General features: G+C 37.5%; 2 long non-coding RNA genes across 4 annotated transcripts; one reads left to right on the top strand and one right to left on the bottom strand.

Annotated features, from left to right (window-relative positions):
• The first annotated feature begins 17330 nt into the window (after positions 1–17330).
• Positions 17331–22824, top strand: LOC308179453. The gene is made up of 3 exons (XR_013940381.1): positions 17331–20685; positions 21786–21850; positions 22689–22824. It is a non-coding gene; the product is annotated as an uncharacterized lncRNA (long non-coding RNA).
• A 4894-nt stretch (positions 22825–27718) lies between these two features.
• LOC308179395 lies at positions 27719–36999 on the bottom strand. Of its 3 annotated transcripts, none has more exons than XR_013940346.1 (5): positions 35465–36999; positions 31715–31797; positions 30462–30624; positions 28738–28799; positions 27719–27854 (listed from the first exon to the last, which is right to left on the bottom strand). It is a non-coding gene; the product is annotated as an uncharacterized lncRNA (long non-coding RNA). The 3 variants fall into 3 exon arrangements; XR_013940347.1 differs by lacking the exon at positions 35465–36999 and adding an exon at positions 32849–33527; XR_013940345.1 differs by lacking the exon at positions 31715–31797.
• Between the last annotated feature and the right edge of the window lie 35090 nt (positions 37000–72089).

The following is a 72089-nucleotide window of genomic DNA, read 5'->3' on the forward strand; positions in this document are numbered from 1 at the left end:
GTACATCTGAATTTTCAGGAAATTTGAATTATTATATATAATTTATCTAAGGGGATTACAAGAACTGAGGGTTGATTTGAGACATCTTTTCTTTCTTACATTATATATTGTTTATGTTACAACAGCTTTAGTATTTTTGCTAGGTTATTGTGCATATGAGCTAAAACATCTATGTTCTCATAAGCTTACATTCTAAAACCACAAAACAAGACAGGCTGTAAGAGGTGGAAGAGTCATCATCCATATTTCACTAAAATCAATAGGGTTCTTGGACATATTAAGGTTTGCCAAAGTCAAGTAGAGTTAATGATCTCAGCTCTCTGAGATCATTAGACATCCCTCTAGGCTCTGATCTCAGCTCTCTAGTGTTGGTTATTCTTAACATGCCACTAGCCTTTCCCTCATTTCTCCCTGAATTTTATCAGAGTGTGAAACCAATCAGCTGCTGGGAAAGCAGAGTAGCAGACCCAACGTGAGTTGCTTTGCACCATTAGGTCCTACATAATGCTGTGCCATAAATACAGCATAACACCAAGGAATCATAAGCAAATTTAGCCCTCTGGGTCCAAACAACTTCAGTCTCAGAACTGTTTGAGGTCTGTCAGGTCTGTATACTTCTTTGGAAGGACAAATAACTTTTCCAAGATACAAAGGAAATGACTTTAAGTTTATTTGTGCTCAGAGTCTCTTGATCAGAAAACAAAGCTCTCTCTATTTTTTTTTATTTTTATTTTTTTTTTGCTTTTGCTCGATATGTAGTCTCACTTCACATGAATAAAATATTGAGATGTCCACCAATTCAATGAAAGTTACTAGCTTAGTAGATGGCCTAAATTTCCACTAGAATGTGTCTAAGTGTGGGTCCAGCCATAGAACAGTTGGGATGATCCTGAGAGGCTACACTGCTGATCTTCACTAACTGCAGAGGGTAAGGTGGCTTCTTACCTCAACAAAAAGAGACATTTTGGCAATTGTTCTTTATTTTGTTAAAGGTCTGTCTTTACTATAAATAAATCAAGTAGTTGCAAAGCCAGCTTTAATGACTGTTTCTGGATTTGAATGAGACTTGTAGTCCTTGAACGGTTCAAATTTCTTCAGAATCAGGGTCCGTAAGACTGAGACATGGAGTGTGAAGTAATCTCCAATGTTGCAGGGACAGTGGCTTTAGAAAGAGCTAAACAGAAATTTTGCACCTGATACAGAACCACAAAGACCCAGCTAGAGTTAAATACCCTCTTTTAGAGAAAATAGAAGGCTATCATTAAACTAGATCCAAACTAAGGATTGTGACTTTACTGTTCCACCTAGGACCTCAACAAAAATGCAGCTGCTTTTGTTGGCATATATTGTGATATAGAATTAAAGCAACAGCATCCAATGCGTGTTACAGCCAGGATATTCTGGGGCTTGGGCCTAAGGCCTAGGTCTTAGGTAATGTTCTGAAATTTCAAAACTGTCTCTGGGAATCTACCTCGCATTTCCAAAAATGAGTGAAGGCACATATACATTTAGCACAAACTGATTTTTAGGGAAAAGAGGATTGTTCTGAATAAAACAGAATACAAAACCTTACACCAATGTGAGGAAAAAATCATCTGTCATCTTAGAACCAGAGCATGTAATAGACAATCTGCTGCAAGCCCTCTGTCACTTCCCCTGAATTTAAATTCAAATGGAAAATAGAACAATGTTATCCTTTTTTTTTTTCCTACATAAAGACTTCTTTCTACTCACAACAAAAATAAGAAAAGATGGTTATTACATGTATTACTTCTGTAATTTTAATCTACACTTTCCATTTGTTCTTCCATATCTAGAGGACTATTGTATGTCCAGTGGCTTCAACATATATACCACTTAACATATAATGCAAGAAACATACATCATGCCAAAATCATTTAGTTTTTATTACAACTTTTTCCTTCCAATTTTCTACTTATAATGAGTGCATAAAAGACCCCTTTTCACCCTATTGTTTTTAGACTAAAAGCCACTTTATTCTTAATAAAAGGAATAATAAGTGCCAGTTGTAAAATACTCTGTCAATCACTTCAGCACTTACAATTGTGTAACACCTTTCTTTAGGACCTCTTAGAGTGCTTTAGAAAAGATAAAAACAAATAAAATAAAATTACAATTACATTTAAATGCAGAATTAAACTAATCAGTTTTAGATCACTTGAATTTTGTTACTAAAGGTTGAAAAGAGACAATGTGCCTCTGAACACCCTGCAAGGAGTTGAAAGCTGCAGTAGCCTTGTCCATGCTGATTTTCAAATGAGCAGAAGACCCTCATTAAAAGCAGGCTGAATTGCAGCAGAAAATATCTTCTTTTGCCTTGATTTCCCATATCTGATGTTCTTCAACTTACATTATACTTTTTTTTTTTTCCCGTCCGTATATTGTTTCCTCCATGTGCACTGGTGGTAGTGGAAAAATATTTCCTGAGATAAAAAGACAAAATTGGGATCTTTCAATGAATCCTATATTCAGGATAATTGGGAGGGATGAGGAGTGAAAACTAGGTGGGATGTAATCTAAGCATGCTGTGACCATGCTTAGCTTGTGTGCTATGGATATTTAATTTAGGTTTTGCGATGACTATGGTTTGTGGCTTCAGACAAACAAAGAAAGCTTCAGAATATATGTTATCCAGTGATGGAAAATGCTGTCTCCATTTACAGTTACCTTTACAGTTACTTTTACAGACAAACACATTTGAGACACCTAGGTTAGATACCTATAAGGAAGCGTTCCCATGTCTTTTTTCAAAAATGACCAGTACAGTTGCCTTTCTCGTATTCTGTCCTGTGGGTCCTCAGAAAGGCATATGTCAATAGTTTGTGATGTTCTTACCTTATTCTGCGGTTAGTTTTGGTAACAGAAGTCTCATTACGAGGAGACCACAAGCAATAGGTTTATGAAAGTATTTGCAGTAAAGAAAAGGTGACTAAACATAGTCTTATAGGTGATGAAGCTACTCTGTGTTTATGTAACAGTGAAAGTATTTTATTTTTACTAGCAGACAAATGTAACAGCTCATTGAGATACATTTCTTTCTTCTCTTAGGGCTCTTCTAGATGACAAAGAAATGAAGATCAACTTAATTTAATGAACCCAGTGAAAGATATTATACCCATATGCTTTCTCATGCCTTAAAGTTCAACAAGTCCGAGGGGAGTTTTTCAGTGTTCTTTGGATGAAACTCACAAAATACTAAGGAAAGTTATTAAGAGGCATGCACTGCTGGTAAAGAAAGAAGCCATCTAGTCACATCCCATGATTCAGCTCATGCAATGCCTATTGTATGGCTGATCACCTGCAGTGAGCATAAATAAATAGGGAGATGTCAATAGGAGATGACGGTATTTGGAGGAGGAATGATCCCAATATATTAGCAACCAAATATTAGAGACAAAGAGAGTGCAGTCCAGTTGACTCATACCTCTTGCTTTGTGCCATCTGAGATGCCCTGGGACATCCTGTCTCAAATGAACTTTTCAAAATAGCACAGGTCTTCAAAATAGCATAATTTGTTCAGAGTATTTGGCTGCCCTGTAAGGACATCTCAAAATATCTCAAAAAGCAGTTGATCTCCATATTTAGCTAATGGAATATATCTGGAGATGCATGGGAATTTCTACCTGTAGGCATCTACATTAAATTGTTCTGTTTATATATCTTGAGGACACCTTAAGGGCTTGACTCAGTTTCATAAGCAGTTGTCTAGTGCAATTTGAGGGTCCTTAGGGGGCAGATGTGACATGGTAGATCTATGTCCTTCTGCAGCCAACTGATGGAGGACAGGCAGTTTCAGATGGCACTAGTTGCTTATATATATCCAACTGAAAATAAAATAATAATAATAAAAAAAATCTACATCTCTGTAGATTATGATGGCATCCTAGAAACCTAGCTTTCATACTGTAAGCAACTGAATGCTGATTTAGGTGTCCTAATCTGAAAAAGAGTAAGACTCCCAGTAGCAAAGACAGCACTATCAGGAAGAGAGGGCAGTGTGCTGGAGGTACATCCACGTGCACCCTTCTGACCCATGGGATGTGACCTGTCGGTGTTGCTGACAGGACCTTCTTCAATAGCTCCTCCTCTCCTCAGCTGCACAGTCTCATTCCCACATCATAACCTCTGCTGTGCCAGTACAGCCAGTTGTGGGGCTCTGAAGTAAATCAGAAAGGGAACTGATCCATTTCTGGTGGGTCATTTTTCACTGGGACCAGGTTCCCGAGACTGTTCACCATGCAGCTGCACAAACAGCGGTGCCAGTACAGGGAAGGGGGGGTGAAGGAAGGAGCAAATGGGAGGTGGACAGCAGGAACCAAGTCTAAGTAGGCTTAAGCAGCTCTGCTGCTGAATGTGTAACCACAGCCTCAGTGGCTCTCTGATCACGCCTCTGCTCTAAATGATTTCCTTTTGAAACTTTCCTTTTGCCTGTTTACCTACTGAGGCAGATCAGTCACTTGGCACCTATATTTGCTTCCTGCATTTCTGCTTCTGTTTTTTCTCATGATCAGTGACTGAAAAGTAACATTACGCTGGCAGCAATAAAATATTGTCACTGGAATTCCTCCAAAAAGAGCCAGTCAGTGCTCTTTATTCAGCATATGCTGGGGGGTTGCTGTTCTTTGCCATCTTTTGTTTCTTTCAGACAATTGGTGATTAAGGGAGCTGTTGCATGGGGTGTGCACTCTCTCCCCATTATAAAGTTTGAGCATGGGGATGAAATCAACTTCTTTCTTCCATGTAAGTGGGCTCATCGTGTCATCAGTTCATTTTCATTGTTTCCTTTGGCTTCTAAAACAGACTAATTTTCCATGGAGACATAGTCAGCCCATAGGAAGATGCGAATTAATTTATGACTCATTGTAATAAAGCACTTGAAAACATATACAGGACTCCCAGTGCAGAAGTCAAAGAGATTTAAACACATGCTTAAAAGTAAGCATCCACTTCATTCCTTTGTAAACAGGACCTTCATGGAAAACACTAATGCCCACATTTATTCAGCACCAGTGCATCAACATTTTAATTCTTTCAGATATTGTTTATACAAAAATGTGATATCAAAACTTGTTTCAAAACTTAATGAACTACAGCAGATGAGGAAGAAAAATTTCCCACTGAAATATTTTATGTCTTTAAAGTGGGGTAATAAGTCCTCTAGAATCTCTTTAGCCAGTAAAAAGGTTTAAAAATCCACTGTTTATGAACAGTTTTTTTTAGATTGCAATATTCCTAATAAATTAATGTTTACTATTCCAAAAATACGTTAGAGGTATCAGTGTACACATCTTAAAAGTATTCAGCGTGCAAGCTAATCATCTGTTCATGTTTAAATGATACATTTCTCTACTTCATGTACAGCAATCTTCATGTTGGACTCTTTGTATTAAACAAAGGAGGAAAAAGCTGGTGAGAAAAGTCAGCTAGTGGAGAAGATAAGAAATGACTTGAAAAAGAAAAGAAAAATATATGTGATACAGAAATGAAAAATCATAATAAAAGCATAAAAAAAACCTACCCTCAAACCCCAAACCCTGGGATACATATTACAGCAAAGAGCCAACATAATACTTTAAAGATGCATCTGCACTGTTTTGAACATAAAGACGTAAAAGATTATTTTCTTTTAAAAAATACTATATCAAATTTGTAATTCTATACAACTTCACAGCATTAAGTAAAATTTTTAAAACTTAAAACATGCTATTTTTATTAATGGTCCATTTTAAAACCACCAAACATTTTGATGTCAATTACTAAAACAAGGTTTAACGCTGTCAGAAAGCATTACTGCTAAAAACAGTCATCTTCTCGGTGTTTTTGTCTGCAAAGCATTACAGTTTATAAAACAATTTTAACTTGGAATACGTAAGACTCTATATGAAAGTTTCCATATGTTAAAAATTTTATTTGTGTGTTTGATTTTAAATTGCTTTGAAAAACAGACAGTTGAGGTTTATAGAAAGGAATCTTTCTTTTAGGAAATAAATGTCTCAAAAGTACAGGGCACCAGCAGTAAAAACATTCTTACCACAAATCAGAAACACATTGAGAAGTGTTTGTTGAGTACACCTTCTGAAACCAGAATTTGTTTCTATTTGCTGGAAAATTGAAAAATCTGTTGTATCTTGGCATGCTTGTTTGGCACTGTCCCAGGCTGTTCATGCAGCAGTGGCATTATTGTGCAATAAAGCTTTCAGGACTTGTAAAGCTTTCAAGTTTCTCTTCCATTTAATTTCTAATATGCAATGTATCTGCCAATGGTCTGCACAGAACCAACCAACACCGTTGTTTTATGAAGTGAAAAGCAAAAGTGTATATTCCATGATATTTTATTTTTAATAAAATGTGAGGTATTTTTAAGAAATGAAGACAATTAATCAGTGTCTCAGCTTCTGCATGGCACCTAGCCAGAAGCCACCAAGCAGACAGCTGAAGTTTGGAGATTGTTTTTGCAAGGCTAATTTAAGGTGAATTTAGATGGATTCAGGATTTATAAGCACTACAAAGTCTTGACTGGAGCAAAGTTCAACTAAGTAATCCACAGCTCACTCTGCAGACAAAGTGCTGCAGCCGAAACTTCCCTGTGATTTAGTCTACAGTCAATGAGAATTTTCAAAACAGGCAGAAGGACTGAGTTTCACTGTTTCACTTCAAAGGTCTCCTAATAACTGAGAGGATTATACTCTTTTAACCGGTTAAGAAGGTTAGATGATTTTGAGTGAGTGGCTTTACATCCATCAATAATTCTAAGTTGAAAGTTTAAAGATATCGTATATATGTACATCATTTAACTCCTGAAGGGTTGCAGTGCAACAATGCACCTGTTTTGAAACTGCATCCAAATTGCTAAATAAATGATAGCTGTTTTTAAACTGCTTTACCGAAGTGAAGATATTAGTAAGAATATTAATTAAAATTCTTTACTGAAACATTTAGTAAAATTAAGATCCTTTAAACTGCTTCTAAGAGACTTCCTTCTTTCCCCACTAAATAAATATATAATGCCCATTTAAGATCATTCTAATGTGAGCTGTGCACACTTTGATGTTAGTACCCTTTACCTCTAGCATGCTAATGCCATATGTATATTTTATCAAATTAGAAAGAAGTTTCAAATGCTCAGTTCCAGTGACAAAGGTACCGCTGAAGTAAAAAAGCCGAGGATTGTCAAACTAAAATGAAAAAGGTACATGCAGGAAATGGCTATAAATTTCGTCTTTTTACAGGGGAAGACAGGAAATTATACATCATAATAGTAAAAGAACTATCCTTTATCATATCAAGTGGCTCTTCTTAAGTTCTTTTTGCTCACGTTTACCATTATTAGTGCAGTCAGAGAACCCGGTTAATAAAGAATTACTTCTGCATTATATGGTTGTACCTCAAATCTTCTGCAAAGAAGTCAGGGTAACACATGTGCTGTGAATTCTCAAAGAATGGCTGACAATTTACTGTGAGTTTTACACAGATTATATTAGCATTACCATTAACATTAGCCTATGGAACTGCCCCTAAAATAGTTTTTTTAAAAAAAAAAAAAAACACTCCAAAAGAGACAGAAACGGAATGAAGAAGTGAAGAAAAGGCCATATAGAATTGCATATACTGTATCAAAAATCCCATTAATATTATTATTAACAATAAAAATAACCATCATTGTATTAATGTAATGCCTAGGAGTCATAATACTTTTTGAATAAAATATCAGAGACAATTGGGAAAGGTAATTACAATTTTGATTGATAGAAGGACCACCCATATCTTCTATCTGCCCAGCAAGATATAATACAAATGGACTTAATTTCTCAAATGGAAAGTTGAAGGGGTGGGAAACGAATCAAATCTGCTACGATGACTTTCAGAAATGACTGAAATACAGGAAACATTTTCTCTTGGACTGTTTTAGACAAAACTGCATCCTGCTTCCTTATCAACATAAGCAATTATCTTAATATATTCTAATATACATTATATGTGGAAAAACACTTCTGAAAAGTGGGAACTATGCTTTTAAAAATGGGAATATTAAAAATATCTGATTTTTTGTTTGTTTGTTTTTTTGCCCTTAATCTTTCATTGCTCTCAAGCTTTCCGTAGTTTACCAAAGCATTGCTGAAATAAATACAATAAAGACTGTGAGAAACAATGTTCTGAAGCCTAACTGTGATGGGTAGAGAGAAGCCCTAGATGATTTCCACTGAACTAGCAGAGGATACAAGTCAGTGAGATTATGGAGATTTTTGCCTGATCGGATGCTCTGCAGGACTGACACCTTTCCATTTTCCAGTGTTACCTGTTATGTATTGAAGCTTACTGTATGTTACTTGGGGCCTGCCTTTTGGGAGATGCATTTTACAATGCAGAAATTTGAAATTTGAAGTTTGAAATATTTTGATAATTAAATATGTCTCCTTCCAGAACCTTTACAGGGAATTTGAGATTTTATTTTCCTTAATGATGAGCACAAAAATAAACGTACAGAACTAAATTGCTAGTTGGGTAAATGGGGTAGGGGCAGAGAACAACAAAAACAACAGAAATAAAATTGATTGGGTGGACAAATCTGGAAGTGGTGACTTAATACACATACCTTAACGCATCATAAGTGCCACTGGATGCATTTGTTTCATTTCATTATTATTTTTCAGTTTAACCAGGACAAAAACAGCACTTTATGTATTGAGAAATCAGCTACAAAGGCTGGGTCAGTTGTTGGTCTGTGCTGAAGGATCTCTTCTGCATAGGATGCTCAATGTGGTATGACTCCTCAAGGGTGCACTTCAATCACTCCTACAGAAGGGATTTTTAGACTGGGTGAATGGGAGTCCCTGTGAGCAGCACTCATACATTTTGCCCATCAGAAGAGTGGATAATGTGTTTTTTCATCTGAGATTTCTTAGGCATTCTAAAATGTTGCTTTTTTATCGGTAGGTGGTTCAGCCTGCTTGATACTGTGGCTGCTTTGTTAACCAGTGCCTGACTGCATCACACAAGTGCCATGGGTTTTGTATTATTAACACAGTCCTGCACAGTGCTAAGTAAGACATCCAGTCTGAATTGGTAATGCTGGGCACTTCATGAGACATGCTCAGCACCTTCCAGTACTGAGCCCTAAATAATGGTCTGGAATTAAAACAGCATATTAAATTTCACAGTCGTCTTCATAATCAGGTAGGGGGAAAGGTCAGGATATATCCACCAATGCCTCGATACTAGTAAAACTCTATCTATATGTATGAAAAGAAGCAAAATGTAGTTTAAGAAACGTATTTTAAAAAATTGATCTAAGGACTGTAAAAGCACTCAAAAGTCTTTTAATATGCATTCTTTTGAAAAAATGTTTCTATAAAACATAGATAGCTACGAAGAGAATGTATATAATAATTTATCTATGGCATATCAATGTGAAATGAGAAAGTTTGTCATATTTTTAATGCAAATTAAAAGGACAATCTTAATCTATGGGAGATAGATATTTCAGTCATTTCACAAGGAACTGAGATTATACCTTGGTAACTAGTCAGTGATAACTTCAGTGCTCTAAATACTGTTCTTTCCCATAAGAAATATTTTTATATTTATAATGAATAGGTAGGCAAATAATAAATTACAGGCATACAATATGCATGTTTCCTAGTATTAATGGCATGTTTTAAATTTTCTTGCATAACAGCAGTAGGATTTTTTTCATGTAATTTCTATGATGAAAATCTTGCAGTCCTTATGTAGGCAAAACTCTATTGAAACCAATAAATGTGTTCTTAAAGGAAGGTGTGCCCATCTTTTTAAATATAACTAGACCTTCATTCACTTAAACTACCTCAGTCCTCCTAGAAGATAGTAATGTTTTGTTATATAGACTCAGTTTGGAGCAAGCAGTCTTCATGTCCAATCCAGCTGTTGACTGGGACAGAATTTGACATGGCAGAATTTTTTCCAGCGTGTGTAATGACAGTACAATCCTGGTCAGCCATGCATGTACTCATTTCAAGTTACTGACTAGTTACGGTTGCTAAAATGAAGTGTAGTATTTTGAGCTCTTAAGCTCTTTTCCAAATTTAATACCAGATATTAGTTCTACTGAAATTAATGAGGAATGAGAAAAAGTATCGCTACCCTTTTTGAAAAACAGATCTCAAATCTTTTTACAATGTCCATTACTTTTTTCATGGTGAACCATAAAAAAAAGAAAATCTTTAACAAGGGGCTATAAGCTTTTTCCACCCAAAATGAAATTGGTAACTACAATATATTTGAAAACCTTTGAAATGTTATGAATGTTTTTCTCTCTAATGTTTCTCTCATTCACCTGTTTCAAACACTGTGGCTGTATCATATCAGGTGAGACTGAGTGCACCTAGTGGGCTCCCTGACACTTAGGACAGCTGAGTGTTTCGTACCTGTCTTTCTCTACAAACAATCCACAAAAATTTAAAACAGAAAGAAAACCCGCTGCTGCCATTCAGCAAGAAGTCTATTACGAATCCCTAGGTGGCATGGAAAGCATTTAGACTCATTTCATTCACATGTCAGGTAAAGACTTTCATTTAGAAGTGAGATGAATGCTGAATAATGGATCTTTTGAAAAATGTAATTAAGAATTCATTAAAGCAGCCCTTAAAATAAAATCTCCAAAATGCAATGCATGTATATATTCTCCGTCTAATGTACCAGAGTCAAATGAATGAATGGAACATAATATAATACTGATGTTTACAAAATTCTAACATTTAAATTAGATGAACTCTCAGTATAATACAATATATAATTTTTAATGGCTTCTGAGTAGGAACAATTAAGATTCTTGAATCTTGAGATTGGTGTCCTTGCTAGGAGTAAAATGAAAGTATCCAAACTAATAGTGTCTCTAAGTCTGGCTTTTGCAATACACATTTACTTGGAAATCTTGACTCAACTGAAGTCTACTGAAACTCTCACACTTTGTTTCCTTCAACATTTATATGACTAGTTTAAGAAAACATGGATAAAAAAAGATAAAAGCTGATATGGTCTTGTTCCCCAACTTTCTGATCTCTAGCAAAGCTGCTCTCTCCGGTGAAATGTCTTCCAAGGCTGTCTCTATAAGCCACTTACCCCATCCAGTCACTGAGGACATCTTTATCTTAACTTCATACCAAACTGGACTGTGCCAGAATGTGTTCTGAAGATGCAATTCAAACAGGCACTGAGCTATCCACCCAGCATCCATCGAGGGACTGCCTAACTAGGAAAAAAAAGTGATACAGGTGCTCTGGGAATGTGTTCCCCACTCCTGTCAGTGAGAAATCTGGGGCAAGAACTGCAAAGTGCAGAACCATCCTTGCTGAAGTTAGACTTCCTGTATCATCCCCCAACTGGTCCATCAGGAGGACAATATCGAGAATCAGGATTTTGAAGTAAAGTCTTAGCTTTTTTTCATGCTTAGCTTGAATTTAACGATTAACTTGGACTATTAGAGGGTAAAGACTTGATCCAATTTGTGCAGGTGGTTATGTGCAGAGGGACAGGGCTGGTTTCATGGGTCTTGACCTCTGGCATTCAAGAATAGGAGTGTCAAGGAAAAGATACATTTTTAAGGATTTAATGATGACAGAAGCACTTGATTATGCATAAGTGACTGAAATCAGACTGAAAGTTAAATGTCTGACTAAGAATCTAAGCACACAAGACATTTATGTCACTGTTGAATGGCTTAGACTACATGCCTAGGTTTTACACAGCCAGAGTTAGTTAAGATGAATTTCATTTAGGTTTTCTTCAAATAAGAAAAAACAAACAAAACAAAACAAAACAAAAGGTAATGAGTGAATTGAAAAAGCTGTTATGTTGACAGAAACAATAATAAACCTAGAAAAAAAAATAGGAAGGGTAAATGCCTTGACTTCATTTAAGGTTATCTGTTAATTTATGTAAATGCCCTTCTGGTACTCATATCATTTTTTTTTTTTTGGTAGAAAATGTAGTTTATAGAAAGTAGGGGTTGGTAAGTCCAGGATGTCTTAATTCTCCTGTTCTCTGTTATAGCTGTTTGGCACGACATTGGAGATCCTCAAGAACTCAAAGAATATTGCCCTGCATTTTAAGAGTGAAGTATTATGACCCATCAGATGTTTTCACCTGTTCTCAAGCCCAGTTTTGATCATTTGTCTTTACTGTCCCACAATAAGAACACAATCACAGTTGTAGAGGCCTCAGACAACAGAGGTGGTGGCAATCCCTTACCTTATCTCTTTTCTCCTTACAGAAACATATGCAGAGATGCAGGAGCCAAATCCATTCTGTCATCAGTACTTGTAGTGAAGCTGAATGAAAAACCTCCCATTTCAGCAACCTCTGGCAATTTTATCCATCAAGTTTCTCAGACTTGAAAAGCATGGTCTCTATACAGAGGTCACCCAGGAAGCAGGATGGGAAAAAGAACAAAACAGACTTCATTTCAACAGCCCATGGCAGGAAACCTATTTAAGAGTCAAAATTGATAAACAGAGATTTTATCACACTTGTTGCTAGACAGGGCTGAGAGGTTTCAAGTACACAAATCATTTTCTGTGCCTTCCAAAAAAAAAACCAACAAAAAAAAAAAAAAAAAAAAAAACAAATAAAACTAACTTCAGTTGACATTATTACTGGACAGCTTTACCTTATATGTGAATATGTGGCTTCCTGAATGTTTTTAAAAAGTTCACTCAGTTGTTTGTGAAGAAGATGGCTGTCATTCACAGGATGCAGAACAATGGAAATCCTCAGCTGATGTGCTGGTGCATGAAGCCTCTTGAACTTAACTTTCCTCCAGACCATTAAGTTATTCCATGTATCTGCTGACTGTGTTTAGCACTGACCCCCAAATTTAACATAATCTATTTTATCCACTTTGCAAGAGACTAGGAGTGCTCACAGAAATGACAATGACATCTCAGTTGATTAGTGAAAATTTCCAGCAGTCACTTTTAAAGTACTTTAACTCAGTGGCTTGCAATTATCAAGCCATGTTCAGGTTTTCAGTCTGCGCAGCCACTCACTGAACTTCTCTTTACCCCTACTTCTTTACTAATGGAGCAAGTTAGCATACTGTAATGCTAAATTCAGTATATTTCATAAAGCATTTTATGAAGTTATTCTGAGAGAAGTTACTACAGAGGCAGTGGAAAGTGTTTTTACTGCAGTGTCTCTTCCAGTGGGCAGAACAATCGTTCACCGAGAAATTTGAGGGGAGGATCAGAAGTGTCAGAAGGAAAGTAGACAGCTGCCAACACAACCACTTCCAAATTGCTCTTCTAAGTAAGACAAAGCAGGTCATTTCTTTAAATCATTCCTCTCACAGAGAAGTCTCTGCCATTGCTATATAAGAACCTTAAGGTTATTGCTTTGCTGTTTGGGAACCTACAGAGCCTTCAGCTCAGACCACATGGGCCTAATGGATGATTCTGCCCTGAAGGGGAAAGTCCGTAGTTTCATTAGGAAACTAGAAAAAAATGCTGTATTCAATGGCAGTCCCCTGATGTCACTTGTAGTTAATCAATTGCCATATGTGCCAATCAGGGTAGGTTGAGCTACAGGCAACTCTTTTTATTTATGGCTAAGAGACTGGGAATAGCCTATGCAGCTGGGAAGCCAAACAGACCTAAGGATTTTCCACAAGCAGGCAGTCAAGGAGGCAATTTATTGAGGGAGAGACCCCAGAGCAAGAAATTAAAAAAAATAATAAAATAAGGCAGTGATATGTTTTACATTACAGATTTTCTCTTGGTATGGGTATCAGCTTTTGAATATTTCAGTAACGTTACATCTCATCTCTCATCTACATATCCATTGAGAAGTGTTCAGCAGAAATTGCCCTTTGTTCTGCAGCACAGAATTAAACTGACTTGCAACTCACTGCCATACTTGGGTCCTGAAAACTAAATATGCTTTGTGATGATTTTAGAATGGCCTAATCTTTACTCTTGTCAAACTAAACTGCAGGATTATCATATGAAACTTTTTCAAATGTCCAGGTTAATCACACATGACAATCAATCTTTTATTCTAACCAATAGGGACAATCTGTTTTATGCACTTTTGAGGGTAAAGGGGTTATTTAGCTGTTGAATTCTATGGTTTGTGACACTTGTTTTGAATTGCACATCATCTTGTCCTGGGAAACCACTAAAAATGAGACATGGTGCTGTATCCTCCAGACGCATCTACATTTCCCTTCTTCTCTGTGTGCATCTTTGTCTGTATTTGTGTTTATATATCATATCTATATAAAGATTGTCTTCTTGCCTGTTTACTCATCTAGGCCCTAGGGAGTATACAACACACTTGACATTGGCTTGATGTGGTGATACAGAATAAGTTAGAGCCAAAAGTTAACATCCAGAAAGAGTCACTACCAGCTGTTCATTCCAGCAGTCATAACAAGCAAACTGTCAATTGCAAATATATAGGGTAAATGTTGTTTGTATTTTAAATTGATTTTACTTTAGAAATACGTGTAACTGTTCCCAACATTAAATTAACAGGGTTCTGCATAGACAACTAGTTTTCTATATACTAAAGGATGGATCTTTAACTTTTAGGTTATATTCACAGTTACTGTTAAGAAAATATTAAAATAATGGTGGGAACAGTTCCCCATGTTTCTAAAGTAAGAAGGACTGCTTTAATTCCCCAGTAGCCCAGATTCTTCTTCCACAGCTCTGTAGCCTACATTACAGGAGACTGCCTGGTTTGGCCAAATCACAGCTTGAATGCTTCTGAAAAGAGACTGAGGACAGAAGATAGACATATATATATATGTAAATATATGCATTACTTGCTGTATACATATGTTTTAAAGAATAATCTGCACATTGGCTGTTAGATTTCTATTTTTCCTTTATTTATATATATGCTATAAATATATGTTAATATATGCTCAGCAAAGCAATGAAACCCATACCCATCTTTAAATTGTCTGTCCTGTGCAGGATACTTCTACCTTGGTACAGTTTAGAAATAATTGGCATTAGTGGATCATCCCATGCTAAGGTCTATTTCATCTGCATAAATAGTGGTATATTTAAAGATTCAGACCAACACGTCATTTAAGTAAGAATGGCTATATGAACATGTGAATAGTCCCATCATGAGAACAAATGATTTCAACATTAATGTCTCTGCAAGTGCTCCCAGTTCATTGAGACAAGGATTCACATATCACAATATCACAACAGAGGTAGCTGAACTTCCACTAGATAATTAATACTTCTGTAAAAAATAAAATAAAATATGGACTACATTTAAGGCCATTTTGCTCTCACACGGAGAATATGCTTTTACATTGGGGAGGTTGGTCTATTGCAGCAAGGTCCTTGAAAAACAAATGAAGAAATACTTGCTGTACTTTACATGGTAAGTATTGCCAAGGAGACAAAATGGTTTTCCTTGTACATTTCAGCCTTGTGTTAGGCTAAAAACCATAAAAGTCTTACAAAACACTGCAATTCCTCCTTTTTTTTTTCTTTTTTTTTTTTTTTTCTTCCCCATAACCTCATTTTCTACCCCTTCCTCATTTCTCACTTGTTGAAAGGAAAATACAAAAGAAATGTTCATATAGACAACCAGTAGGATGCCAGAAAGGGCCTTTTTCAGTCAAAAATGGTGTGGTGCCCTCTGGATAATCAATTGTCCCTGCAACACTTTAGGATTTTTCATGCACTGAGATGCAAACTGAGCAATTTCTTCTTTTTTTTTTTTTCCCTATCTAGTTTGTTAATACTGGGTAGGCAATTGGACAGTGGGGCCTCCTCATTCTTGGCACTATTTCAAACACAACTTGAAATGCCCTGACAGCAGTTCTTCTTACAAAGTAATGTTAAGGTTGTGACATGGGCCAACAAAAGGCTGACACACTGTCGTTAGCTTACCCTGTTGTGCTTAGGTAATGGTGGAGCCTCAGATCTGCGTGTGATGTTAGCATTATATGTTCTTCAATAACAAGGCACCAGAGGATGAATTGAATGCAGAATGTCATCTTTAACTTTGAATTTCCAAGTTTAGGCTGGCTTCTTTCTTTAGAATAAGGACTGACTCTGCATTAATTATACAAAACCATTGATAGTAAATATATTAGTTTCTCAGAGGTGGTTAGTATTTAAGTGCAATATTTTCAAAATAAAAATGTTTCATAAAAGCACAGTACTAAAGTCACTGAAGTGTTCTTTTACATAGTTATCCTGATGTATTAAAAATCCTGGCCATGAGCTGGCATTCACAATCACATTTCCCACCTGTCCAGCAGTGTTCAAAACTGGGATTTTGTTTGAAATACATTTCTGGTTTTAACTACCCAAAACCACACTATAAATTGTTTCCCTTATAAATTTCATGGGACAGTTAATCCAGATCTGGAATTTTGGGGTTGTGTTTCAACACAGCCATGGTAATATAATAAAAACAATTAGATGGAGTACAGCACAAGTAATACCCTCATATTTTTGTAAAATTGGCTAATATCAATCACTGTGTAAACCACTCCTGCCTGTTAATGCTTAGCAGTTTCCAGTGTCTGTAAAAAGAGAACTCACATGTTTCTTTGTAATGCCAAAGAAAAATTGGCTCCTCAAAGATAACATATTCCGTATTTTTACACTCTCTAGTTACTTTAAATCAAAGTATTAACTGTGCTTCTCTTCTTACATTCACTGTGTTAGTATGTTAAGTTTCTTTCCCCCCCCAAAAAATCTTTAACTCTGTTATTTTTATGTGCTTATATAAACATGCTCAAGAAATGCAATTTTGCAAGCTTTTAGCTGAGCTGATTTCTTTGAGACTAGAATCATATATAGACTTAAATTTTCTGGATCAGGTAATGATAGCTAAACATAGCACACCCGCATGTTGTTTTTCAAAAAGGGGAAGAATGCCATTCATTTCACTGCCTGGTCTTTGGTGATTTAATAGTCATTTGAGGTCCTGTGTCTGGGAAGAAAAAGCTCAAATCTTTCAGAATCACTTTCCTGGAACCTTCCTTTCTTCTTGTGTTAACATTACATTATATGAATGAGGTATAAGCTTTAATTCCTGTAGTAGGTACTCATTGTTCAGAAAGTTTGCAGGCAGAACAAGTGAAATTTGCTTTGTGAGCTCCCTGTGGGAACCAAATGACAAGCTCTGTCTTCTCCATAAGAGGAAATAGCTGACATGATATTATCCAGTGCCTGAGACAACAATTTTCACCCTTACCTTTTATCTCTTTACCTCTTCCTCGGAAATCTTGGCCAATCTGTAGCAAGCATCTTTCATCTGTGACTCTTGATCCTAAAGCAGTTGAGAATAAATGCTTTTAAAAAGAATTTAGCAGAGTATCCTGTAGGATTAGGTCCTTTAAGATAGGGTCATCCTGGAGAAGGTGAGGGAATTTTCCTTTTCCCCAGGAGAGAAGAAGTTAGGTTGGAATTTGACAAATGTTGACATCTACATCTGTGCAAGTCCTTTTTGGCTGCCTTTATAGTCAGTGGAGAGAAACTGGCACTTCTGGGGTGCAATTAATGTCATCCTTAGGTAGAAGTCTAATATAAGTCAGATGAATTCTGCCCTTCCATTGCCTCCTGGGACAAGTTCAGATTAATTCAGATCCCACTTGAAGTTAGATGGATAACTTCCACCTTTAAAGTTATATAGTCTGTGCTAAAAACACTAGTGTAAGTAAGGACTTCTGAATTCATCAGAGATGAAAACTTTGCAAGGATTCTTATTCTGCATGTAAATAAAATTGAGGTCACATAAATTACAGCTTTTAACAGTACCAGTATTCATAAATATTGTCTCACATAACTTGCCCCCCCTCAGGTAACTGAGACAATATCAGACATGGAAGCGCTGGCTAATCAGAAACACAGGGGTTATTAATGTATATGGAGCATATCACAGAGGTCTGGGGAAAAGGACTTACTGGGAAAAAGAAAATTAAAGGAAAAAAAAGAGAGAGATGGTCTCCCTTCATCATATTCATAGTTTTTTATAATAATCTCTGTTGTAGCATAGAGTCCGGCTTGTTTGTTTTAGAAATAACCCCTTTTTTTGTGTGTAAGAAAATATATTAAGTATTCTAAAACTGATTCTTTTTCTTCTCCGTGTAGCTGAGAGTCAGGGGTCAAATTCTCAACTGCTGTAATCCCCACTAGAGTTATTCTCATTCATTATTGAAATGGGCTTGATCCTGGGCTCATGTAAACTGGCACAGCAGTACTGAAGTCAGGGGAAATGTGTCAATTTTTTTTTAGTAGATGAAAACATAGTCCTTGAAATGCAGTAATTTTAACTAAGCTGAATGCTGCAGGCCAAATTATTTTTAGTATTTAGCAATGTCTGGCTTTTCCTTTACTAATCTATATTATCACCATTCAGTGTACCTAAAAAGAAAAATCCCTGCAGTAGTGTTATATTAGCAAGTGGCAAAAAAAAACAGCCTCATTGCTTGGTTTCACTCTTTGCCCAAAATTATTTATATACTACTCTGAGGATGATATTTTGCCATACAAAACATCTCTTTTGTTTAGTAACAGCAGCAGATTCCATGACACCATTTATTTTTTTTTTTGTCTTTTTTAACAGTAAAAGGCACTATGGTGTGCAGAGCATCCCAGTGGAATAATGCACTGGTGCAGAGGAGCACTAAATCAAATGATAAATTGAGTGTAACATCGATTATGTTAGCTATGCATAGAAATATATACATTTGATGGTCATTATGACACGTGAATGTTCAAGATGAAAAGTGAAAAATACATTTCAAGTTCTGCATATGTGAAAAACTGACAATGATCTGTAATTTGCGTCTAGCATTAAATTCTATAAATCTGCTGGTGTTTTCAGCATTGAAAGCCTGATTCTAAATGGAAAGGTCATTATCATTATTAAGTTTTATAAGAAAATCAGTACGTGTACTAGTATCTATTTAATAACTGAGACATCATGAATGTCAGACTTAACACACTTTGCTGGGTGCTAATAACTCTTTAAGTGTACCCTTGACTTGAGACGAAGGCAGTATTGAAATTTTTATATTATCTGAACTGCCTGGTAGCATTTAAAAGTACTTCCATAATAGCCAGGTAAAAATATAGTGACTTTACACAACTTTACCTAATTTTGCTCCTGTTTTAAAGGTTAAGCTAAACTCCTTGCAGCCCCCTTGCATAAGAACTGGATGTGCAGGCAGCTGAGTCACAATGGACCTGTCCTACTTAACTATTCCTTCAATTTTATTGGAGTATATTGTGCTTCCTGAAAAAAAGTATGTGTCAGTAATGACAACAAAATGAAGCCTTTTGTACCCAAAATAAGTGCCTGGCAAAACAATATTTGCATCAGTGTCAAAATTGCTTTTTGAAATGTCTTGGTGGAATGGTGCTGTCTCAATATAAAATATGTATTTATTCAGCATTTTTTAAACTTTTGTAATTCCCACATTATATTATCTCTAATTCAAGTCCAGTGATAAATTGATGCAGCTTGTTTCTTTTTCTATTATATATTTAAATTAAAAATTGGAAGATGTAGTTTCTCTTAATGAGTTTTATAGGGGTCTTTTAGTATTCTGTCCCTAGGCGAGTTCCTTACTTGATGTGAAGTCCTCATAAGAGGTGCTTGTGCACTTGATTAATTCATAAATGGTGTTGAGGGATGTATATTTGCACAACTCTTGTTAAATCACAGAAGTTTGCTATTTTTCTGTAGGATGTATTGCAAATTGTGTCACCCATATTATGCACCCAATCTCATACAACACTACAAGTCCCAAATTTTCCAAGTATTCTCATCTATGCCACTTCCTTTTCCTGTGGTAAAGGTTAACCTTGGCTACATTTATATTGGTTCTGAAGTAAAATAAGCAGACAAACAGAGTATACAGTTGGCTGAAAAAATAAGATTAACAAAAGCACATGACTAGCCAAAAATATCAGAAAGTTTCATACTACTGAAGAGGGCTTTCAGCAACTAATACAAATTTGATACTGACCTACATATGATACAATTAATGTATCTGTAGAATTTTACTCCAAATTTGGGATGGGAGGCTGGCTAGTTAGGATTGTCTGTGAAGGTTGCAATAGTGTTTCCTAACTGGTAAAATGTAAATCTACTAGAAGAATCAGCAGTGAGTACAAATCCAGAAGTTTCTTCCAACTAGTAGGACTGGACTAGTAGTGTTGTTTTAATGAAGACAGGGGCACCAATTGCTTATCAACATCAGTTGTGTATTCACAGTTAAGAAACTGCTTTAACAGTTCCCTTTAGGGAAGGGAACAGAAATGGATGAAACCGCTGCCATGATACAGACCCCTGAAAGCCAGACTGCTGTTGTCTACATACTGCAATATGAAACTGGACCTCATGCATTTCTGTGCAAATAAGATGACAATTGTTAACTGTTTTGCTAAATACGCGTCCATTTGAAAGATGTAACTTGTTCCACTTAATTTTTTAGTAGTGATACTACAGCAGGAGCTTTGGTGCCCTCTGTGAGTGCAAAAGCATAAAAACAAATGGATATTTTTTTTTCCTCTAAGTATGTGGGCCTTCAAATTTCATTTAATTCAGAAACCAACAGAAAATATCTGACTCTGTAACTTTGCGCCCAAAGATTTTTACCTCAGAGAAGGATACCTGAGGTTCTCACTCTTCATCTGCACAGTAAGTCCACTTTATGTAATTTATTTATTTATTTATTTTTGCTGGTGGGAGTGGGGGAGGAGGGAATGCATAAATGATCCTTAAGGAGCAAAAAAGAAAGAGGAGTTTCTGGGATGATTACTAGTTATATTATGCATTTTATTTTCTGGCTATTCACTTCTCTTGATGTTATTAAAGGACAGAGAATTCAAGAAAATATGGCAGCACCCCAGTGGCATTTAAATGAAAGACAGAAGCTTAGCATGGCCAAGACTTCAAGTCCTTATGTACCAATGGCTAAGACTACCTTGGAAGTATATTTCCACATTGCACCATTTTTCTCTCTCTACTTTTGTGCTTAAAATATTTGAGTTTGAACTTGGTTTTAATCTGTGCTGATTTTCTATTCCTGGTCTAAATATGGACAGAAGCTTGGTTGTAAATTGCACTGAAAAAGTTAAAAAAAAAAAAAAAAGTCCCCCCCCCAAAAACAAACAAAACAACAACAAACCAACCATTAGATACTTTACCTCAAAGATGAAATATATAAGCAAGATGATCAGTTAATTTATTAGTAAAAAAAAAAAAAAGAGAGACAAAATTGGTAAATGGAATTGAAATAGTTCCAGCTTCTTGTGTCTTATGTCAGAAAATGTGAAAGCTGGCTAAATTGTAGAGGCTACATTCAGGTGAAGTCTAAAGGATGGGCCTAACTTTGAGCTCATGAACAGCTGCATTCACTCAGGTGAGACTGCTCAATTGCTCGGAGACATGTGTGTGAATAAGGTACTTCACCAAATCAAGGCCATTGTGCAAGAAGAATGCAGTGTCAGTGTATAACAACCATGCTCCCCAGGAAGGAACTTTTTTATGTGAAAAAGAAGTGTTACTACAGAGGCTGCGTATGATAGGGCTGTGCTGTGTTCTTTGTTTCAACCCACTAGGGTGCTGTCTTTTCCCATATTATTATTATTGCATGCTCTGCAGTAATTTAACATCTCAGAAAGCTAATAGTTCTCCTTAAATTGTAGCCTGCATACCATTACTGTTAGTTGCAGGAGAGTGCAAAGTCTATTTGCACACTATACATCCTATAATTTTTTTTTCTTTGCAAATCAAAGAACATCGGTGGAAAATAGTTTATGCCCAATGTCTCAGAAGTACTGGATCAAGTTCAGCCTCTGAGGTATGCAAAAAAATCTCTTTGCAATTGTTGGGTGATGCTTCTGCTTATATCAGTAATGAGATACCAAATATAGTCTATTGCATAAATAGCACCATAGATACTTCAAAAAGAGGCAGAGCACAGTCCCTATTGCATCTGCTTTGTGCTACCTCAATAGTATAAAGAAACTTAAAGCTCCTTTGTGTAAAAGTATATACAATGAAGTGTATCTGGTACAACACTGACAGTTTTATACCCCCTTCAGAAAACAGAGTTTAATAGGGGAAATGGGCAAAGATACTATTTTACAGCCTTTTTAGAGCTACCGTAGTACAGTTTAGTTGTAAGGGCATGTGTGGAAAGGTATACTGTGGACTCCCAAAGGGAGCTTACAGCTAGCTGCTTTTACACAGAGTAACCAGATCACTTGGCCTGTGATTTGAGGGGGCTCCAGTTGTACATGTCCAGACAGTGCAGCAGGGGCCGTGTGCCCTGACACTTGCTTTGGTTCCTCTGCTAATACCATCTGACAAGGTGCCCTGGGGGTGGCTGCTGGGATGCTGGATGTTGCCGTACTCTTGAATGGTCAAGCTTCAGTTTTACGAGTCATCAGACGGATGGAAGATTAAGCCAAACGCAACAAGACCTGCACTTAGCAAAATTAAAAGGAGCTGACATCCTGTTTAACGGCTTTCACAGAGATCCAACAGAGAAATGAACACAAATTAGGAACTTCTAGGACAAAAACGAAACTATGGTCTCTATACTGACAGAATCAGGACGTGATCCTGCTCTAAATTTCCATGAAAACTTCTACAAAGTGTAGAAGTGTAATACTGAATGATTATTTGCATTACAGGACAGGCCTGACATGAATACCAAGTAATCAAGACTGATGGACAAGAGAAGGCTTCAATGACTGCTCAGACCAGTTGCCCTGGTGCTTTAATCTGGGATCAGCACATGAAGAGCTGTACTTAAATGTGAGCTATGTTTCTGTAGAGCGGTAGAATTTACTGTGTGGTCTATATGCCACTGGCAGGAAAAAAAAAAAAATCTCATATCCTGAGTTTCAGTGGTCTTCCAGACATGGCCACAGCCTATATTCCAGACTAATTTGTCAGCTGTATACTGAACATCTTAACATACTCCTGAGATGTCCTTGAAATAAAAGCCACATCATAACTTTTATGGTGAATTTTGCTGCCATAGCTAAACTTCTTCTAGTACTTGTAGTTAGGGTGCATTCAGGTTATTAATTTAGTGTGTTGTGAAGGGTAAGTTTGTTATGCACTGGGGATACTGTTGGTACACTCAGAGCAGTTTCCCTCCTAGTGGAACCAAAGCAGAAACAATGCATGGGGGCAGTCCTCTAACATGCCCCATTGTAACGTTCACAAAAGATCTTCCAGCATTTAACTCCCTGTACATGCAATGTGTGCCTGGGACAGGCAAATGGCCTGATTGTCATTGCCAGTAAAGGTATTATGTGGTCACAGGGTCCTTGGACCAGAATACATCTTGGTAAATCAACGCCTAGAACTTTACTCTCTGCACCACACCATATGGCAATGTGGGTATGTCCATAAAGCTGTTTCAAGTTACTCTGCACTTCAGCTTGCAGTGTGATTGAGTATGGGAATGGACTGGCAGTTACTGTCTCTAATCATTGCTGTTATATCACCTCTGCATCCAATAAACAAGTGCTTCCTCTTGGGAGAAGATATCCCTTTCCAGCTATCCTTTCCTACACTGCCAAGCTAGACAAACTTCCTGGTGATGAAGGATGCCTACCTTTGTTCATTCTCACTGGCTAGTCCCTACTGATTAAGATATGGTGATTTAGTCTCAAACGCCATTAATATTTTATATGTGACAGAGCAAGGCAATGTGGCAATGTTAAAATATAAAAATAGTGTGGAGCAAAAGGAGCAAATCTCCAGAATAAAAACAGCTGGTTCTGAGGACCTAAATTCTTCACCATAGACACCTGTTTATTTTTCACTTCATATTATCCCTTGTTTGATCCCATGGGTTGAATGCTCATTTGTGGCTGGAGAACATTAGGTATGCTTCTGGATATGTCTTGGGGTACTGTGTAAAGTTATATAGTCTTTGAATGTACCTCACAGGCATGGTGGTAACTAGATTTTTTTCTCTATCTAATCACTAATCTCAAAATTTTGTTCTTCTCAGACATCTCCAGTTATCTCAGATCATGCGTTTTGACAATACAAATAACTGGAAAAATAAAACTGAGGGAGTGAATGTTAAGCCAAATATTTAAAGAATAATCTTGCAACTTTCCATGTGCATTTTCCTCTCCCACCAAACATTCCCTATTTTAGCTAGCTTTTGGCAACTCTCAGTTATCAGTACTGGATTACAGAAAATTTAATCCAGTGTGAGTGATCCATCCCAAAATGCACAATTTTTTCCACAAATAGTGGAAATAGGAATGTCCATATATCTCTGTGTCTGAGAGTATAACCCTTCGGTCTATTACAGAATAAGATTAATTAGATAAACTTTGAATTTGTCCAGGAGAGCATTTAATTCTGAGGATGAAGCAAGAGAGACAAAAATGCAACGAGAAAATTCTTGGCTCTCCTAAAGTCAATGGGAGCTTTCAGAGGAGCCAGGACTTCATCCTGTATGTTTTGTTTTTCTTCAAATGTCAGTTACCTGCATACAACATAAATACGATGTGGTCAGAGAAGTGTACAGTGAATGGCTGAAACAGTTAACAAAATCAATAAATGTGGGGAAAGTAGATGAAAACATAAACCAGACTGAGATATTTTTTCCAGACTGAGATTTTTAAGTCTTCTGTATTTTGTCATTTGTTAAACCACAAATAGTTATAAACAGAGCTGCAGTTCAGAGAGTCTTTGTTTCTAACATAAACAAGGTATAGGGCATAGCTCTGTATGTCGGCCAAACATGACTATAAGTTACAAAAATGATATATATGTATAAAAGAAGTGTCAGACCCTAATTGAAAAATTATATTTGGACATGAATAAATATAAGCAACTCACTTAACTCCAGAAATGCAGTAAGTATTTAACAGAAAATAACCCATATTAACACGTGTGTATTTTTTTTTCTGTGAAATTAATTTAATTCAGTATACTAAAACTCAGAAATGAGGAAGTTTGCATAATTAAAGTATCAATATGCATATTGAAGTTTGTCTGTCCTTGTTGAAAAACCTTATACTTATAAAACATACTGAACATACACAAGTTTTGTAGACCTAGGAGCAGAATAGCATACTATAGGAAATTTGATTAAATATACAGCAAAATTATTTTTTTTAACAGACATGCTTTGCATAGTCATTAATAGCCATGATATTTTTCACTTAAAATGGACACAATTCTTAACAACCAGGTCACACTATAAAACCTGAAATCTGTAAAGAACCCACTTAAATACTGTTTTTTTCCACTTCACTTCTTCCTAAAGTAACATTTTCTGAACATCATGAACACTGACTTTCTAGTCGTGATTTTAAATTCTTTTACAGTTTTATATTTAGTTCTAAAAAGCAAGCAAGCCCTAGGATAGCCACATTGGCCCACAAGCCTGTCAGTGGTGCAAGCTGTTCCACTGCATAGTGGGTCACGGCAGCGTTACTGCCGTAAACAACGTTGCAAACTTCCAAAGCCTGCAGAGGTCAGTATAGCGACACCAACAAGAAATTATATAGCTTCTCTGAATAGATTAGCAGCCACAAATATTTATTTTTAAAATGCAAAAATGATGTATCATTCTGGCCATTACTGTAACGGTGGGATTACTATGGCATGTGATGAGTTTTTCCTGCAAATATCATATTGCATATATATATATATATACTATTGCATATGCTAAAAGTTTTAAGGATTTATTTTTGCATTTGAATTTGTTGATTACAAAGGGTTAAATGTACTTTCCTTGAGAGCATTTGAGAAAAGTTGTTGGGTGGGCATTATGGAAAACTTCAGCTTGCTCTTCGGAAGCTGTCTTTTCTGTGTTGCCCTGTCAATGACCTCCGCTGTGACATTGAAGGAATACCCTCCGTGTGGGTGAGAAGTAATTTGCTTCAATAGCTCTTCTGCCCCAGACATGTATAAAAAAGAGACTGTAAACATATACCCTGCGTTTGCTTTGGCGCTGACTGAGCTGACACCATCAAAGTCATTTAGAGCAGAACTTTTAGACGTTTGTGACAAACTAGACCAGGACGAATGATCCAAACAGTAAAAGCAAGACTCTGAACTCAGTGCAATGAAATCTCCAGGAATGAAAGGAAATGACAGATAAATAGTGCTAATCAGACCCTTGAACACTACCATATTAATTGTATTTACCCTATTGGCCAGCTTTTCATGACCTGCCTGCTCATGGCACTAAAAAGTAGTTGCCTTAGTGTTTCACTGCACATTTTCAACTGTGCATTAAAGAATAAGTAGATGTTCAGACATGACCTTGGGGCCCACAGAGAAAGATTTTGAGAGGCACAAATTGGGATTAGACCTATGTGATTTGCTTCCTTCAAAGCACTCCACTTAGGCAGGCAAAAGTAAGTACACAGTACCCACACCATTAAATTTTGCCCCCCTCTGTCTCCCTTCTCCCCCCACCCTCCTCCTCCTCCTCTTCAAAAAAAACAAAACAAAACAAAAAAACAAAAAAAAAAACCAACTGATTAGTAAAGACATCTGAAACAGAAAGACTATCCTGAATGTGAGTGATGGATCAGACGCTGCTACTTCTATTTATGCATCTCTACTTGAACTTAACATTGCACACAGATGTATGGCTTTAGAAGGATTACATTTGAACTTTCTTGGCCTTAAGAGACCTATTTTTCCCTTTATTTCTGAAATGCACATGCATTTATCTATGCAATACATACAATTGTATAGAAATTACATAGTGTTGATGTCTGGCATAAGTCCAAGCTGGCAAAGTAAAATGATAAATGATGAAACACATCTAACTCCACTTTCTGTCTCTGCAAGTCTAAGTTGTTGTACTAGTAAAGATTCATGAAATTAGTAGTGCTCATATACATATTAGTTGCCTTCAGGTTTTAGTTATAGCTTTCTGCCACATGACAATGTTGTAGGTTCGGGTATCCGAAGTGTCAGGAAGATTTAATGCAGCCTCATCAACTCCCAATCAAAAACTATCCCTGAGAAGCTGATAAGAGCCAGTTGTAAGAAATTTAATGGGTGGGAGGGAGGTCACAGAGAAAAAGTTTAAACGTATATTAAATCCCAACTTCTACTGAAATGGCTTGTTGCCCGTAGCAGCACTAGCATGACACTGAATCAAGTACCTGCTTCATGCAGTTCCTGCAAAACCAAATCTACGGATTTCTTCCTTTGCCATGCTCATAATTATCTTTCTGAGAAAGACAAAGAAATGCAGCTCATAGCTTGTCTCCTTATATTGTATTGACATGGAGAGTTTTCCCTGTAATCCATATATTTTTTACAGAGTTGTATTTTGCTGCTGAAAAGAAGGGACAGGAATGTGTGAACTATAAATTAATACTTTTAAATAAAACAAACAAACAAACAAAGATTTTCACATAAGTTAACATATTGAAAGAGTAGAGGAAGCTTAAATAGACCAGCTAATAGAATTTTATTTTCAAAGATCATGTGACTGTGCTGAAGTAAGAAGTATTAACTTTCCTAAAATATTCACAAACTAGCTTTCTCGTTGACATTCCGTTCATGCGTGGTAGATCTCAGACCAGCCAAAGCAAAAGCATAGATAAGGGAATTTTGGTCTGAACACAGAATAAAGTGCAGTGACTTGAAATTCCCACAAATAAGACAGCTAAAGGTGAACAGCTAGTAATATAGATGTTATCCTCACAACCTTGCTTCTTATTCACTTATTTCCCCCTGTGCAGTATGGCTGCAGAGTGGAGACGAAGGAGATCATCTGAGCAAAAGTGCTTTGTCCTCACTTTGCACAGCTATGCTTGATGGCTCCTGGTTCTAATTAATTAAACTCAGCCCTGTAAAACAAATGAGACTTAAAATATTTCTGATATTGGAAGGTTTGAAATAACTGTGTAAGAGAACATCAAAACCTCATTTGCCTTTTCATCATCATCACTGTATTTCTCACACCATCAGTGGTGTACACCAAACAAGAAAGAACTCATAATTCCTGTCAGAACTTGTTGTTTGGGTCCTTTCCATTCCCTAAACATTAACAATAATACTGTAATTTTTAAGTTAATCTTTCAGTTCTCTCTTACCTCTCCTCTGAAGCTCAGGATTAATGGGCAGGGGAAAGAATCCTCTAGAAAATCTACAACTCCATGAGTGCACCTTTATTTCATTTAGATCAAAGTATATTTACTGAGCCAACAATGAAAGATGGAACTGTTGGTAATCCAAGGCTGGGACAAGTGTGCTCAAATATTTTCAAGAAATATTAGATCCACCATGTCAGAGGCTGCCTACTGATTTCAGTAGTGCAAAACACCACATTGAGTCTGTCCTCAGGGAGTCTGTAGCAGAAATCCCATTGGCTTCAGAAGAAGAAGGATAAGATCAGAGCACACTTTCTCCAGTTCCCTGGAAAGATCTTTGGTAGAAGGCAAATAAACCCAGCCTCGGCATACAGTCTTACTTCTTCTTCACACTTGCCAGAATAATTTCCCTTCACACCACTCCCCACTTTTAAGAGAAGTGTGAGAAGCTACAAACAAAACAATGTAACAAAAACAAGGAATGGAGGCAATGGGTGCTGTAAATATAACCAATAGTCAAATATATTCAGTATTTCTCAGTCTCTACCCCCCCAAAAAAATAAATAATAATAATAATAATAAAAAAGTTCAACCCCCACAGACATTTGGCTAACTAGAGCTCTTTAAATCAACTACTTACATGGTGGGTACATGCAGCTATATGTGTAGCATCCTGGGCCACACAGCAGAAATCATCATAGTCTAGATATAATAGAAAAGGTATACATTTGCTTCTTGCACTATGTAAAAGATATCCTCATTATATATAATTAGAAAACTTATTTTCCCCCTGCTGCCCTAATTTGTTTTTTCTCTTCACTTTTAAAATTCTCCATTGACTTTAATTAGCTTCTCTCTGAAATCACCAACCAGGTGAAATTAGAGCACTTTTTAAGTTTAAAAAATGTAGTTGGATTTTTTCAAACTTTTTTTTTTTTTCCTGAGCTTTATTCCCTGAGGCCAAATCCTCCCTGTTCTTACTCATGAGAGTAGTGCTGTGTACTTCAGTGAGGAAGCTTTCCAGAGGAAGGCAGGTTTTGGCCCTAGTGGGATGTACCAAAGCTTTACTAAATATAGATGTAAGATATATGAGACAAATCCTCACTGAAGGAAATCAGCAGCGTTCCCCCTAAGTCAATGAAGCTAATGCATTTACAGCAACTGAAGATTTTTCCATGTGTTTTCAGACTTCACAAGTCTTCACCAAATATTTATCACTTGTGAAATGCTGTACTTTTTGCTAACAATATTTTTATTCTTTCATTTAAATGCTCATCATTATACAATCAATACCAGTGATTCAGTTTCTGCTACTATGACAGAGCAAATTTTGCCTAAGAGAAATCATTTGTGTGGTCTATACGACATAACATATCCTTAAATATCTTATTGTTAGTTAAGAAATTAAGAAACAAGCCATTTAAGAAATATGATAAAAGATATCATTAGCTGCAAAATAATACAGTTCTGAGCTTTAAAATGTTCTGCTGGAGCTCTGGAGCTAGAGACAGTCATGTCCTTGTGATATTTCAGTGACAATTTCTATTTTAAGTGTCAAAAACAACTCTGCTATCTGGAGCAAGTAGTGTAGTATTCTCTCCTTTTAATATTCTAATCGTGAGGTGTAAAGTGAAATGGTTGCACAGTGTAATGGTGGTAAAGAAGCTGAGTGTCAATGAGACGGGAAAGGTGACAGACACGGAATGAGTCCCCAAGGTGCTCTCCAAGTGCATTGGATAAAGATTCCCCTGGGAAATTTTTCTCATTAGTTCTCAGACACAGTTCAGTAATTCAATAGCACCAGGTTACCATTAGTCAGAAGACCAAAATATGTTACTTTCCATGCTTTAGCTCCTTGATTTGTATATGTCATTTTATGAGAAAAAATTATGAGATTGTCTATCATTCAAAGTAAGTTCACGTGTTGTTTACATACCTGAGTATGATCCATGACAAGACTCTGACAATACTATTACCAGACCATACAAATTAAACAGAAACAGACACTTTTTTGATATTTGAAATTGCATTAATGAATGATTGCATTGTACATACACAAGAGAGACATTACAGATTGATTTTCTACATTAGTACCTGAAAAATTAATTATAGTTTGAGAAGCAAACCTAGAATTATCAACAAGTAAAAAGTCAAAAAAGCTGGATTGTTTCTGTGGATATTGTGAGGTTAAAATAATTTCTCTGTGCTTAAAGATGAAATGTGTATGTATTCAGTTAATATGATGGGGAAAAGTAGCTAAAAACTTTGATGGTTAGCTAATTTTATGTGTAATTACTCTGTGAAAATGTTAAACTGAATAGGTTATTCTCGACATTTTTTTCTATGCAATAAAATTGTACTTACTTCTATGCTATCAAAGTTAACTGCACTCCCACTCAGCACTCGAAGGGATAATGGCTGGAGGTGTTGTCTCTCTCATTACCCACCAGGGTGGAAAGAAAGGAGTGTCCATCCCCAATGGTCATTTAAATACTTGTTGTTATATTAAAAAGTAGTCACAATGAAACTGAAAAAAATAAAAAAAATTAAAAAAATTAGACACCCAAGCATAACAAGTTATTATATGTTTTACTAGTGCAAACAGAGGATTAGTTTGTCTTTTTATGTACCAGTGCATGTGCTCCAGAATGTTCCAATTTAGTTTTCATTCTTGATTAACGTATTTAGCACTCATCACTGCACCTTGCACTCATATTTAAGAGACAGAAACGACAGATAATTACTCTGCCTAAAGTAGTTCAGGAAAGTACAGATGTTTTAGTGTTTCTTTTTTTTTTTTTTTTTTAGGAAAAAAAAAGATGCCTTCTCTGGAAGCTTTTTCATTTTACTTCAATTTGTTTTATGGAGTGTGGTGCCTTTTCTTTTTTTTTTCTTTTATGAAGAGTGTACAACATTTAATAAGAGAAACAAAAGCACGTTTGCATAGAATTGTCTGTCTTGAACAAAAAATATTGAAATCTGTCAGTCAATAGGTGCTTCATTTTTGACCTGTCAGCCTGGTGAGAGCTTGATCTTTTATTGCAGTCAGATCAAAATCGTGTACCTGAGGTGTCTCATTTAGCTTACAAAATCAACTTATTAGTAGAATTCCTTAACAAGAGGAATTATATCCCCAACAAAATTATATCTTGTTCTGTAAACAGAACTCACTGTTTCATGACTAGATTCCGATATGCTTACCATTGTACTGCAAAAAGGCCATATGTTAAGTGTTGTGGTATCTGTGCCAAATAAATCATCGAGAGCCAATTCCTATTAATCTTACTCACATATGTTATTGCACTGAAGCTGGATGTTTTACTCCCAAGATTAAGATGAGAATGGTTCTTCAGTTTCCTAGAAGTGTGAACTCACCTGTATCGTGTATATTATTTTCTTCAAAGCTGTGCACTGCAGCCTCCAAATGAAGCTCTTTTAATTGAAAATGTTTCTATAACTCTTTAACACTGAGCTATTTCCAATCTAATGATCAGGATCCAAATAAATATACCAAATACTTATGTGCTATACACAAGCTCATCATTGACTTATGAATTGTAAATATTTATAAGTGGCTCATATTAAAGTAGTTGTCAACTGCAGCTACAGTACTTCACCTTCTGTCACTCCCAGGTATCAAGGGGGCTGATTCAATCACTCTCTTGTCAGGCTACCTTTCTTCTCCTGAATACCCAAATCCCTAAACACAACAAAATACAAATGAATGAAAAGTGCTAATGATGCATCATTACCAAGAGGTACCAAGTTTTTTAAGGTCCTTTGCTGACTAAATTTTAAATTAGCACAATTATTCAGAGCATTCCCCAAGGCACCATTCATTATGCCTAGCTGCTGAGCTGAGGAACACTGCAAACGAAATATATATTACTGTCCACATGTCTGTCTGCTTTCCTGGAGTAGGAACACATGTAATATCTTCTTGAAAAGGCAAAACTCAAGATTCATATATAAAATGTTTTTTGTATGGAAAGAAATACAAGTATGCATGTATTTTAGAACGGATAATATTACTCCATTATTATTAGTGCTCCACTACCTAAGATGTGTTTATTATCCTCAAAGATCTTGAATAACATAAACATAAACTTAGAGACTATTTTATTTAAACTGGTGTTTCATCTACTCCCTAACACAGCAGTTTTAATCTCAAGTGAAATGCAAAGTCTGCTGGAGCTGGGAGATAGAAAGTCTCTGATCCTGCCTAAGCCTTGCGGAAGCTTGGGCTGCACAGTGGATTAATTTCTGCCTTGGCCCTGTGTTCAGCAAACATGTCTGAGTGGACACTTCCCTGACTAAAAGTATTGGGCAGTCAGGATATCAGATCTTTTACAGTTCCCAGGAGTAATGACCTGTGTTATATCTACCATGTATGTCAAAATTTTGTCAAATTTTCCTTTTTTCTTTCTTTTTTTCTTTTTTTTTCTTTTTTCTTTTTTTCATGGAGTAAATGAAGAGTCTGAACTCCTTGCTCATATTAAAAATATCAATATTTAACCATTCTCTGAAGGATAAGAAAGGCAACATTGACATGACAGATCCCTGAACTGTCCATAAAGTAGATCAATCCGATTCACCCAGCAGTACAGACAGTTTAATTCAGTATTTTTGTAAAACAATGGCAGTATTTTTTAGAAGAATAACAAAACAACCAGTTATTACACCCACATTACAAGTTATTAAGAAAAGAGGAAAAAGCTGTGAATGCCTACATGCAAGTGATATGGGCTTACCAAACCGTTAACGTGACAGCTCTTCTGGTAAAACCCAGTGCATATTTACTCTCAAACAGATGGAAATGGGTATATCTGCAAGAGAAAATCATTTCTGTATGTACCTAGCTGTGAAGTCCTGAGCTGCTTTTTTAGCCCAATGACATCACTGCACACAAGCCGGGCCCCACCACACAGATGTGCTTTCATGTGCAGTGATATCACTTTCACTAAAACACTAAAGGCATGACTTTCAAGCAGTTTTAAAATTCAGATCAGTTCTGCTCATATTTAATCTAGACATGTTGGTTTAACACCAAGCCAAGCCAGACCTTTTAATGTTCAGTGGCCATGATATAAAATTCTTCACTGTGTTGCACCAATAAATTCAGAAGTGCAGTGTAATTTGCTGGAGTCACTGTGGCTGTTGTGAAATTCAAGCAAGAGTTTAAAGCAACCCATCTTTATGTGTCTTACTGCAGTACTTCAGCTCTTTGGACAACAGATATATATATATATATTTTTTTTTTTCTTTTCCCCATGAACAAGCACAGAGACAGGATAACTCGTTCCTGCTTGTTTTTGTCAGATTAAAATGTGATTAAAGGTAGTCTGCAAAATGGGATTGGACTCTTCCTGAATTAGGAACAGTTTCACTGTGCAGTTATTTAGGAGTTGTTTAAAACAAACAATGAAAAGAAAGTGCCACTTGACACTGACAGCAAGTATCTCTGTTCATTTTGCATTGTCAATAGCTCCAGTGGTAGCACTATTCTTTTGACAGCTAAAAGCAGATGTGTGGGTTAAGTATGGGAGCAATTCAAATGTCCATAGTAAACTGCAGGGGGGCAGAGAGAGCTCAGAGAGCAGCAGCTTTAAAGTAATTGACTAATACAGTAAGGATATTAAAGTCATTTAGTGCCAAAAGGGAACACACTGATCCTTGACCCTGAGCCACTTTGGAGTAATCTAGTATTCAATCCAGCGTGTAATGACTGCCAGGCCTGTCAATCCTCCGGGCTCTCCAGTCAAATGCCTGTGGCTACTATTGGCTTATGGTAAAAGGACAAAAATGCAAGGAAATGCCTCTCAATCAGGCTATGATGTGATAATGTTATTGCTCCAATGTATTCTATATTGTCCCTGCATAGTTTAATCTGTTGAGATCCATGTCAAAAATTGCCCTTGTTCCCCAGAGGTCTTTACTCAACCTTTTAGTAATACAAGTGGATTTGAAAGGAGAGGGGTAACTCACTTGATGAATTGTTTCCAGTTAATATAAAAAATAAGAGGTCAACTGTGGCTTAAAGGCTAACCGTGGAAGGTATAAATTAGAATAAGCGTGCTAGTAATCTGATTAGTAAAGCCTTGCTCTTCATTTATCCTAATGGTTAAAATACTTTACAATAAATAATATTGACACAGAAATTTATTTACATGAGTGACACAATTCCTATTAAGTTTATATGCTGAAAAGACTTTCATCTGGGAAGCAATACAAAGAAAAGGTTCACTTGCTTCTGTCACTTCTTGTCCTTAAAACTTCTGCAACTACTGGGAATCTTGTACTTTAAATTAGGCACCTCACAGTTGAAAAATATAATTATTGCTACAGGCTGGGTAGTCCACTTGAGCTTGAGAGAAGGAAATTGCCATTTTTTGTTATTTTGAATTTGCTAATTAAAACAGGGAAAACTGACCCACATAGATTCTCTAAAGTTAAAAAGTCAAAATGGGATAATAATTATGCAAATTTCAATGTATTGCTGTAAAAAGGATCCTTATGTTTCATTACACAATCTCCACTATTTCCCAGCCCCACTTTCCAGGTGCTGTTCATAAACTTGGGAAAGAGAGAAGCCTAGGTGCTATTGATGCTCCCATTATTTTTAGAGAAAGGGGAGGTTATGTAACAGACACTTTGCCTAATTTTGTTCTGTGTGATTCCACAAAGCTCTCCACAGGGATGATGCAGTACAAAAAGGAAAGAAAGAAAGAACATCTCCTGAGAAATATCTTGCTTATAACTTTGAAATAACTTTAGTGTCAAAAACAAATGACTTTCTCCAAAATTCTGCCTGTCCTCTCTCAGTTCAGTGCCCCAAAGTCATTATTCAATGTAAGTCTGTATTTATAAAACCATTTTCCAGCCTGTACATACCCTTTACACTTGAAAAATTATGATTTTGTGGACAGTTTTAGGGGGTGACTTGGAGAGAGAGGAAAATTGTTCTTTTGTGCTCACTGAATTCCCCTGCCATGACACTGGAAGCACATGCGACACCAACCTTGATCCCACCAGGAGATGTCTGGTTGTGTTGTGTTCCAGAGGACTTCATCCCAGGCAGTTTTATCACAAAATGGTGTTTTCACAGGGGAAAAAAAAAAAAAAAAAAAAAGACTAAATCAAACTAACCCAAAGCATGATAGGACGATAGGACATTGTCATGTTATTGCCCTGTAATTAGTGAACATCAGTGCTACATTAATGGCTATAACCTACAGTTTGACAAAACAGGAACTCCTCTGAGCCTCCCAGGAATGGGGGTTCAGAGGAACAAATTCCCTCTTTTCTTGGGGAGCTCTCCGAATGGCTGTGACAGACCAAAGGACTAGGCTAGGCTCTAAAGTCCTTACCCGGCGTGTTCCCATCTCTGAGCGCTCACTCACACCACTTCTCCCAGATGGCACTGTCAGTCTGCCCCTAGGGAGACAGTATCAACACCAGCATGAGCACCTGAGGAGTCCTTCATCTGGGATAAATTCAGCTGGGTGATTAAATGAATCTGGTTGATTTAAATGAACCATACTCTTTAACGCCCTCCAAAAGACATGTCTCACGTGGATGAGACTGATGAAACCAAATCCCCACATTTAGGTCATTGCCCTGTCTTCTGGGGGTGAGCAAGGCTTGTTCCAGTACCACCATCAGCCCACAGAGCTCGTGTCCTCCTGCCTGATTGGCAGTGATTCAGAGCACTGATGGCCACTCTGCTGACCCCAAAGACTTGTTCCAACCTCAGCAGGACAAGCAGCACCCACCAGCTGGTATGGAAGATGTGTGCAATGTGATGCACCATATGTGATGCACCACATGTGATGCATTACAATGTGATGCACCAATGCTCAGCCCCCACAAGGGAAGAGTGCACACAGTCACCATTATCCAAGTAGGACTCAAGGGCCCCATGCTTTTGAGGTTTGGCCTACTCCTGCTGTGTCAGCAGCAGCAGCTGCAGCACAGAATAGAAGGCACAGGTTAACAGGGAACCAGAGAGACCTGATCATCTGCTGTCATAAGTGCAAGACAGTCACTTGTGCTATGATACACTCACTGCTTGGAAGCTTCCTCCCTCTCATGCTCCTCTTCCCCTCTACCACACCTGTAAGAGCTGGTACTCACCCGTCTCCCATCCTCAACAAGAGGATTCCCTTTTCCCTTTCTTCATTGTTGTTTGAGGGAGAGGAAGTGTGAGACACCTCCACAGCTTCTCAGCCTGAGGCGGGCTTGGGAAGATCTGCCTCCTTTGCATTGTTTGATGAGGAAATCAAGGTAGCAATAACCAAGTTTTCAGGATCCTTCCTTTCTTTCACCCTCCAAATGTACTGTGTCTGGTTTTAACATGGGAAACTCATTTTAAAAAGGGCAAACTAGTGAGGATGGGGAAGGAAACAAGAAAAAATGCTGAGAACCTTTGCTCAAATGTTCTTAGAGTAAATATTAGTCAGGTATGAAACACCTTTTTTTAGAGAGGACTATGTTCTTGTGTTTCTTTCAGCCCCCCTCCCACCCCAGCACAAATTCTTTAACCATTTCCTTGTCACTTAAGGAGCCTGAAGTGTCTGGAAGCTGATCAGAATGATGATCTTCAGAGCTACGATATTTCATGAGGTATGTTTTTAAATTGAAAGGAGAAGAAAAAACTTTTAGAAAATGCAAGAAAATACCCGCTGTTTCTTAACCTACTTGAAACCAAAAATGCCTTAGAGCTAATAGGTCAGGCATTGCAGAGACACCCACAAACCATTTCAAAATGCAGGTATCTTGGCTGTAATACATCTCCCTTTGTGTCTGTTGTAGGATGCTTGTGTTTTTATTTAAATTCCAGACTTTAAGTGCAAGTCTAAAAGCCACCTGGACCCCTAAGGGTCTGGATGTTTTTAAAGTGAATCTGTACTCATACCCCCTGCTGTCTCACTCTTATTAAATTAGTGTCATTTTGCAGTCTATGAGAAGAGAAAGCTTGTCTTTTGCACTCCTCTTTTAGGAACATTTGAAACCATTAGTACCATTTTGTAAACATATCTTGAGATGACAGTGCAATCTTTTCAAAGTGGGGCTTCAAACACAGACATGCACTCACACAAATGCATGCATGCATGCATTCCACTTTTATGACTTTGGAATAAAAATGCAAATGAATTTATTACCTTAAGCATGGCACCAAAGAGAAATTTATGCACATACATTTAAAAAACAGACCCCTTGAAAATAAAGCAGTTGCAGCCTATTAATTTTCTTCTTTGGCAGTTTTTAAAATTCCCCTAAAAAAATGAAACAGCATGAATACTGTCAATATATCACAACAGCCACATTAGGTTTTGTGATATACATCATAATATAAAGAGCACTATTAGAGCACAACCTGGGAACCATTAAATCATTCTAAATCACTGTTACATTCCATTAGTGTCAATGGTGAAACCACATAATAGGCTTTATTACAAACTTCACCTTGGTAGGCCATTGTCTCTAATAACCACTTCTCTATGATGTGGTATCATACCCAGAAATCCAGGGAGATAATAAAGGCTCCCTTATTTCTTTTTTATTGGATGGGTAAAGTTAAATTTAGCTGTAAGTAAAAAAAAAAAAAAAAAAATCCTGAAGCTTTGTTCACTGTGAGTTGCTGCTATTTGGACAAAAAAAAATTAGGCAGACTTGGGAGAACAGTTTCAAATAAATTTGAATCCTGGTAAATGCTTGAGGCCAAGGTAAGATAGGCAGTCCCAGCAATTACGATGTCATTTTTGAAATGCAGCTTAGTGCATTTATGCCCTTCTTTACACTTTTGTTCAGATACAAAGCATTGATTATGGAAACATTATAGGAATTAAATCTGTGTTCTCATATCTTCAATCCCTATATATTAAGTATCCATTAAAAAAGAAAGAAAAGGAAAGAAAGATAGAAAGATAGAAAGACAGAAAGAAAGAAAGAAAGAAAGAAAGAAAGAAAGAAAGAGAGAGAGAGAAAGAGAGAGAGAGAAAGAGAGAGAAAGAGAGAGAGAGAAAGAAAAAGACAGAGAAAGAAAGAAAGAGAGAAAGAAAGAGAGAGAGAAAGAGAGAGAGAGAGAAAGAGAGAGAAAGGAAGGAAGAAAGGAAGAAAGGAAGGAAGAAAGGAAGAAAGGAAGAAAAAGAAAGAGAAAGAAAGAAAGAAAGAAAGAAAGAAAGAAAAAGAAAGAAAGAAAGAAAGAAAGAAAGAAAGAGAAAGAAAGAAAGACAAAGAAAGAAAGAAAGAAAGAAAGAAAGAAAGAAAGAAAAAGAAAAATGAAGAAAAAAGTGAGGGAGGAAGAAAGTGAGGGAGGAGGAAAGAAGGAAAGAGAAAGAAGGAAAGAAAGAAAGAGAGAGAGGAAAAGAAATAGAAAGATATATAGAGAGAAGAAATCTGAGCATGCCAGTGTTTTCTTGCTTCTTCCTGATTTTCTGGAAATGCTTCAAGAGAAATTATTGTACATAATTAAGGATCCATCTTTCCATCTTACAGGGTGAGATTCTGCTTGCCATAAGACTCATGATAGCACAGATCAACTCACAGATTGTAACATGGCCATGTGGGGTTAGCATGCAGAAGCTTACCATTCCAGGCAGCTGGGGTATGCATCTCTGTGGGGGTGCAGGTCTGTAGGCAGCTGTGGAGGAATCCTCTCCCTTTGAAACTCATCCAACTTTGGAATTGTGTTCACTGGAGCAAGGACTTCCATCTCAAGATTTAAAAAGTTAGTTCACACAGGTACGCTGTATTTCCTGTAAGAGAACTGATGAATTTTGATGAATTAGTATCTCCATCATCACAATATTTAAGCTTAATTGTGCTGCAGAAGCAGACCTACAACTTCAATTTACACAGCAGTGCAGCCTCCCATCATCATTATTCAGATATTCGTGTGTCTGAAAACATTTCTTATGGTGATGCCTAATATATAGTATCTGTCTTTATAATTCTTTCACATGAGCTCAGTACAAGAGTTGGAGTAACTGGAAGGTAGATGTGAAGAGACAGGTGAATACACCAGTCTCATACTGTAGCTGAATTAATGAACTGTATCCCCTAGTCCACCTGAATGAGTTCTAGGGGCTGATGACATTTTATCCTTAAATTTTCCTGTAGGTGCTGATTAAGGTTGGGTGTAAATAAGAACTGGTCATTGCTTCACAAACTGTGAAAGTTTTACAAACTCAAAAGTCCTTGAAGATTGCATCAGTTGTTAGCAAAAAGAAACAAAACAAAATAAAACAAAACAAAACTAACAAAACACTACTTTCTCCTCCAATAAAATAACTGGAAATAAAATAACTAGCAATAATTAGCAATATCCTCTGTTAAACACTTAAAACTAAAACATTTTCTCATTATTTCACCTATTCTAGATTTTAACCAGTTCCCCTGACTAAATCCTCCTTTGTCCATTCATTCCTTTTTGTACGTCTTCGTTTTTGTTTTTGTTTTTTTTTTCCTTATTCAAATGCTCCTGTTTTGAATTTTTTTGGTGTTCTCTAATACATTCTGTATCCATATATGGCATTTTTGAACTTATCTCTTCCTTCTAAATGGCAATTTTATGTAGCGTCTGATAGAGATTAAATACACGCAAGTCCTTAACATGAATTGGGAACAACAGTCAAGGTTTGTGTTGTGTTTCTACAATGATTCCTGTTAAATATCAGACCACCTTCAACATTTGTTTTAACCTCTAGCAGATAACTCTGACTTTCTTATGAGAAAAATGTTCTACTATGCATGAAATGCTGTTTTAGAAGTGTGAATATAGTTTCTTTGTCTGCATAGCACAAATTTACCAATCTCAGGCAAACCATACCTAGTGCTGTAGCAATCCCACATCTCCAGCATGTAAGGTCTGAAGTAAGATTGTATAACTCTCTCTGAACTTGGAATATCCTCAAAGGTAGACAGATACAAAAGATACAAAGATACTCTGGATACAAAGGAAAATCTGTGTGATGATGGAGGACTACAGAAGGAGAAAAAGGTATGTTGAAGGAGATAAAAATGTCAATAATTCTGGGTGTCATGAAATGATTAATTAGAGATTTACTGATAAACCACAGTGACTAGGCTTGCATCCATTTGCATCATTTAGGGAAATATAAAACCAATGTCAATGTCTTCAGGTGTGGATGAGGTTGGATGTGATTGGAAGAGGAACATATAGATGGGAAAAGGAAGTGATAAATGTCAGAGAAGAGAGATAGAAAATACAGCTGGTCTTTTGGATACTTTTATCAAATCTAAGCTTCCTTCAGTATTGCTTGTTTGGCATGGCAGACACAAGCCCTGTTCTCAAAGTCAGCGTTGTATACCCTGCTGCTCTTATGGGTCTTTCTAATAGCCTGAAAAATACAAATAGTTTGGTTCCATTAACTAAAATGAGCCATAAGAAAGGTTTAACATGACATGCATGTAAACTGTAATGAATAAAAAGAGGTATAGAAGTTATGAGAAACTATTTTGTTTGTATTAAGTTTCCTGGGGGCTTACAAGAGAGAATGCACTGACTTTGCTTTATTTTTTTTCACACCTGAAGAAACATTTTTACTAAAATGTCACCCTTGACCTTGTTTCCTTGTTTTATATTTCCAGTGCACATTGTAGTTTTTATTTATTTACTTTTTTTTTTTTACTGCAACAGTTTGCAATGCCACTGGTATTGATGAAGATGAGAGCAAATTTCTTATCCTGGTTAAACAAGATGGATGGTGAAAAGCTGAGCTCCAGCTTGAGTTCCTTACCTTTTCATTCCTGCTTCTCTCTCTCTCTCTCTCTCTCTCTCTCAAACTAATACCATCTAGGCAGTTAAATATTTGGAAATAATAATTTTGGAGGGGTTGCATCGTGTAAACTAAATACAAAGGCAGTAGTGACAGTGTGCTTAACTTTGGCTTTAATTTTCCTGTGGTGTTAACTTGGCACCTGAGGCAACTTTCCCTTTCTGAGAAGTGTCAAAATATATCATGCATTAGTATCAAACTTAAAATAAATTTGTTACTAATTTTAAGAAAGAGCTGACTCAGTGTTTTAGGTGATTAATGCAGAGCACTAACTATGGCTTCTTACCATGTGCACTATCCAGCTTAAATACCAAATTTAATCAATACCAAATTATGAGAAAATTTTTCATTTTCTACATTTTTTTTCCAATGCTCTGATATAAGTTCATTTATAAGTTCATTCTTTGGGCAGTTTCTTTCATTCCTGGCATCAAATGGTGAAATAATGGACAGACTTGTTCTCCACAGGTCAGCTTATAGCCCCACTCATTTTTCTCACTCTTCTCCAAAATGTTGCCACTGATAAGTGTATGTGACACAGAATTTTTAGTCCCCATTTATTATATGCAATGATGGCAAAGAATGATGTCAAAACATCTGTACGATGTGAATGCTTCTGGGAAGAGGATTATGGACACTGGGTATCTCATGCTATTGCACCAGCAACAAAATACTGTTTTTAGTCTTCCTGAAGAACATAAACATTCATTAGCATTCTTATTCCTATGCTATCCTGTTTTCTGGTAGTTTACAACGCAAAGGATATATTATATGGTTGAAATAGAGTCATTTTTTCTTCTCTTAAGAATTTCTGCCTTCACTTCACCCTGTTACAAAATGTGCCTCAGAGAAAAACCTATAGTCTGTGCACATCTTTAATACTGGTTAAAATAATTCTCAGACAAATGTCATTTAAGTCAGCAACGTAGACTGGACCAAAATGGATCCAGGACTAAAGAAGCACACATTAAAACTACCTGTATCCTTTTCCTTGGGCTCCGCTAACCATTCAAGCAAGTAGAAGCAAGCAGGGCTGATGATTCTTGCTCCTGTTTCTTATTTGTGGTGACTAAAAAAAATCACCTGTTTTCTGTTCTGTTATCTAACATATTGGCATGGCAGACTAAGGAATTAAAAAAATGAAATGTCTCTTCATAAATTAGAGAATAATACTGTGTCTGTGTAATGCAGCTGAGGAAAAGAAGCAGTAAGATTTTAATGAAGTATCTTTTTTTTTTTGTTACAGAAATATTTGAGAGCTTGCTGTGTTATGAAATATATGCAAGCATTTGGTGCCGCATGGTTTATAATGCCCTGAAGCAAGTTGTAAGTCTTATCAGCATCTGGGAAGATCAGAACTTTCCGTTTGGGTTTTGATTAATCAAATATATTATGAAATCTTTGCTATGTCTGATTTTTGAGAGAGTCTATTTTTGATATTAATATGTCTCTACAGATTAGATATACATCAGTTGTTTCATGAAAATAATTCTCTTATCTTTTTTCTCTTGTACAAAAAATTACGTTTTTTAAAATAAAAACCATCAGATAAATATTTAAACACAGATTTCCTTCATGTGTGTGTCTCTTCTATGCTATTTCACTTATAAGTCTTTGTACAAATGAGGCACTTTGAAATGTAGGATGTTTAAGAGTCTCTAACTTTTGAAACAATCACTAGAGGCCTGAAGACTACTTCCTAGGAGGAGACAGCCAGTAGTATTTCATTCAGTTTCTTTATGGCTGCATGTTAGAAGCCTGTGTTAAACCACGAATCTCATCCTATTAACCCAGTCATATAACCTTGAGCTATCCAGCCTTCCCGATGACAACACACAGTGCCTCTAACATGTATATCAGATGTGGTGTTAGCTTTTTATCAGATACAATTAATGTCTGAAAGCACCTACATTAAACAGACAAGTATGCATAGCTTGACTCAAAAGCATCTACAGTAAATTTTTCTATGTTAGAATAATAACATCAGTCACTTCTACCACTGTATTAAGGGTCTGTCAGTAATTACATTATAATCCTCTTTCATCCCTTTGGATAGGGCTAATGAACTTCTTTTTTAATTTCACTAAACTGGAGAAAATTGATGTTTTAATATTATAAATGTGCATATCAAAAAGGACTATCAAAATGAGTGGTCTCAAGTATTTTTATGCTCTCTCTCACTGTTCATGATAGCTCAATAATTTATTTGTTTTAAAACAAAAAAAATGCACCAAAGTGTTTTTTTTTTAGATAAAAATGGACATTCAAGATTATTTAATATTTTAACTTGAAGGATAAAGCTTTTCTCTTCAGAGAGCAGATTTACTACACGAGTACAATCTTTACAAGCAAAATGGCAAAGAGTTTTACCACACAGGCATGAGGTCCAATCCTGCCAGATGCTGAGCAGACTGAGATCCAGCTGAAGCTGGCTGGAAAGGGACCCAGCACATTCCAGGACTAAATCCATAATGCATAAGCACACCAGCTACTTTGATACCAGCAACCTTAAACATTTTGGTCTGTGGTGTCAATGATCCATGAACTAAGACATTTACTGTACACAAGTGACAGGAGCAGTTTAAGGAGAACAAGTAAGGGAGTGGTGTCAGCCTTCACTTTGACTCTCCTTGTTCACAAGATATGCTTTAAGCCTTGTGTTTACCTATGTACTGCAAGTTCTGGGTTTATCTGTTATCTCTTTCGTTTCTCTATGTATAATTTAGCTTTGCAAAAGTTCTTCCCAGCAAGTCATAGCTTTGCTGAGCAAACAATCAGTGTAGTAAGTATAATAACTACACCAACAGGTTTACAAAGCCACTATTACACCCATGCTCTGTGAATATGTGTATGAGGTACATTTGGGACATACACATGGCCTGAGGCTCCTGGATTAGCTGTGTGTGATGTCCCATATCTGTGCATACAGAGGAGATTAGTAACCCAGGGAGTGCATGTGGATGCCCCAGTTCTTGGTCCACAAGTCTGGCATATGGCCTAAAAAAGCATTAGATATACTACCATTTTCTTGTGCTACACTTTCCTCTTTCATGTCCTGCCTCTTGCAAGTTACCTCTTTTATTTATTTATTTTTACCATTACTCTTCAAACACAGACCATGACAGCCATTTTCATTGCCTTTCTGTGAGCAAAGAGCTACCTATGCAGATTGGACTTTTTGTAGCTTTGCTCCAGCCATGTTAGGGTTCCTTGGGGATATGGGAGTGCTGGAAGAAGACTTTCATACTTGGTAGTATGTGGTAGTATGTCCACTGCACCAGACTTGCACCAATGGAGGGGTGAAGGCCCCTGTGGGGGTGTTATGGGGGAGCTGCTCAATGCAGAATGCATCTGGCCTCCTGCACATCCCTTTCCCCAGCCTCTCCCTTAGCATTATCCTTCTTTTTTCTCTCTCTCTCCCATGTACATACTACCCATATGTGCATAGTGCACACACACATGTACATGTGTACATAGAAACACGCAGGACCATGTAAATGAATGGATAGCCTGGAGGTAAATAGCTGTGTTAAAGCATTTTTAAAGGTATTATTAATGGTTTCCAGCATGCATATTGAAAGCTCATGTTTGTGCAGGAAACAAATGTACAAATGCGCATCCCTTTTCTGTATGCTGAAAGAGAAGCAGATAATTTTGTGATACAGAGTTGACAGACAGATAAACAGCCCCAATTTAAAAATACATATGATGAATAGAGTTTCAGAAATGAGCCATAGCTTATCTTGTTAATTCTTACTATGTCTGAATAGTGGTGAAAGGAGCAGTGCCAGAACTCAAAGATATGATGAATAAGAAAGAGCAAAATGACAACCAAAGGCCCTGGTGACCAGAAAACAAGCTACAGTTTGTCCCCCAGAGAGAGACAGTGATGGGTTGAACTTGCCATTAGAGGGAAGATTAAGTGTCCTTGGTTCCTCAGTTAGTTAATTATACACTCAAATCTTTCCAGTATATCACATAAGCCAGGCGTTTTGCTTTTGAATATCTGTATACTGACTACTTGGATTGCTTATTGGTTATTTCTCTTGACAACTCAAACCTGAACATTAAATCCCATTGGCAACAACTATCTGTCAAGAGCAAAAAAAAAATAAGATTTGTGTATTTAGTTTTCATTATAGAAGTGCTTGTAGTTGAAAAAATATGTACCTGTCAAGTTTTCGACATCTCGCTGGGGATGCAAGCAATGCTGTTGTGATTTCAAAACCTGGCTGACAAATTCACGTTCCAGTAGTAAAGACAAATCAAGTTTTTTTTTTCCTTTTTTTTTTTTTTTCCTTTTTGCTTTTTTCACCGCTTTGACAGTCATACATAACAATTTGAGACCTAAGTGGCACTTTGATGCACTATTCCATTATTAAGTGGTATAGTCACTATAGAATAGATGACGGGCCTGTACTCAAGGCATTGTGAATTAAACAGCTTTCAACAATGGGGGAAATTGAATGGCCTAAAGAATTCTGAAACATAAAAAAATAATGATTAAAATGTGTTTCAGAATCAGCAAGGCATATAATTTAAAATAACGTCAGGTACTGAAATTCAAACTAAAGAAAACAGAGTATATTTTAGAAGAATCTTTAAAGTTATGAGGAAACATTAAATAATTAGCAAATATCACTAAACCTGCAATTAGTAATTTTAAATATGACTCTTTGATGAACCTTAGAAAAGTAGCATGACATAAAAAATCCTACCTAAAATTTAAGATATGAAGACATAAAGCCTTTTTATTTATTTATTTTTTTTATTGTGACAGTACTTTGACAGTACATTAATTGACTAGTTTTGTAGGCGCATTTCCTTGTGCCTAAAGGTAGAGTTTTAAACTAAAGTAACATTGACTTAAAGTACTTAAATTAATTCTTTTGTCAATAACTCTACAGCTAATCAATACACCTGGAATTAAACAACAGTTTTTGGCCAGAAGGCATGTTAGTCCCTGGTCTCTTTTTGTTACAATTCATTAATCATTCAGCCACTCCCAATAAAATGATTTATTTCATTGTTTGAATCAGAAATTTTGATACACCAAACAGCCCATAGTGGCAAGTAGAAAAAGGAAAACCAAAGAAAGGTTTCCAACATGACTTTTTTCTTTTCTTTTTTTTTTTTTAATTGAGAAAACAAAAATTCAAAAGCTACGTTGATAACAATTCATGCTATATTTTTAGTTAATAAAATGTAAGTAGATATTTTTTCCTATTAAGATAAAAAACAAAAACGTATTACTTGTTATACCCTAGAGCATAATTGGTCATATATTATCTTTTGTTTTTAAGATTATTAAAGGCTAAGAAATTACTTTTCAAACATTGATCCAGCAAGATTACTAGGGAAAAAACGCCACCAAGCAATGAAAATTCTATTAATCCACAAAGTTCTAAAATATTTGCTACAATACTTATCTCTTTGCAGTTCTGACAACTATATCAAACTGATCTCTATCTCTGAATAGGATGTGGATTACAATTTCAGTTCTTAGTACTCCAAATCTTTTCTTTTTCTTTATTCTTCACTAGAAAGACAAAATTGAATTATTGCTTTATCCTTTTCAACTGGTAATCCTTCAAAGCATGTAAAGCCACATTAAGAATGTAGTGTACTTTATAAGATGGCATAGGGTATGGCTCATATCTGCAGTCAAAAAATATAAAACAAAACAAACATTCTGATTTGGATATGATATGTTAAAAGATAAAGCTGGTTTGAGTGAGTTACTAAAAGAGATTTCATCAATATCCCACTTTTTCATTCCAAGGCACTAAGGGAGCAAAAATGAAATGTAATTATGAGAAATAAAATAAGGATTTTCTTAGTTACAATTCCTGGCCCTTCACTGATTGCAGTAAATTATAAATTATGCAGTCAATGTAGGCCAACAAAAGAAGACATCTTCAAATCTCAGTCAAAGGTAATTACTTAAGTCGGCTGAATGTTCCCTTTTCATAGAGCGTGATCTCTCTTTGACAGCTCACACTGACAGATGACCTTCTCAGCAACGTTCTTATCCTTCGGATCATGAGCAGTGTGCCTCTCTCCCTGAATATCTCTATATATTTGTGACACTAAGCTTTCAAATACAGCTATTGACAAATCAGAACATCAGTCTAAGTGCTGGTCTTCCTATCACTCACAATAAAGTAGCTATCACTTGTGGTGTTGTAGAGCAAGCACATCTCTGAAAAATGAGTTCTCACCAAGTGCTAATTTGACACAGCTCGCTTGCCTTCCCATAATTGCTCTGTCATTGTCAGTTGGCAGTTCGGGCTCATTCCTGGAAGCTGTGCCGTACAATTGGATACAATTACTCCCATTTACCACCACTATTATGCCACTGATGTTGCCCAGTCCGCATATTGACATGCCTCATTAAACCTGGATGCAGGCCATTAATGAACATTGTTAGCATTTCTCTTAAACTTTTTGCCTCTAATAAACAGTCAGTGTTCCATGAAGGAGCACTGCCATCCTTGTGATATGATATTTATTATCTTATGGGGGAAGGGGACTCTGCAAATGGAAACTATCCAGATGCTGTGAGAGAGATATATGGTTAGATCAGCAGAGAATAGCCCTGATCAGGAGGACCTTTTCCATCAGGGGCATCCTACCATTAACCAAGTGACCTCTCCTATCCAAAAGAAGACAGGAAGGATAAACATGATAACCTCAGCATGGCCCAGTCACTGCAGGTTTCTCAAGGTTGCCCTGGCTTCCTGCTGCTCCCCCTGCCCCCCTCCTACCCCCAGGTGGTGCTGCGGGATGCAGCAAAGAGCATTTTGCCCTGGGTCCTCAATCCATTATGTCCAGCCGCTCCGACGTGCATTTTTATTCAGAGATAATTATGTGTTGATCAGAGAAGTCAGCGGCTGTCACCCATATGGCAGGCACACCTGCAGTGTGACATAGGTGGTAACGATGGCATGCTCTTGAGCTGTCATGACAGGGACAGGGACTTTATTATGTATATGTCACCATTTCTCTTAGGGAAATTATCCTTTTCCGTACAATGACAATAATGAACCTTACAACACTTTCATAAACCCTGTTTCCAGGCCCTTTCCTTGACCTTCATTAAAACTCTGTCTAGCAAATTCAGTGCTTTATGAACAAAATGCAGACTTTCCAATCAAATGTAAGTGAGCTTTTGGAGTTCCTTTTTAACTGCTTTACATCATGTGGCCATCTGGATGGTCAATGACCCTGCAGAACACATCCCACTCTTTCAGCAGACCACATGTAGCAGGACTAGGATAGTCCTTAAAAAGACTGTAGTATCTGAAAGCTCCAGGGTGTTTGACAAGGTTGCCTCCAGCAGGCTGACGTGGCAGAGCAGTACAGGCACGGCAGCTGCCCGAGAAGCAAAGCATAATGCACTGCTCCGAAGTGGCTGAAAGATAAGCCTAGTGCCCTGTGGAGGCCAAGCAGCACTAGTCCTGCAAGCTGAAATCACACAAGCACAATAAATAAAACATATTAGCTACCCTAAATAAAGTGGATTAGCTATACCGTATAGGTTTGGTATGGGCATTCATTCAGAGGCTTCAGTTAATTCAGGTCAATTTTCCTCGCTGCTCTTAAAGCTTCAGATATCAACAATAGAGAACTTTGCTAAATTTTGAAGGAGAAAAAAAAAAGTCAGGAACCAGTAAGAAATTCCAGAACCGACAGTATTGGGAAGGAAGCACAGGCATTTTGAGTCTCAAGCAGAGGTACGGAATTGTGGAGGAACACAGCAAAAATACCAGGAATCTGTCTAGGTTTTTAAGTACCAGGAATCAGTCTAGGTTTTAGAGACTTTTGCACTGAAAACTAGGCTTATAGGAGAAATTTTGTATCTCTAAGTGTTAGAGATAACCCTTCTGTCCAATATAACATAGGGACAATTATTCTCTCTCTCTCTTAGTTTTGCTTCATTCTTTGCATATTTCCTTCTGCTGTTTGGTTGATGACACAACAGAAAGCCTCCATGGAACTGAAACCAAAGAAGAACAGACAGAAAGGCATCTTGTATCCAGAGAGAAGGAAGAGGAAAGAAAGGGATGTGAGCTTATGCTATTTCTCTCAGGCATCCATAAAAGCTATGCCTGAGTATCAAAAGGGGAAACTGAAAAACTCCCATAATAATGTATATTATTTATATATATATTTTTTCTTCTTCTTCTGATTTTTTTTTTCTTTTAAAGTGGGTCATTCTAATTACAGTGTTCTCAATTAAAAAATAAATAAATACCAAGGCATGAGAAAAGTAAAAAGTAAATTAATGTTGTCAGTGTCTTTTGAAACAGCCAGCTACTCTTTTTTAAAGACTTAAAACTTTGAATATGCAGTTTAAATTGACATTTATTCACCTTTGGGTTATCTTTCATACAGATTTTAATGTGTGAGTGCATGTGAGTAATATGCCTGCTTGCCGTGGTTGTGCTTAACATATTTCTCCCATTTTGATATATACAAATCTACTTTCCACTGCATTATTTCAATAGCAATAGAATACTTCAGAGAAGTAATTTCTTGCAAGTGAGTGCTATCTGTCTAGAGAGAATTGAGGATCCAGGGAATTTAGCTTTAAATTTACATTTTTACTTTAAATGGCTTTAGCAAAAGTTGCTAGCAGAAAAATTGTAAAATTAGGGACAGTTGCAAACTTATGAACTTTCTTAGTCTCTTTTAAATGTAAATATTGTACTGGTGAAAGTGCTTGTGGGACATGTATATGAATTCTGGAATAACATGCCCTTTTGTTCAGCTGTGGTCTAAATAACTATATAGACTGCAGAAATGTATCAAAAATATCTGAAAACCTTAAATGAATAAGCCCACACTTAGTGGGCTTACTTTTTACACTTAATGGCTTACTATTTTGTTCATATTGATCTGTATAATTTTCTCCACACTGACCTCAAGTTACTTTTAAAAATATTAAGACTAGGAGATGAATTTGAGGTTCTCATCTCTCTTTCTAAGGAGTTATGGTTTACTTAATCAATTAAGCACCACAACTACAAATAATAATATCATGATGCCACATTTAAAAGCTGAGACAAACAATGCCTCATCAACTAATAAAATCCCTAAGCTTCCTGTCAGTATCCTGGTCAATATTTTAAGAGATTGTAGAAGTATTGCACTCCTACTGAAGACAAGCAAAAAAGTGGAGTATCATAGACAATTGAAAAGTCATTAAAATGTAGGTCATATCCAAAAATAATTACGAGAACTGAATCTGCTCAGGATATTGAAGTTAACTGTTTTGGGAAACAAAAAAGGACATGTTAAACAAGATTGGTCGAATCTCTGTTTATATCCACAAACATTGTATAGCATCACAAATAAACTAGTGCTGTCTACCAGTGGACTGGCCTGTATTATACTGCCCAAGATGTATACATAATTGACAAATGAATAAATACAAGCTCTCTCATCTTCCATTCAAATATTAATTGAAACACATTTAATTCATGAGAACTGATTAGATTGCAGAGCAGAAGAATATAGTTGTTGAAAGTATTATTTGCATATCAGGTTGAGGTTGCACACATAGCTTCTTGAATACCTCAGATATGGGTGCGATGTTAAAATTGGCAGAGAAGCAATAATATTCCTTTTTTTTTTTTTTGAGGGGGGAAGAAAAGCAAAATGTTTACTATCTGCGAGGTGGAGGTTTTTGTCCTGTGACGTTATAATTCTGCCTCTTCTGAGTCTGGGAGTCTGGTCATTGTTATTCAGTCTGTACTAGGGGAAGAAGAAAAACATATCTAGGCTAAGGTCGAAAGGTAATAAAAAAATAATGAAATCATGTTATTTTTCTTCTCTTCCCATCTAACTAGGAATGTATGACATGACAAGAACCATATGGGTTACTGGGTCCTATTTAACATATAGCAGACCGTGACACAAATAATCTGAGTCCTTCTACTTTCACTTTCCTTTGAGTCACACCTATCTATCACCTAAACACATATGAGTTGGTGAGTGTAACAACACAAATCCCTCAAAACTACACAATGTCAAAGAAGAAAAAGAAAAGCAACCAAGGACAACATTCCTACCTTGGATTCCTGCATTAGTAGGGAAGTTGTTCTGCAGTCCCATGTAGTAAATCCATGTGAGAAATTGCTGGATATTTGTTCTGATGTACATTCGGTTCAATGGCAGTACCAAAATAGCTCCACGTGAATAGCCGATGAAGTTTTACATTCATCAACTTCCATGTATGTATTCATTATGCAGCAGAAAATGCTGGTAACTAGCTTGAAAGGAGAAAAACAAACATAAATGAAAATAAGCAAGCAATTAATTTCCAAGGCTTTATATATATGAGTACATATTATTGCCACACTTGTTGTTTCTTTGTTTAAATATAAAAGAAAAAAAGAATTATTAAAATTGCTGTTGTAATTGTATCTGATAGCCTTCTACAATGGAGTGACTGCATCAGTTGACAAGGGAAGACTGACCCATGTCATCTACCTGGACTTCTGTAAGGCCTTTGACACAATCCCGCATGACATCCTGGTCTCCACACTGGAGAGATATGGATTTGATGGATGAACCATTCAGTGGATAAGGAGTCGGCTTGAAGGTTGTACCCAGAGAGTGGTGGTCAGTGGTTCTATATCCAAGTGGAGGCTATACCTTAGGGATCTGTCCTGGGACTGGTACTGTCTAATATCTTTACCAATGACAGAAATAGTGGGATCGAGTGCACCCTTAACCAGTTTGCAGATGACACCAAGTTGAGTAGTGCAATTGATACAACAGAAGGAAGGGATGCCATTCAAAGTGACCTGGACAAGCTTAAGAATTGGGCCCATGTGAACTGCATGAGGTTTAACAAGTCCAAGTGCAATGTACTGCACCGGGGTCAGGGCAATCCTGGACTGGGAGAAGAACTCATTGAGAGCAGCCCTGCAGAGAAGGACTTGGGGGTTCTGGTGGACGAAAAGCTCAACATGAGCCAGCAGTGCACACTTGCAGCCCAGAAGGCCAACTGCATCCTGGGCTGCATCAACAGAGGAGCGGCCAGCAGGTTGAGGGAGGTGATTGTCCCCCTCTACTCTGTCCTTGTGAGGCCCCACTTGGAGTGCTGCATCCAGGTCTGGGAGCCCCCAACAGAAGAAGGATGTGGAGCTGTTAGAGCAAGTCCAGAGGAGGGCCACAGAGATGATCAAGGGGCTGGAGCGCCTCTCTTATGAAGATAGGCTGAGAGAGCTGGGGCTGTTCAGCCTAAAGTAGAGAAGGCTCCTGGGTAACCTCATTGCGGCCTTTCAGTACTTAAAGGGGACTTATAAAAAAGATGGAGAGCAACTCTTTGCTCAGTCAGATAATGACAGGACAAGGGGGAATGGTTTTAAACTAAAAGAGGGGAGATTAGGAGGAAATTCTTCATTCAGAGGGTGGTGAGGCCTGGAACAGGTTGCCCTGACAGGTTGTGGATGCCCCATCCCTGGAGGTGTTCAAGACCGTGTTAGATGAGGCCTTGGGCAACCTGATCCGGTGGGTGGCATCCCTGCCTATGGCAGGGGGGTTGAACTAGATGATCTTTAAGGTCCCTTCCAACCTGAGCCACTCTATGATTCTATGATTTAGGAAGACTTCCATGCAGACCTTGTATTTAGTGTTTCCTCTCATATCAGTTGCAGTTCCCGACAGTCTAAGCTTACAGAGTAAGGTAACTAGTTAAGTATGAGTATTGGAAATATAGTCTCTAAACTTGTACGGACTGACCTTACAGACAATCAAATAAAGAAAACTGCTACAGATATGTCTTCTGGTGTCAGGGAGAGGAGAATACTATTGAGATATTTTCAACACAAGTAAGCATTAGAAAGAAAAATAATCAGGAAACCCAGAATCACAGAATGGTTGAGGTTGGAAGGGACTTCTGGAGACCATCTGGTCCAACCCCTGCTCAAGCAGGGACACCCGGAGCCAGCTGCCCAGGACCATGTCCAGGTGGCTATGTTTGTGCCGTCCCTCCAAGAAGGGAGACTGTACAATCTCTCTGGGCAGTATGTGCCTGTGGTCAGTCACCCACACAGGAAAAAAACATTTGCTGACGTTTGGACAGAACCTCTTGCATTCCAGTTTGTGTCTATTCCCTCCTGTCCTGTCACTGGCACCACTGAAAAGGGCCAGGCTTTGTCTTCTTTGCAACCTCTCATGTACCTTCATCCAGATTCCCTCTTTTCTTCTCAGGACATCTTTTGTTTCTTCTCCAAAGTCTATTCAGGAACAGCAGTTTCAGTCTCCCAGACAATGTGTTACACACTCCATTTGGAACTTCTAAATTGGACAGAAGGAAGATAAGTGGAAAAACTCACAAGTCAGTTACCACAGAAAAAGAAAAATAACTGTTCTCAGAACTGTCCTTGAGTATCAAATGCAGTGGCAGCTAAGTTCCTGCACTTCTGTATTGGGTTTACATAGCAAGGTTTAGGTAGCAGGGGGCTGCAGGGGTGGCTTCTGTGAGAAGAATCCAAAAGCTACCCCATGTTAGATAAGGGCCAGTTTCAGCCGGCTCCAAAGGGCACTGCAACTGCCCAGAGCCAAGCCAGCAAGCAATGTTTTTTTGTGCCTCTGTGAGAACAGATTTAAGAAAGGGGAAAAAACAAACAAATAAACAAACAAACAAAAATGGTGTGCCACAGCAGTTGGAGAATAAGGAGTGAGAACCAGTCCTGCAGTCCCCAAGGTCAGTGCAGAAGGAGGGCAGGAAGTGCTCCAGGCACAGAGCAGAAGTTCTGCTGTGGCCTGTGGAGAGGCCCCCGGTGGAGCAGGCTGTCCCCCTGCAGCCCATGGGTCCCACATGGAGCAGATCTCCATGCTGCAGCTCGTGGAGGAGCCCCCGGTGGAGCAGGTGGATGTGGCCTGGAGGAGGCTGCGGCCCATGGAGAGCCCCCGCAGGAGCAGGCCCCGGGCCGGAGCTGCAGCCCGTGGAGAGGAACCCACACAGGAGCAGGGGGTCTGGGGGGAGCTGCCACCTGTGGGGGACCCGTGCTGGAGCAGTTTGCTCCTGGGGGATGGACCCCGTGGTATGGAGCCATGTGGGAGCAGTTCTTGAAGAGCTGCTGCCTGTGGAATCAGTTCAGGAAGGATGGCATCCTGTGGGAGGAACCCCACATGGAACAGGGGCAAAGAGTGACCATGAAGTAGCAGCAGAGACAAAGTGCCAGAGACTGGCTGCAGCCCTCATTCCCCTGTGCCACTTGGGAGGTGGAGGTAGAAGAGGGTGGATGGGGGGAAGGTGTTTTTAGGTTTTGTTTGTTTGGTTGGTTGTTTCTCACTGCTCTAGCTTGTTAGTAATAGGTAATAAATTTCATTAATCTCCCTGTGCTGAGTCTGTTTTGCCCATGGCGATAATTGTTGAGTGATCTCCCCATCCTTATCTCAACTCCTGAGCCCTTTCCATTGTATTTTTTCCCTGTTTTTCTTTGAGGAGGGGGAATGAGAGAGTGGTTGTGGTGGAGCTCAGCTGCCCACCTGAGTAAAACCACCACAACTTTAAAAGCTAATATAGCATGAAAATGGATGTTGAAATCTATTAGTAGGATTTCAGTTCCTTGTGCAGAAATTGCTATGAGAGTGCTACTAGGGTGGGCCATCAACAGTGGCTCAGGTAACTAATGAAATTGCAACAGAACAAGCTTATGATTAGGAGAAGTAAATCACAGAGATTTGTGTGCTTGTGCAATTACCACTACATATAACCTGCTTTTGTTTCTACTCCTCCAGAACCAGCAGAAATTTATTCCTAAAACAAGAAGAAAGTTTCCCAGAACAATCTTCCTTGGCAAAAGAAATATCTGAGTTGTAAGCCTCATTTTAGTTCCCCCAAAATGACTGAATTCTGTGGTGATGCCCCCAGCATAAGTTCAGGACGGCATGGCATGGCATGAGAAGGAAGGAGAGGGGAGGGGAGAGAATAGGACAGGACAGGACAGGACAGGACAGGACAGGACAGGACAAGATAGGATAGGATAGGATAGGATAGGATAGGATAGGATAGGATAGGATAGGATAGGATAGGATAGGATAGGGTAGGGTAGGGTAGGGTAGGGTAGGGTAGGGTAGGGTAGGGTAGGGTAGGGTAGGGTAGGATAGGGTAGGGTAGGGTAGGGCAAAAATAAATGATTATCAGTACATGTGAAGAGAGCTTCTAAATGAAAAATGGACTGTATTTGCACTGTAAGGGGAAGGTGTCAGATAAAGGGTGATCAAGCAAGGACATGTATATAGAAATGGGCTAGGCTGAGGGCATCCAGTAAAGCAGATAAAGATTTGGGCTTCAGATAGACTTGACTGGCAACTCTTTGGAGGCAACGGCTCAGAAGAGCCAGCCGTGTGCTGGTGAAAATCATGAATATATGAGGAAAAGAAAATGTGTTTGTGAGCAAGCAAATGTAGACTAAGTAACAGCAACTAGTGAGTAGTAGTGTATATAATTTGTGGTAGGAAGAGGGGAAAGACAAAGAGTCAGTGAATGTAAAACCAGAAGGAAAGAACAGAGAAAGTGAAAAGTTTTGATCTACTCTCATTGATACTTTGAAGTGAATTGTCTTTCTCCATTCTGCAGGGGAGCAGCTGATGGAAGACCATTTCTTCTTTCTTTTCCTGGTTTCAGCTGAGATAGAGTTAATTTTCTTTATAGTGACTGGTATGCAGCTATGCTTGGGATTCAAGATGAAAATAATGTCAATAACACACCAGTGTTTTAATTGTTGCAGAGCAGTGCTTACACTAAGCCAGGGACTTTTCAGCTTCTCCTGCTGCCCTGACAGAGAGGAGGCTGGGGGTGCACAAGAAGCTGGGAGGAAACAGAACTGGGACAGCTGACCCAGACTGGCCAAAGGGGTATTCCATACCACATGGTGTCATGCTGAGCAATTAATATGGGGTGGCTGGCAGGTGTGAGGGAACTGCTGCTCAGGGATAGGATGGGCATCAGTTGGCGGGTGGTGAGTAACTGTATTGTGCATCACTTGTTTTGTATATTATTATTATTATTTATTATTATTATTTCCCCTTCTTTTTCTGTTCTATTAAACTGTCTTTATCTCAACCCCAAAGTTTTACCTTTTTCTGATTCTCTCCCACATCCTACTGCAGGATAGTGAGCAAACAACTGTGTGGTGCTGAGCTGCCTGCTGGGATAAACCACAACATTTCTCCTTCATCGTTCCACTCCAGAATATATCTCTGTGTCCACAGATACTATGGTAATGAGCATACTATAAAAAACCGGAATAGATAGATCAGCAACCATTGCCAAGATTTTGGCTTTGAAATCTAGGTAGCTCTCAGGAGAACAATGGCCTATTAGGAAATGTTTGCAACCCTACCACTTAGATGAGGCACCATCTGCCATTTTTCACAGGTAGGGTTGACTTCAGAATCCCCTTCTGTCTTTACTGAGCGCTATTAATGACTGTTTTAAGATACAGTAGGAGGAGATACATGAGGTAAATTTCCTGTACAAATTATTAAATTTGGTAAATGTCAGTTGTTTCATTAGTTTAAAATAGTGCTCATGTGTATAATTAGACACTACAATAAGTTTTTCATTAATCTAGGGCTTTTATATGACATAAATATACTGTAGCAGCCATATGAAAGAATCGTTTTAAAAACTCAAATACTCTGATCAAATGACAATGTCAGTAGTAGATGAAAGCCCTAATTTTACAAGCTTTCACCTAGAAGTGTAGGTCATCCTAACGGCACTAGGCTTTGGGGGAGCCCCAGGAGTATGAGCTATAGACTCTAACGAATCAGCTCCTTAACCAGTAAAAATTGGCATAGCGGTATCCATTTGGACTGACTGATTAGTCAAACCTGGAAGTGAAAAAAACAAACGAGATGATCAAGCTTCCCAGGATAATTCTGTACGGTACTCCTACTTTGGAGGCATGTCTTCATCATAAAGTGGAGCCCCATGTAGGGAAGCCTGAGGTATGAGGAATTTAGAAGGAAGGTCCATAGGAGGATGTGCAATGTTGGTCTGATTTCCAGCTTCATGCTATATACAGGTACTCAGGATTTATGTGATTGTAATGATTCTGCAACCAGCCTGAGCTGCCTCATATCTGACTGGCACCGAGCATCTCTGCCCCATATGTTCCCAGTCTTCTTGCCCCTCTGTGGCAGGAGAGTTAGTGGATTTGTACTCCCCATGAAGTGGCAGTTCCTCTGTGTATAAAGCTTGCTGCAGTTTTAGTGCACGAAGCATGCTGCAGTTTTAGTGCCTCAGGGGTGAAACAAATCTATCTGGACTCCATGGGACTCTTCCTGTTCACTGTGCTTCAGTCTCACCATTAGTGCCTAGATAGGGATCGCTGTGCAGATTCCTCTTACAGTCAAAAAAAAAAAAAACACCACAGAGTAATTTAGTTTTAATGACATGGCAATCTGATCTCCATGATACTTTACCAGCTTGAATTATTTCACCAGATAATTTTCATACATGTAAATTTATATATGTTTGCATGTAAATTTAGTAGTCTAACTTATTAATGTATTTTAAGAATTGCATCATTTACAGCTTAGCTTATTCATGTATTTACTTTCATATAGAATTCCAAATAGTTTTAACAAGCCTACAGTTGTATTGCGATAATAGATCATTTTGCAATGAATAAATGTAACCACAATCAATACCTATTCAAAACACCACACCTAAAAAATGGACTTGTGCATTTGTGTTCCCAAGCAAAATATTTTTCACAAAAGGTAGCAATAATACTGTGATATTTATTGCATGTGTGCTGTCATACTTGAGGATACATACAGTAATCCTATAGGTATATTACAAATGAAATGGACTCAGCTGAAGAAAAAATATAATAGTAAATATAGAGACTTAGAGTCTGAACCTATGAGATGTTCATCAGGAGAGTCGGAGTCAACAGTTTCCTACTTAAATTTCAGAAGCATAGTGTCCTCCTAGATGTACATATCATGCTGGTCTTAAACAGAGCCCCTATTCATGACCAAAATAGCTGCACAGGGTAGTGGAGTTTCTGTTGTATTTGGATTTCTAGGCAGGAATGCTGCTATCTGATAATAAAAACAACAGAAGTTCTTTGTTTCTGCAGAGACTACAAATTATGAAAGGCTCCATTACTGATCTGCTTGGTGTTATTGTTTAGAGACCTAAAACATACATTGACTAGTCCTTAATGGCTTCTGTATTTACATTTCCCTACAGAGATTCATTTAGTTGGCAATGCTGAAGACATTGTGCCTGATGTTGCATAATTTTTTTTCCTGTAACATATCTCCTTGCTCATTTTTCTGAAACTAGTGCTTGTTTTCTGAGGCCACAAGTCACTCGAACAAAACATTCTGTTTACAACATCATCCCAAAAGGTTTTCACCATACTCAGAAACAGTACATGGCGAAGGATACCAGTTTGGGCATTCCGTCAGTTTAACAGCCCCAAATGATTTTCAATCACCAGAGACATCAGCCTGTTCTCTGTGGACTCGATGTGAAGAATTTTATGATGTATAACAGAAAACGTAAGTAAGCAAAACTTAGGCCTAGTTATATGATAGTTATTCCTGCAAATGACCTAATGACTCTAATAAAGAGAGTCTCCAGTCTTTGCACGGATGAAATGAGACAGCAAGGATAAGATTCTCTGTCTAACTTCATCTGTGTGAGTAGACTTCCCAAGCATAATAATCTACTGCCTGTTTAGATGGCAATTTAAGAATACTGCCTAATCTCCTGAACTCCTTCTGTCTCTGCAGAAAACTGTAGAACTTGTGCCACACAGGCGAGCTCTAGGCACATATTCCAGACAGAATATGCAGAATATGTAGAACGTCTCTACATCTGAGCTAGATACCTAAACATTAATTCACAAACAGTGGAAAGAAACAGGTACACTTAGGCTATAATCCATTGTCCTATTATAGATGCCTAATCTAGGGCCACAAAACAGTAGTGTGAGAACCTTACTTTTCCTTTGACTCCATCGAGAGGGATTTGGTTGATTTGTTCTTATGATATTAAAATCTAGATGGATGAGTCCCACACCCCATTTCTAACATTATTTTGGAAGAGGTTGCCATTACTGAGAATACCTCCACCACAGACAACACTCCTGTTTCTGAAAATTTTGGTTTCTGACAGTTCATGCTTCCTTCCAGGTTGCCAAAATGGTGTTGCTAATATTGATAACAAGTGTTACTTCTGTGCTGTTATAATTTAATAAATACTACAGCAGTTTTCTGAGACAGAATACCACATGTGAATAATTATTTCAATTTTGCTGTAAAATCACTAGTGAGTGCATGGGGATATAGCACATGCCATTAATTTTTGCAAATGTGATACCTGCCAAAGCCTGCCAAAATGCCAGTGTCTTTTTTTTTTTTTTTTTTTTTTTTGGTATTGATCTGTAGCAAGTAGAGAAAGAATTTCTTCTGGTCTAGCCCACCAAGTGCTACTACTATATTTTTGTAATAATAACGCTACTGTACACTCATAAGCAGGCAATGACCAGTGGTTTCATTTGACAAACTAGATAACTGAGATGTCACAAAAGGTCTCAGAATTTGGAACAGCTCCTAAATTTCCCATATGATAGACTGAAATGTAAACCACTTTATGCTGCTTTTCATAAACATCTGCCAATTATGTGTGCTTGACTAAGCTGTCTTTAAGTAGTTTCAAACTTAGATCAACATCCCCTTGTGGGGTAGAAATTTCAGCACCTCATTGCTATCTTCTGAACAGCTGCAAATAACAGAACAAATGTTCATTGTTTCCTCCTCCAGAGGGCCATCTGACTGATGGATAATAGCTCAGGTCTGCTACTTCTCTGAATCTGCTGACCAAAATCTATGCCATGGGCTCGAAGACTGTATCTTCATAACCTATTGACAAGGCAGGCAGAAGAAAGAATACATGTTCACAATTAGACTGTATCATAATTAGTGTACATAAAGAGCTAGAACGAGGCCTTCCTGATAGCTATGGTTTTTGTATCTCACTGATTTAAATGTTTGGTTTTAATGATGTGATACTTCTACTCAAGACATTGTTTTAATCTGTAGAAGTTACCAAAATGTTCTGTCACTACCTCCATGAATCTGTCTCACCCATGTTTCTACTACATACATTTGTTCAATCTTTTGTTAATCGTTGAATTATTGAGATTAAGTTTTGTGCTTCTTTCTGTAAGTCTCAAAGCACGTAACATATCTAAACTATCAAACATCAGAAATTCTCTAATATAAGCAGTATATCACACATGTATTTTCGGGTATTAAAGTACATAGCAATTAGCTTGGTTTTCCAAAATATTATGAGCATTAATAACTATGGATGGCACGCTCTTGTAATGCTTTAATTGTCTTTGGTTCTTCAGTTTGAATCATTCAGTCCAACACTTACTGTGACACAGTGTATGCAGTGCTGTGTCTCAGGAAAGGAGCTGTGTTGTTTTAATAATATTCTTAAGTATTTTATCATGCAATCATCATAGACCAAAGAGCTTTTGAATGAAGAATTTTCTATGTGCAACAGTTATAGAAATAAAGGCTGTTGTAGCTGGAGTTCTTGGATGTTCCTGTGATAGAGGCACAGAATACTAATATTAGTAACAATATTGCCAAACTGAAAGTTAGAGAGTCACCTTCCTTCTCCTTAAATTGTTTTCATTAAAACACACATTGAACATGTTTTTCTCAAATATTCTGCCACTCCAAAAAGGTTTCGGGATTCTAGGTGCTAGGTTCATTGCACTTCAAGCCAGAGAGAGTTTTAAAGTGGAGTCTTATAAAGAGTGATTAGTTAACATCTTTTTAATGATGAATTAATGATCAGTAAAAGCAGTGTAGTTCCAATATGTACAGAGCCTTGTATCCAAAGGCACAGGTTCAGTGAGAGCTGTTTTGCGACCTTTGTGGTGCCAGTAAAGGTTGGGTTGAGTGTAGGCAATGTCCAATCAGTCTTTCAAGGTTAACTACACATGCCAGGCTAGGAAATGAAACAATTACTAACAAATTTTATAGGTATATTCTGTCAAATTTAAAAGGCAATCAGAAGTCTAAATGAAAATTATGCCTGAGGAAAGCATTAAAAAAAAAAAAAAGAAATAAAGAAAGAAAGAAAGGAAGGAAGGAAGATATGAGGAAGGCTTTTTCTCCTCTCCTCTCCTCTCCTCTCCTCTCCTCTCCTCTCCTCTCCTCTCCTCTCCTCTCCTCTCCTCTCCTCTCCTCTCCTCTCCTCTCCTCTCCTCTCCTCTCCTCTCCTCTCCTCTCCTCTCCTCTCCTCTCCTCTCCTCTCCTCTCCTCTCCTCTCCTCCCCTCCCCTCCCCTCCCCTCCCCTCCCCTCCCCTCCCCTCCCCTCCCCTCCCCTCCCCTCCCCTCCCCTCCCCCCCCCTCCCCTGTTGGACTTCACTCTGAACAGACCAATGAAAATATCAGTAGAACCAAAAAAGGCTTCTGTGAGATATCCCTAACTGCTGGAGAGAAAAAACCACCAACAACAAAAACAGAAAGGGTAAGAGTGTTCATGATGACATCAGTAATCATTGGGCAACACTGGCACAGTGAGTGTGAATGATTCGTTATGCTGTAATTAAATTTTAATTAACTTTACCCCGCTTTCCTTATTCTAGCAAATTAAATAAACTTCATTTTATGGTACCCGCTAAACCAATGAGCAGAAACTAGAGTTATGCTCTAGTTAAGCTAGGCAATATGGCAAAACTGTGTGTAAAGCGTAATGAAGATGTTTCTTTGCAACTGGAGCTGTTTTGTTTTTTAACACTTTGATTGATATCTTTTTACAATATTTGCCATTAGCTGCAGTACGATGAGATCCCACAAAATGTTTATTTGTGGTCTTGCAGTTTTTTCAGAAAAACATCAGTTTCTCACATAACTAAAATTTCCCTAAAATTTTGATTTCCCAAAATTACAAGAATCATTCATTTTTCATTCCCCTCTTCTCCATGTAATTGTAACACCCTGAAGGAAAGCATAACAGCCAGAATAGGAAGCTTTTAAGAGCAGATCTTAAGTTGATGTTTAAAAGTTTTGTGTAGGGATTAAAAAATCTGATACTGTCATTAGCAAATTATGGAAAGTTATACTTCTGCCTGTTTGTGGGCTGATTCTCTATCAAGGGATTTCATCCAGTAGGTCCTTTGAGATGTTTCAAACCTTCCTTTTTTCTAGCTGATAACAAACTGAGTTAGATTCTTAGGTTGAAATCTTGTCACAATGGAGTCAGTGGAATTTTAAGTCATTGACTTCTACTCTAGGTGAGCAGGGATACAAGCTATTATAACAGATTGAAACATGATCTTTTCCTGCATTAAAAAATCTGCTTAATCAAAAATAAATTTTGTTTCACTAAACGTATTCAGTTTTGAAAATGTCACTGAATGACTGCATACAAGATTAAGTTTCCAAGGAGTAGAAACTGAATCCAGCCTGTAGTTGGAATCAAGGAGATTAGCACTCAGCTTTGGATTTCATCTCCACATTGTTCGCTGGTCTTTCTATGACTTGTGAATGTTTTTAGAAACTCTCTCTCTTTTTATTGCATAAAAATCTCAAATAAAAATAAAAATAAATTTGTAGGAAAAAATATTTTTTTTAAAGTCATGTCAATTGTCTACACTTCTACAGACTATTGTCAGAATCTACTTGCTTTGTGTTAAGCAAAGAACTAGCAGCTTAGCTCCACATGTGGAAGTGAAAACTCTCTTGTTTGCAACTAATGATGGGAGAAAGCCGTTTCCTTTTCACATTGATTTTCCTATTCCACTCCTTGCTGCTCCAGCTGCCTATAACAAATCAGCACTGCAATGTCTTCACTTCTGTGGTCTTCCCATCCATGTGCTTTACTGGTCCCCTCTATGGACATTGTTTTAATGAAGTTTTGCCTGTGCAAAGTAGGTATCTTTCCAATCTCAAACCTAACTAAGAGAGAGACAAAACGAAGAAACTATTAAAAATAGGGGAAAGAAGGCAAATGAGTCAAATCAGATTAATTCAGAAGAAGAAAATGGAGTTTAAATAGGCCACTGGAATAGGAGGAAAACATGCCTGTTTCTGTGGGTTAGGAGCTGATTACAAAGAGGAGAAGAGGCTGTTTTGGCTGTGCAGGTGGCACCGAGAAACGGAAGAGAAAAAGAGAAACTCTTTTTGATGGCAAAATCCTTGGTTTTCATTTTATTTACAAGGGAAAAGATGGCAATGATATGGGAAAGGCAGAAGTCGTCAGTGACCTGCTGATTATTTTTTCAACATCCTCACTTCCTTGCTATCAACTATGTGAGGAAGGGAAAATCAAACAATTCAAGGAGTGAAATAAAAAAGTTAAATCTGACAGGTATTATTACTGTCCAGTTATGACATTTGCAATGAAATTATAAAGAAAATGGACTTTAGTAACATGCTTTTTATTTATACGTTTGAAAAATTAGTGAAAACTGTGATCCCATTCTACATGATTACCTATACGTTAGTTCTTTTCCCTAGAGATGTCAGGCTTGAATTTCTATTCATCAGCTCTGCCCTTCTTTCTGTATTACTCTGATGTATAGATTGACCTGTCAGACCTAACCCAAAGGCCTTGATCTCTACTCTCCTTTAGGTCCCTCTTCAGGATTTTCTTCGGCAATGGCATCTACACAAGATCAGTGGTGGAGAGTTTGTGGTGCAGTTAGGGAGAGCTAATTTTAATTAATTAATCAATTAATTAATGCTTTGGAACATGTAATGGCTCCCTAAGTAACCTCATTATCTTATTTTCATTACTCTCCTCTTTCTTGTCTATTCCCTTCTTTCTTTTTGTGTCAGAATTGCTTGTTGTGTCTTGTTTTAAATTAGATTCTTCAGGGCAGGGGCACTGTCAGACCTGCTTTGTACAGTAGAAGGCATGTTTGGGCCTCATCCTGACTGGAGCTTTTGGGCACTACTGTAATTAATTACCATTTACAGCTGAGCCATAGTGATGCTAAATGCCTTGTTCGAGGTGTCAAAGCAAGTCAGCAACACAGCTGTAAATGAAACCCAGATGGTATTTCTCTCTGCTTGTTCTGTGGGATTGCTACAGTGAAATAAACGTTCAAAGATATTACCAGATTTTCCCAAGAATAAAGAAGGTATTTCTGATTTCCCCAAGCTTCTCAGAGAAAAACTCCTCAAGTACCTTTTATGTTAAAATACAGGTCTTCTTTTTCAATCTATAATTTCAGAAGCCTCTACATGCCATAAAATGACTTCTTGCCTATTTTCCCAAATTCCCCCTATTTTCCCTAAATTTCCCCTATTTTTCCTCTTTTTTTTATTTTTTTTTTTTCTAATCAAACAAATTTCAGTATGGAGTGAAGATGCAAAAAATTTAGAAGACTGGAGAGAATGTAATATAGCAGATGGGTCCTGAAAAGAGGACTAGCAGTTGCAAGGTTAGGTGTATTGCCCTGTAGGGATATCACAGGTACGTGTGGTTGCTCTCAGATATATTGCTACAATATTTGAGACATACCTAGTTGGGAAACTGATTCTTATCTGTTAGTTGGCCAGTCCTTCTACTCTTTCAACTTTCAGCTTAAAACTATGCAAACTGATTCAGCCAGAGACAGAAATTCTCCATGCTTATTCAGTGAGATATGTAGCTTAATCAATTAAACAGTAGTCTTTCCAAATCACGGGCTACCAACTGCCATGATCATATCTTTTTGTTGTTACTACTGTCAACAACAAGCTTGAGACTCCTGACATCACTATGGTGTACTTGCTAATAAGTTGACAGGAGACATACTTGCCACAGGCTTATTGACAAATAAGAATATACATGAAAATGAATGTTGCATATGTGCATTTGCCTGCATGAGTGTCAGGTAGCATGCTTTTTCAGAGATGGGGCAGAAATATTTTCAGGTGAAACCAGCTCTGGAAAAGAAATACTATTCAAAAACAAAAATTTCCCATCCAATTTTAGGAATAACATATTTATAACAGTACCTAAGTATCAATGGATCTTAGTTTATAAAATAATAAGGAACCTATCCAAATAGAGGAAATCAAATGCTTATATAAACCAGACTAAGGTGTGTGAATAAAATTAACTGTGAAATTAAGCTTCAAGATGCAGAAATGGGACCAGACTGCATCAAGTCTGAATTAAAACTTATAAAATACATAATTTGTAGATGTTCAATCTTCATGTGTTCTCATTCTAAATAGGTATCTACAATAAGAAAGTATTATTGTTTTTTGTTTGTTTTGTTTTGTCTTTTTTTTTTTTCCCATTGTCTATTAGGAGTTCTTCAGACTCATAATTTAGAGTTATACATCTAATGATGCATGAAATTAATGGTTTGTAAATTACAGTTTACTTCTTCCCCGTCATTTCAGAGTATGTGCATTTGAGTCCTACACACGTGAATGCATAGATCTGCCAAAAGTGTCTTTTTGAGCCTAATCCATCTCTCTTAATATTCTCTGACATTGCCAGGCTGCTAACAAAATTCATTTACAGGTATTTTCTTTATTCAGAGAGAACTGTTACTGTTTACATTTAACAAAGCTATTTTTCTCCCTCTCTCTCTTTCCTCCGTAAGAGTTGAGGGAACAGATTTCAGAACCCAGTGTTCCCACTTCTATGCTTAGTTAACTGCAGTAGTAATGCTTTTCTAGGCAGGTTCTCTTGAAAGTGAAAGGATTTAACTTGCTTATGTCATGGCAATGATACATTGTTAGTTCTAAACCTAATGAATTTCTTGTGAACAATTCATATCTATTCCAGACTTAACCATTCTAAACAGACTTCCAAGCTTGAGATGGATTTTTAACTTCAATGTTAGATACGTCAAAACCCACTAACTCTCGTTGCTTACTCTATTGCCTCCCACCTTTCTCCTATTTCATGTTTTTTTTTTTCATATCTGAAATTCTTTTCTTTCTCATGAAGTAGAAAATATTTCTATTTATAGAATCCCGAACACTGGCCATCTTTAACTTAATTTTGATGCCACTGTTTCTTTTGCAGATTACAGCCCTTTTCTAATGTTCAGCTAAATATTTCCTGCCTTATTTTCATGTAATTTTTCTCTATACTTCTTTAAGCTGTGAGTGCAGCTACATCCATACTTTATAATACTGCTTTGAAGGTATTTGTAGACTGTTATGTCCTCCATTAATCTTCTCTATTCTCAATTATATATATGTAGACTCCTTGTCTCTTTTACTACATCTTTTTCTACAGTGTAAAGCTCTCATTGTCATTGTTTGCAACATCTGTATTTCACATGTAGATTTGTTTTCTTCTGCATGATTTCTTTTTTCTGTGAAACTTCCTCCTTTATTTACTCCAAGTAGTTTTAAATTTTAGCATAGCTAAATCTACCTCTCAGGGTAATATTTATCTGAAAGACCACAGAGAATGGAAAAAAAAATACACTTCCCTTTCCAATCTGTAAGTGGTGTACAGAAAGTTACAAACAGGTAAATCTGTTCACAGGTAATGGTAATTTGAATCTAGTATTTTTAGCCAGAATTTCTAAGAAATGGATGTTATCCCATTAGGTTCCACGTCTGCACTTCTTTGTCTGCTCCTCTCTAGCAATTCTCTAACGGCTGGCAATTTCAGCTTCAGCCACATTTGAGAAACGAGTTGAATCATGAGAAGTATGTGATTTCTATATGATTGATGAAAAAGAGTGATTGGGTATAAAAGATGGAGAGAGTTTCTAACACTGTCTTTACAGAGAAGAAAGCTTTACAGTCAAAGACCACAGTTTTGTTAAGCAGCAGAGAACATACTCAGCACTGATGGCTTCTCACACAAAGTCTCTAGCATTTGATAAGTTAAAACCCATAAATAAAGTTTTTCCAACACTTACTTTTACTAATGTCAGTTCCCCCTGTGGATTCTCTGTGGTCTAATAAGGCAGGAGTTAATGCTGCAATCTTAGTACAATTTGGTCAAAAATTATCTATCAATCAACCATAAGACACAGCCATTTGCAGTCAACCCATTTTTAATTCTCGTGCTGCTTGCTATGTGCATTTGCCACCCTTATTCTTTCTTGGGTTTGCTACTTTCCAGGTAGCTGTTGTCTTCTCTTCGTGTCAAATGAAACTTTGCTTCAAAAATATTGGCCCTGTATTTTCTGTGTTGTACTGACATTTGGAACAGACTTCAGTGATTTGCTCCTGTTTGGTATCATGTCTGTTCCAAATCCCCAGTTCCTTCCCCACTCATTGCTCCACGCTAATTAGCATGAGAAGTGCTCACTGAAATTGAAGAGGTATTTGCTATGTAAAGAAGCTGCACACTTGCTGTTTTCACCCTGACTCTTACTCACCTCTTGCCTGTAGTTTCCACCTTTGGGTGTGCTATATATAATTTAAACCCTGATTGCAAGTAGATACAGTCCCTCCTGCTTTGATGTGGAAACAGCTTTTTGCATGATGGAAATTGCAGCTGTGAGTGAAACAGCCAAACTCTACATTGCATTGGAAATAAGATTGCTGAAAATTGACATGGTGGGTTTTTAGCAAGAACAGCCAATGAAAATAACTCAAGAGATGTGTTTTGGCCTAAGCCAACACTTTTTCAGGGACTCAGACATAGATTCATGGAAGGACGCTGGTAGTAACTGACACTGTAGATTCCTATGCCCAAGTTAGATTCTCATATTGCTTACTAGGGTTTCACAGGTGAAGCTCTGGCTGCTGAAGTTATCACCTGTAAATTTCTTTAGGGATGCAAGGTACTGGCTGCTGGGTATGCTTAGTAGAACTTATATTCTGGCAATCCATTTTCCATTTCATTTTAAACGAAAGTATCTTTCTATCTAGCATGCAGTCTACTGTGATATCAGCACCAGTCTGCATTTAAGCTCTGGATCCTTGCTTTGGAGACCAGTATTTTGGTATATGCAACAGAGTACTTCAAAGACTAAAAGCTGTGATGTGTAAAGTCAGTCTCCTATGAGGATTTAACTCCAAGTGCTAAACAGGAAGACACCCAAGAGTGACATCTGCAATGGCATTTGGGTACTTTCCAGGCATAAAAACAGTACTGAATGGTTCCCACAGGACTCCTCTATCTGTTCTTTCAGCATTCTGTACGTTTGCCTACATTAAGAAGTGTCTTCTTGCACATGCACCAATGGGATATCTGGAGCTTTGTCGATCAAGCTCTGTGCGTTTTCAGAGAAAGCATCTATGGTCACTTTGCATTTTATTATGCTCAAATATTTTCATGTGTATAATGCTGCTTTGAATTGAGCCAATACAGTGAGTTTGGCAGGCTCAGATTTATGATTAATTCATTAATTTTTCATTTTAGATCAGCACTATGGACCAATATTCCTAAGTCCAACCAAGCTGGTCACAGTTCTGCACATGGACAATTGTAAGGTACAAACATAAATTTTCTGACTAACACATTGTGGTCTAATCATTTTCAGAAGTACCAATTTTTAACAACATTTTTAATAGTTCTCACTTTGAACTTAAATGTTTAATTCTTTATAAATTGCACTTAAGGCACTTACCTGTTTTTTTGATCTACATGTTTAAGAAGCCTGATACTTGTCACACTTGGGTTTTATTGACATGAGCCAATAATTCCTTATGAATACATGTTGTACTGCTACACACATCTGTACGCCAGCATCTAGCCCTCTCCTTGGGAATCTGACAGATATCAAATTGTAAGCAGGATTGGAGCAGACATCGGGACACTCTTCCTTATATTTTGAAAATTTCCATTCATGGTTTTCCTGGATTTCAAACTGAAATAGAAGTTCAAGCAAATTGTTAACCAGCATCAATATTTTGTCTGAACACATAAACACAGAATCAATACTTTGAAAATCCCCCTTGCAGAAATGTGTTTACTAGTACTTTGGTACTGCACCTGTGGTGGTGAGGTAGAAGGTTTTGTCTGCATGCTGCCTTTTAACTTTGAAAATATCTGTTGGTCTGCATAATGGGCAACACCACTCTGTTTAATCCCTTCAAAAATTTGCCTTTGTTGCCCAAGCACAATTAGTGAATATTCTCTACCTTCCATGGCTGAGATAACAAAGTTGTCATTAGAAATGAGATGGATTCCAGTAGTGACCATAGTGATGCTGCCTGGCTCTCCTAGATAATGCTCTCCCCTGAGAAGCCTTACCCTAGTAATTACTTTCTTCTCCCTTTTGTCAACCTATTTGAAATCTATCACTTTTAATGAGTATTTATCTCTAAGTCAGTAAATCTGTATTAGGTAGCACTTTGTGTAATGTCTTATTCCAGTCCATTATCCATGGTACTCCATCCTATCTATGCAGGCTTCATTCCTATGATTTGTTCCGTGTGGACTGAACCCTGTGTTCATGCAGAACCCCTTGGACTGCAGAGCCATTCCATATAGACCAAAGACTCCATCTGCGTGGATAAATGGTGAGATCTGGGACAGTAATTACAACATAGGAAGTGATTAGATTTTTTTTTTAAACATTGACCATTTTTAATAAGCTTTCTTTTAACTATCAATTGAATTTTACCTAAATATTTGCACATTGATTCCCCTGTATGCCTGAATATTATGCCTAGGATGCATGTAAAATCAATAGGCCAGAATTTTCCCAGGTCTTCCTTCCTACAATATATGGTTATTTTTAGCATCTGAATCCCTAGCTTGATGAACATTATCTGCAAAAGTTCAAAAAGTCTTTCAGTCAGTTTCTTAAAATATTCAGGTGAGCCAAATGTCCAGATCCATCTTACTTAATTTTGTCTAAAACTATTTAGGAAGCAAAGAAATTATTACAGGACACAATTCAGAGAGACCATTATCAAAGGTAGAGAAGTCAGTGAATTGGAACTTGCAGGGTCAAGTCCTGACCCTACAATTAAAATCTACATATTTTTTATTAATATTAATAAAGCTTATAACTGATTTTAGCCCCAGGCAGGACAGGGACCTTGTTGTGCTTGGTGCAATGCAAATCCAGATGAGGAAATAACCCTTCTTGACAGATTCAAGCTAAATCCAAAAGAAGGCATTTGGGCAATTTGTGAATTTGCTGGAGGTACCAGCTAGGGAAGCTTTTACAGCCATGCTATGTCCTTTTAGGGGAGAGAAAAAAAAAAAAAAAAAGGAAAAAGAAAAAAAAAAAAGCCCTTACTGAACCAAGGCTGAAACTCTGGGATAATGACCAAGCCTTTCAATTTGTTGACAAGGACTATCTTAACATCTCCTGACATAAGTGGAGTTCACTTCTGGTTTCAGTCAACAAGGAGTGTACACTAGGAAGCTAGTCATCTCTGGTGGTGACAAATGGGATCAGTGAAGGAATACCGCAAAGATCACCGTGAGACATCCATGTTCCTCCCTGCTAGGGACAACCAGCCAAAGATCATAACCCCTGCAGATCAAGAGCAGGCAGCAGACCTTCAGTGTAAGGAAATGACAAACACGGGGACGATGGTTTTTCATGTCTAAATGCTTAATGCATATTTGGGAAAAGTCCATATAAGGAAGATCATCTGTCTTTTCTGCTTTGCCACAGTCCACACATGGATACAATTGTATTCACACAGCAGGTTGCAAGGCAGAACCTGTAAATATGTTTAGTAAGTTAGAGGCAGACATAAACTAAAACCATGTGTATTTGCTTTTAAGGCAATCAGATTCAGTAGTGTTGTCAGCACCTCTGAGAGCCCACCCCAGGTGTAGATGACCTTATTCTCTATAAACACAGTCAGTGAAATAATTCTGATGTTATCCATTTATGAGGATGTTAAGAGGTATGACACCAAACAATTTTTAGGTGTTCACTGAGGAATTTTTGGAACCCGCTTACACAGCAAGTGCTTTCACTGGAAAATCTTGAAGCAATTTATGTAGTATAAATTTTTTTGCTATGTTAAAGTGAAAGTTTATTCATGAAGAGACACATTCAGCTACAAGCAGTAAGCAAATGTAAAGATTTTTCACTACTTCAGATGTCAAAATAAAGCCTCGCTAGGACAGGCACCGGCTTCTGTATGACAGGAAAAATCATTTTGGAAAAATCAGAGCTGAGGACTAGCAATCTAAACTCAAACCCTCTAAAGTAGTTTTGGCAACATTAAAGATCATCACCTTCATATGGGTTACACTTCTATAGATATGAGTAGATGACATTAAGAAAGGTTCAGATTCATGAAGTAATCAGGGGAACATTTCATTTCAGGAAGAACATAGGCACCTATATTTAACAGAATATTTCAAAAAATCCCTTTCCACTGATACAGGCTTTTTAGTATCAGTGCGTATACTTTTTTTTTTTTTTTTTTGCAATTAGTTTACAAGTATGTTTTGCAATTGTACAAGTCCCAGGGGCTTTTAATACTTGGCTGTACTAAATGCTTTGGTAACTTCTTACAGATTGACCACATATTCCATTTAGAAGGACACTTCCCTTTAAAAAGAGGAAGGATGACCTTCATTCTCTTTTATACTGTGGACCTGTCTTTGTCACAGAAATATGTCATTACCATTTGTTACAGGCAAAACATTCTTATTGACTGTGGAAACTTTAAACAATTTAATTTATTGACAATTATCACAAATTTTGGATTCCTGATTTTGATATGGATGGGGGAAAACAACAACAACAATAACAACAAAACACAGAAGACAAACAGAAACACTTAAACACAGAAAGAAACACCTGACGCAAGACCTTCCCTCCCCTTTCAGGAGGCTCAATTTCCGTCAAAAACTTCTGCTCCTCCCTTGCTAGACTCAACTCTCCTTATTTTCTGTATGGGTTACATCCAGTCTATATATCACAGTGAGGTGAGGTGTTGAGGGAAACAGAAAGTTAGGGTCAGTGTGTGATGGCTGTTTTTAACAGCGCCTTGCTTCTTACTGATGTTGCTCTGCTCCAGCACAGGTTGTCCATGGCTGCAGTCCCTAGGAGTTGACCTCCTCTGGCACAGAGGTCCTCTTTCCAAGAGCGTGCCTTGAGCTGTGTCTCCAGCAATGTCTCCTTCCACATCTCTGTTTCTTCTTCCCCACAATGGTTGCCACTATTCCTTAAATATGTTTTGACAGAAGCACTATATGCTTCTGTGACTGGCTGAATTTTTGGCACATGAAGGTATGCTCAAACTTGTTTCAGTGCTGACTGGATGCATATATGGA

The sequence above is a fragment of the Anser brachyrhynchus genome (assembly GCF_964034855.1).
Source record: "Anser brachyrhynchus genome assembly, chromosome: 1".
Lineage (NCBI taxonomy): Eukaryota > Metazoa > Chordata > Aves > Anseriformes > Anatidae > Anser > Anser brachyrhynchus.